General features: G+C 40.9%; 3 protein-coding genes and 1 non-coding gene across 4 annotated transcripts; 1 reads left to right on the forward strand and 3 right to left on the reverse strand.

Annotated features, from left to right (window-relative positions):
- Window positions 1-10,332: 10,332 nt before the first annotated feature.
- LOC145412317 (5S ribosomal RNA) lies at window positions 10,333-10,450 on the reverse strand. Its single transcript, XR_013899575.1, has one exon. It is a non-coding gene; the product is annotated as a 5S ribosomal RNA (ribosomal RNA).
- Window positions 10,451-14,142: 3,692 nt separating this feature from the next.
- On the reverse strand, window positions 14,143-21,954 carry LOC145412135 (uncharacterized). The gene is made up of 6 exons (XM_080282069.1): window positions 21,892-21,954; window positions 17,335-17,464; window positions 16,973-17,106; window positions 15,786-15,927; window positions 15,477-15,609; window positions 14,143-14,485 (listed from the first exon to the last, which is right to left on the reverse strand). Exons 2-6 carry the CDS (start codon window positions 17,441-17,443, stop codon window positions 14,386-14,388), a joined length of 618 nt encoding a protein of 205 aa, XP_080138195.1. The 5' UTR covers window positions 17,444-17,464; window positions 21,892-21,954; the 3' UTR covers window positions 14,143-14,385.
- A 718-nt stretch (window positions 21,955-22,672) lies between these two features.
- Tmlh (Trimethyllysine hydroxylase) lies at window positions 22,673-33,773 on the forward strand. Its single transcript, XM_080282166.1, has 10 exons — window positions 22,673-22,756; window positions 23,919-23,959; window positions 24,634-24,849; window positions 25,066-25,199; window positions 25,382-25,474; window positions 26,053-26,231; window positions 28,758-28,982; window positions 29,670-29,803; window positions 31,632-31,779; window positions 33,680-33,773. Exons 1-9 carry the CDS (start codon window positions 22,689-22,691, stop codon window positions 31,769-31,771), a joined length of 1,230 nt encoding a protein of 409 aa, XP_080138292.1. The 5' UTR covers window positions 22,673-22,688; the 3' UTR covers window positions 31,772-31,779; window positions 33,680-33,773.
- Window positions 33,255-44,229, reverse strand: ave (sterile alpha motif domain-containing protein aveugle). The gene is made up of 5 exons (XM_080282163.1): window positions 44,185-44,229; window positions 39,062-39,132; window positions 37,873-37,922; window positions 37,326-37,439; window positions 33,255-33,768 (listed from the first exon to the last, which is right to left on the reverse strand). Exons 2-5 carry the CDS (start codon window positions 39,090-39,092, stop codon window positions 33,601-33,603), a joined length of 363 nt encoding a protein of 120 aa, XP_080138289.1. The 5' UTR covers window positions 39,093-39,132; window positions 44,185-44,229; the 3' UTR covers window positions 33,255-33,600.
- Between the last annotated feature and the right edge of the window lie 9,507 nt (window positions 44,230-53,736).

Genomic DNA, 53,736 nt, shown 5'->3' on the forward strand with positions numbered 1-53,736 from the left:
AAAGGTGATAGAGGATGTGAACTGCACCGGGACAGTAAAGAAGGTAAGCAGCATCAAGAATTTATAGAACAACTGTATGAAGATAATAAAGGTGAGCCACATCAAGATAGTACAGAAGATGAGCAACCTCAGGAAAATGCAGGAGAATTACAAGATACAAAAGATGATCCACATCAAGGAAATACAGGAGTTGTACCCCATCAAGATGATAAAGCACGTGAACTGTATGAAGATAATAAAGCAGATGAAAAGGTGATTGTTGTAGAACCTGTGGCAAGTGACTGTGAGTTAAGAGGGACCATGCAAAGCAAAATCATTATTGAAAATACAAATATCACATGTAAAATTGTTGTAGGGAATATAGATTCCAAGGAAGGAGGTGAATCCAAGAAAATGCATGTTAGAGATGGAAGCTACAGCGATAGCAAGAATACAGTAATGAAGAGCACTAGAGAGAGAGCACTGACTGGAAGGGAAGCCGAAACCTGCAGCAAGGGAAAAAAATTCTACTTGACTGCCGGAAATGATGCAAACACTGAGGAGTATGAAGTAATTGAAGTTTTAGGGGTCAAGTATCATGTGATTCGAGGTTCAGGTGAGAATCAGAAGGTCAAGAGAAAGCCTGCAGCAGGAGGACAGCACCTTAGTAGCCTAAAAGGAAAGCAGAGCCAAGAGAAGGAATTGAAAACCAAGAAAAGTCAAGAGAGCAAACAACCAAGTAGAGGTAATGGAGATCCAGTCATTACTCAAGTTTCAGTTAATGAGAAAACTGCAAAACCACAGTCAGGCACTACCAAGAACAGGGAAAGAACATATGATTTGAATGAAGAGGATGAAGAAGAAATTGACAAGGAAATTGCAAGTGCAAAACCAAGAACTAAGAAGTGTAGGGAAGGAGCAACTGATTTGCAAGTAGCTGAAGAAATTAATGAGAAAATTGTAAGAGCAAAATCAGGCAGTAAGGAGAGTAGAGAAAGAATGCTTGATTTTAAAAAGGGAGTTGGGGAAAAAATCAGACAGCAAAAGGACCAACAAGCTAACGTAAAGAATACAGGTATTGAAAGCAGACAGGAAAAAGTTGAAGAGCAGTTGAAAGGAGATAAGTATAAGGATGAGAGGAAGGAATCAGTCATACATGGATGTGTGCAAAGAAAAGTGAAGAGATCTCCACGCAAACAAGAGCCATATACAAAATCACGAGAAAAATGTAGAAAAAGTCATACAACTGAAAGTGCAGCAAATAGCCAGGATAAGACTAATGAAGAATGTCAATCTGAATCAGCCATAAAAATGAAGAGCAGAACACAAAGAAAGCCAAGAAGTGCCAAAGGAATCAACAGAAATGATAAAGAAGAGGAGTCCTCAGAAAGATATGAACACACACCAGTCCAGTCAGTAACAAGAACTTTTATGAGAGTGAGCAAGGAAAGTAGAAAAACAAAAAAGGAGGGTGAAATTGCAGGTACACCAAGAAAAGTCACATCACAAAGAAAGGAAGATGAACATGCTGTTAAGCCAGTTATAGTGACATCACAACTCCCAGGCAAAGTAGCAAAACTGATGATAGAGCCTTTGAAGAGGACTAAGACCCAGAGAGGTAAAAAGAGGAAGAATGAAGATGGTGCTGAGATAGACCTGACACATATAATGTGCCCACAGACCAGCAAGGATATAGGGCAAAAATTCACTAATACGGCAAGGCATATCAAGAAACAGGGAATAAAGGAGCATGTTGTAAAGAAGCCAAGGAAATCAGCAGTCATTAAGCAACCATTTGAGCCCGGGAAAAATATAATTGAACTGTGGAGAGAGGAAAAAGCTAAAGCCATGAAGGAAAAGCATCATACTGTCTTACAGAAATGTTTTGAGGCAGAATCCAAAACTTGTGGAAGTTTAGGTCAAACCAGTCAGAGCATAATCCAGAACACCACTCCGGTTGGAAAGAGAAGCTGTTCCAAGCAAGTAGGTAGCAGAGAAGTAAGTCCACTCCTGTCATGCTCAGATGATGAACCAGAAGTGAATATGAATCCTGAAGGGTCTGACCAAGCCTCTTCAGTACTGTTATCTCAAAGGAAGCACCTTAAGGAATCAAAGGAAGCCTCTCCAATACTGTCATATAGAGAAAAGCATCCTAAGGAGCCTGACCAAGCCTTCCCAGTACTGTTATCTAGAAGGAAGCAACTTCAAAGGTCTGACAGAACCTCTCCAATCCTGTTCTCTAGAAGGAAGTCTTTAATCTCTATTTCTAGCTCTCCAGGTTTGGAGAGTAGAGTGCAGGAGGTTGAACCAGTAAGTGAAAAAGAGAAAGTATCCATGGCCCCAAAAAATGTGTCTGTAACCTCATCCCAGCTTGGACCATCCCCTAGTACAGCTTCACAGAATATACTAAACACATTGAGTAGTACAGCTTCACAGGATATACCAGACACATTCACAGAGAAACAGTCAGTTGCAGGCAGTGTTGCTGTTTTCAGTCCTCCACCAACAATTCTTCAGAACACTGAAGTACCAGTTGGTAGTGATGAAATTGTAGTTGTCACTGAGAGCAAGTGTGATGCAACAAATGAGGCAGATGAAGTAGTTGTTATTCGAGAACCCAGAAATGTAGCAGTTCAACCAAAAATGTACGTCTCGTCAGAAAAAGGGAAGCATTCTTCAGTGATATGTCAGAGGTGTAAAACAATTTGGAATTTTGAGGTTTTGAGAGCAATATTCACAGGTAGTGATGCAGTAACAGTCAATTCTAGGGTAACCTATGGTGCCATTATTTGCATTAATGATTATGCTGAATTTCATGTTAAATCAGATAAAGAGGCTGCAGTTCGAGGTGTATTGGAACGAGCTGAATTGGGGAGAAACATTGGAATGTTGAAGATAAGCGAGGTTAATAAGTGGATTACTTGTCTTATTAAGGATGGTAAGGTAAAATGCTGTGATGTCTTTGATGCTGTTTATAAAGATGGTTTTGCTACCAGTTCTCTCCTGACTCTTGTTGATAAGGATGGTCAGGATACAACCTCACCATCTGATGTTGGTAATTTAGGTATTCAAATAGTGTCCACCACAAGTCTGAGAGATAAGAATATATCAGAAGAAGATTATCATCAACCTAGTAAAAAGTCTTCAGGTGGAGTTCCAGTACTGGGAGAAAGGAGTAAAGTCAAAGTGATATTACCAAGTGGAAGTAACCCATTTGGCAATACAGTTAAAGTGCCATTACCGAGTGGAAGTAAACCGTCAAGCAGTGCAGTTACTGGTCTCCCTCTCAGTCAGTCTGTACTAGTACCTTCAAAAACTCCAGTAGTACAACATTCCATAATGACACCTCCAAGAACTCCAGTAGTACATGTAAAGACAAGCAGTCCATCTTTTGCCCTTATTCCTGGCTCGCCAGTTGCCACTCCAAAATCCCAGCCAATTGCCTCAGCTTACAGGCACCAGACAAAGCCACCCAGTTACATTATTACAAAGCAACCCAGTCTCATCCTGTCAGAACATACTGCCTCTGATACATCTGCACAGCCCATATTGAGGAAGGCTTTATCACAGTCTCCTGGAGTTATAAAGGTGACATTTGATAAAACTCAGTCAAAGTCTCAAATTCAGACAACAGATCTCAGCAAAACTGTATTGGGATCTTATCATAGTGTGAAGATGGGCTGTAGCAAAACTGTAGTAGGGTCTCCTAGTACTGGTAATGTATCAGGGTCTCCAATTCAAAAGTTGGACCATAGCAAAACTGTGTCAGGATCTCCAATTCAAAAGATGGACCATACCAAAACTGTGTCAGGATCTCCAGTTCAAAAGTTGGACCATGGCAAAACTGTGTCAGGATCCCCAGTCCAGAAGTTGGACCATGGTAAAACTGTGTCAGGATCTCCAGTTCAGAAGGACCATGGCAAAACTGTGTCAGGATCTCCAGTTCAGAAGTCGGACCAAGGTAAAACTGTGTCAGGATTTCCAGTTCAGAAGTTGGACCAAGGTAAAACTGTGTCAGGATCTCCAGGTCAAAAGATGGACCTCAATAAAATTGTATCAGGATCATCCATTCCAAACTTAGGCTTTAGCAAATCTGTTTCAGAATCTCCTGTTCAGAATAGGAACCAGAGCAAAACAGTATCAGGATCACCTGTTAATAAGGTAGACCATAGCAAAACTATCACAAAATCTCCGGTTCATATAATAGGTCACAGCACAGCTGTCTCAGCATCTGCAGTGAAGAAGGTAACACAGGAAAAGGATGTCTCAAAATCTGTTAAAGTGATGTTCCAAGAGAGTTGTCATGTTAGAGCTGTTGAGAAAGAAGCACTGTCACCTTCAACAAAAAAAATTTTAGCCTCAATTACCAAGAGGAATACATTATTACCTATAGTCAAAGTTCCAAAATTAACATTACCTAAGGATTTTCAGTCAGGTCTTGTTATAAATACAGACTTGCCAGCCACAGAAGACAATGATTTCCCAGATGTAAAAGGATATCCACCTGCCACATTAAAGGCAGAGGAAATTATTGTTCCGAAATTGGATAAATCTCCAAGACAGAAAACCAGCAAATCCACATCCTCTCATGACATACAAATTGCTAGCTCTTTTGAATGTTCATCTGCATCATTAGAAGCAGAGAAGACTGTAAGTCCAAAATCCGGTAAATCTCCAGGACCAAAAACCAGCAGATCTGTATCCTTTCATGACATACAAATGGCCAGCACTTTTGAACCAGCGACAGTGGAAGGTGATGTTTTAGTGGAAGAGAAAGAAAGTGCATCAACAGAAGCTACACTGATGTCTCTTGAAGCTAAGACAGGGTCTGTTATACAAGTAGAATCATCTGATGTTGAAATGCCACTACATAAAGTAGGTACAGGTCTCACAGGTGTCCAGAAGTTTTTTCCAGTAGGAAAGAGTAAGGTTGTAAATTCTTGTACGGTGAATGTGGTATCCATTGACTTGCCTTCACCTCCAAACAATGTAGTTGACCCACCAACACCTAAACCCTTGGTGAGTGGTCCATCAGCATCTAATGATGTATCAGAACCGGAACAGACAATCAGCATTCCATCGATGGCCAGACCTGTGGTTGGTGTTCCGTCAAGACCCAAAGCAACAGTTGATGATCTGTCAACACCAGGACTTGTGGTGAGTGATCTGCCAACACCAGAACCAACAGTTACTGATCCACCAACAGCCAAACCTTTGCTGAGTGGTTGGCCAACAACCGAATCGGCAGTTGGTGATCTGTCAGCATCTGAACTGATGGACCTCAGTAAAACTGTACCAGGATCTTCAGTACAAAAGGTGGGCTGTAGCAAAACTGTATTAGAGTCCCCTGTTCAGGAGATGGGCTGTAGTAAAACAACAACATCCCAACCTGTGACTAGTGATCCCACAACACCAGAACCAGTGATTTGTGATTCGTCAGCACCCAAACCAATGGTTAGCAATCTGTCAACACCTGAGCTGTTGGTCAGTGATCCATCTGCACCCAGACCAATGGTTAATGATCCTTCAACACCTGAAATGACAGTTAGTGGTACATCAACACCTGAACTGGCAGTTAGTGAGCCATCAACACCTGAACTGGCAGTTAGTGAGCCATCAACACCTGAACTGGCAGTTAGTGAGCCATCAGCACCAAAGCCAGCATTTAATGATCAACCAACACCCAAAATGCTGATTAGTGATCCATCAGCACCCAGACCCATGGTTAGTGATCCACCAATACCCAAATTGACAGCTAGTGATCAGGAGTCATCTGAACCAACAGTTGGTGATCCATCAGCACAAGAACCAGCACTTAATGAACCATCAACAACCAAACCAGTAATTTGTGATCCATCATCTACTGAACTAACAGCTAGTGATCAATCAACTCCTGAACCATCAGTTAGTAGTTCATCGACTCCTGAACCAACAGTAAGCAATCCACTGACACCTGAACCGACAGTTAGCGATCTGCCAACGCCTGAACCAACAGTTAGTGATCCACCAACACCCAGTCCGACAGTTAGTGATCCATCAGCACCTGAGCTGACAATTTGTGATCTGTCAACATTCAAATCCCAGGTTACTAAACCATCAACACCGAAGTCCAAGGTTACTGATCCACTTGTGTCTAAATCCAAAGTTACTGACCTGTCACCATCCAGCTACAAGGTTACTACTGATCCACCAGTTTTCAAATGCAGAGTTACTGATTCACAAACATCCACACTAACAAAGGTCATCAATGAGTCAGTAATTAAAAGCACAAATGTCACAGTTACGCATAAAGCTAATGAGGTAGAATTGACTGAAATGGATAACCCTGCACCAGCCAGGCCTAAAGTTTCTGAATCCCAGATTTCAAAAATGACACCTAAAGCCACTGATTTATCTGGAGTCAATCCCAAGGCCTCCACCAGTGTCACAGGTATATCAGAAAATTCAGACTTACCATCAAGCAGTTCTGTGACTTTTGATTCAGTGTCGGATGCCTCAGATGAACATGATTTACCCACTGACTCTGCATCAGATTTTGAAGAACCCACATTTGTACCTGCCTTAAAGACCACTAGTTTAACAGCAAAGACTAGTAAAACTCCATCACCAGCATTTAAAGCATCAGATCTCTCTTCAGGTAAACCTAAAGGCATCAGATCATCTCTGTTCAAAGACAATGCTGTGCCCTCAGCCAGTGGGACCTCGGATCACAGTTCATTATCAGACGATGCTGCTTCCAAACCACAGTCTATAAAGAAAACAAGTGTATCATTACCAAAATACAAAAAGTCAAAGTTGTCAACCCTTAAACCTTCAAAGATGTCTGGGTCTTGCAGTGCTGGCAAAGATTTCCAATTTGACAGGAGACCGGCTAGTGTTAAGCCTTCTTCTACTGAACCAAAGAAGACGAAGAGTAAGTTAGCAGTGAAGAAGCGAGAAAACTCTGGAATAAGTTTGTGTAAAGCCCTTGGCCTAAATACTTCTACCTTGGATTCATACTTGAGCAACAAGGATTCCAAAGTTGTCAACAATGAAGCAATGGCCAGAAGTCCCTCTGAGAAGTTGAGATTTTCTCCTGCCTTCATCACCATGTTAAATGAACAATCAGCTTTGATTGGGTTTGCCAGGGAAGCTTTTAACCTTCTCCCATTTGAGAGTGATAACTGTCGGCCATTCAGTAAGAGTAGATCTTTCCAGGAGCGTTACCTTACCAACCGTGAACTTCTCGCTCTCCAAGGGATCTGTATTCATCACCCTGAATCTCCCGATGTGGATTTGTTCTATCAGATCCTAGTGCAGATTTTGATAGCGCGTAACAGAGTACTCCTGGTTCCAAACAGCCTCACCCTGCTCCTTGTAGCTGAGAAGCTGCGACGTGACTACAACCGAGCCAAGAGGAAAGGTAGTCCTGAGGAATTCCTCATTCAAGAGTGGGATGTGAATAACTTGTACACAACTGAAGACTTACAACTAACCATTATGAAGCCTCCCGATGTACTCACTATACGCCATGTCCTCTCAGTATTCTGCCTGTGGAAGACTCTGGAGAAACAGAGTCCAAATCTAACTCCTAATCTCTCATTGACTGAAGCACTAGAAAAACTGTGTGTTGACTTTGACTTAAAGCATGTTGATAAAACTGGAATGTGTGTCAGGCTGTATGCTAAGTTTTGCCATTATTTATATGAAGAAAAAAACCACAGCAAAGCAACAGTTTTCCTGAATCAGCGTTTCACTGGGCCTGACACACCATCGGCAGAGAAAGCATTGCTAATGGCCATGGAGGTGGGGTCTGCACCTAAAGCAGTGGACAAGATGAGTTTGAATGAAATTGAAGTGGAAGTTGAAAGAGCAATATTGTGCTGCAGTGCTGCAGAAGAGGCAGCCATTCTTCACCCTGTTGCCAGGACAAAAATGGAATTGCAGCAGTGTGTTGCCAGTTTAGGAGAAATTTTTTGTAGGTACAAAGAGAACTATGAGCTAATCCTTGGGAAAGCACAAGCTGCTGAAAAGAAAAAAGAGGAGATCCTGTCAAAATTTACTGACCCAGAGTTTAGAACAGTAGCCAAGGAGTTACACGAGACATTAAATTCCATTTACCAGATTTTGAGCAAACAGAGTGTCACTGGCACACACAATTCTGAAATCATTAATATTTTAGAAAAAGAAAGAGAACAGAATGCCACAGGCAATAATGAGGGGGTAACTGATGGGCAGATTTCTGAAACAATAAAAATGATGGAAGAAGAAAAAGATGGAAAAGAAAATGCCAGTGGGAATAGCTTTGAAGAAGAGGTTGATGAAAATATGAGAGAGCTGATTCGTGAACTGCTGGAGCATGCTGTTGAAGTAAACCAAGTGAGACCAGTTATTCTCACCATTGCCACCTCATCCCAAACCTCCCTCCCACCCCTCCCTTCAGACTCATGGATCAGGAACTTTGCACGCTTCATTAAAGTGAAATCCCTGTGATGTGGTTAGGTGGTTAGGGTGTCCTAGTCAGAGTGGCGTCCTTCCATAGGTTTGATCCTTTAGAGGTGACTGGAGGTTTATTGATCATGCAATGCCCACCTTGATAAAATGAAATTTCTTGGTTGTTCTTATTGTAACCCTCTCACTTTTCACCTTTAAACCAGTGATGTATTTTTATATTTTAATTTTCCTACCTTCAGACAACTTCATTTAATGTAGGGTTGATTTTACAAACTGATGAGGTTAGGTGCAGCCATAATTGGCCCCTCCACTACCCGAAACTCATTCTAAGGTTAATAAAATCATTCGGTGGTAACAAGAATAAAAACTGATATGACACCCGGACTGGAGGGTTATTGAGACAGGTAACTTCTGTACAAGTGGACCTTGACATATCTCTTGAGTCAGTGTGTTGTATTCTTTTGTGGTTAGGCAGCTTACAAACATGTTGTCTCTGCAAGGGAAGGTATCATTCTCATTTATGCAACATGTGTCACTATTTAATGGATATAAATAGCAAAAAAGAGAATCTGAAGTGCAATATTTAAGATCAGTTGTTAAGGTGCTAAAACTCTTCAGCCAGCAAGAATACCACCTTGTGTGTGGATGTCATCATTACCAAGTGCTAGGAATCTAAAACCAAGATTCATTGAAGTGTCATTTGAGGTACAGTTTCACTAACCATTAGGCTAAAGTGTAAATTGTTTGTTTGTGTAAAGCATCAAATTGATATTTTGATAGCTATTTTTGTTAACTGTCCGACCGTGATGTAGTGTGGCTTATTTTGTAAGGCTTCAGACTGAAGTTTGAATTATTTTTATTAAGGCATCAGTTTACTTTGACAACAAAATGTATATTTTATGTGAACAGAAGAAATGCTCATGTCTTTGGAAATAACTCAGTGACATTTATGATATTTTTATGGCAAATGCTCAGACGAAGTTGCATCCATTGTGCTGCCTCTCCACGCCTTCCCCCCGTGCTGCACGGGCATCTGGTAGCGCCTATGATCGGACTGTCACACTGCTTTATTGCAGAACATCTGCCTGTGAAAATTCATTTATTCACTCAACTGCTTGTCTTTGAAACTCGCATCCCCAAAATAGTTTCCCCTCAAACTTCAACTTACGGCAGTTCAAGTCCAACTGTTTTAATGAATGGAGGACACCAGTAATATGGTGTATGGATTATTTTATTATTTTTTACATTTTATTTGTTTTTCCTTCCTCTGTTCATCTTTTGTATTAAAAAAAGGGGGGGGGGCATCAAGCCACGATCACTGCTGATCAGGCGCCATTGTGTTTATTGTTGTAAATCCATTTTAATAGTAACTCTCTGTGTTCTGTTTTACAACGGTAATCTGGTGTGTGGATTTTGAATGAATGAATGAATTTTACATTTTATTTGTTTTTCCTTCCTCTGTTCATCTATTGGGGAAAAAAATAAAATTAAGCCATGATCATTACTGATCAGATACCATTGTAGTTGATTGTTGTAAATCCAAGTTATAAGAAACACTTGTCTTCTTTTTTGCTTTTAACCCATTAAATGCAGGTGGCGTCATTTTTAGTTCATTCATGGTGCCACAAAATGATTATATTAAGTTTAGAAAAGGCCTCTCATACTGAAGGGATTTATAAAGGGTATATCTAACCCTTCCAGTTCAAGAACTGGTATCCTAACCAGAATATAATTATCATTAGAGTGCAAGAGTAAAATTAAAAAGATATCCCTGGGCTAATTTTTTTTTCATTCATTCATTCATTCATTGCCAGATGCCATGTATCCCAAACGGGGTGGCCATGGGCTTAGAGTTAATTGTTTTACAGGGAGGGGCACTAATCCTCCACCAACCCCACTTGACTCGTAGGGAGAACGTTATGCCAACAGCATCTGGTGTTCCCAGGTGGTCACCCATCCAAGTACTAACCAGACCCAACGTTGCTTAACTTCGCTGATCGGACGGGAAGCGGTGTACTCAACGTGGTATGGCCTGGGCTAATTAAAATGAAAAAGGCAGTCCTGGGTGTACTGGGTTACATCACAGTAAATACAGAACAGTTACATAAAGTTCCATTGCTTCCTGTCAAGTTTATGTACAGTTGTCATGAAAGGCCTTTTTGTCTCACCTGAATTTTTTTTTTTTTTTTTTTTTTTTTTTTTTTTTTTTTTTAAATCAGTGTATTAAATCCACAGCAACCAATGCTAATGATTTTTTCTGTCCACAGATCAGTGTCATTAGTATATGTTGCTGCAGATTCATCTCACTGATTTTCAAAGTTCACGGAGAGAAAAATAGAAGTGACAGGACTTACGATGCTGACTGTACCATTTCCCCATTGTGTACAGAATGAGTTGTGTTGATCACATAAAGATATTTTTGGAATTTATCCCTGATAAATAATGAGGGTTGTCTGTATACTGTACCTCTATACCAGTATTTAAGCATGTTTTCTAGCAGTATTTTCATTTTAGACTGTGCGTCGCATTTTCAGTAGCACCAGAGATTTTGTAACACCTCTTTCTGAATTATTTATTCTATATGCACATCAGTATAAAAATTTTCAGTCCATTGAAGCAGACATATGGTGATATTAAGACATTATAAATTGCATGCAAGAGAATGCTATGATGTGATATGCAAAACAAATAATTCAGGAAGAAGCCTGTTGTGCCACTTGGAATATGATTCTGAAGCAGAAACCAGAGTGATGTAGAGTACGAGGTTAAGATAGAAAGGAACCAAGGGAGATGGAATATGAAGGGTGACTGTTTTTATACCCTCTTATTATGATGATGATGGTTATTTTGATTTATTTTTTACTGTTTACCACTCCTTCCTGTAATAATGCAATAGCATACAAGAGAATATTGAAGTGTAACATACAAAGGAAATCGCTCAGAAAGAGGTGCTATGAAATCTCCAAAGTCACTTACAAAACATCACAACTTTTTTCATATAGTCAGTATTGGAAATTGGTATACCAGGTGGCAGTGTTACTGAAAGACTGGATTTTCATTTTTTAAATTAAATGTGATATAATGCAAAAAGTGGCATAATAAAGGCATTCAGAAGTACAGACAAACAGAAAAGCACTCAAATTTAAGGCAGAATACAGAGGCTCTTTACTATAATATTAGAATCTCACTTTATGTCATATTTGTGCCTGATTGCCTTCACATCTGAGCACCACATGTAGTTTTTGTTCTAAAGCCAGATAAAAACCTATTTTTAATCACAGTTCTCCTGCTTAATGAACTTTTGGAGATGTAAGCTTTGTTTTCAGAAGCATTTATTGAGTAATTTTTAGCTATATTTACAAAATGCCATACTGAGATGTTGTACTAAAGCTGTTAATAGTAACATAGTAATTTATTTGGTACAGTTGGTTAATTTTTTTTTTCTGCTTACCAGTATTTTCACCAATAATTATTGGTGAAAATACAGATTATAATCTGTACATATTTAGCATAAAGTATTAGTGAATAATAACTTAAAAATTTTCATGTTATGAGCCAACTCTACAAATCAGTTAAGTTTGCAAGTAGGGGATCAACTGTCATAATGTAATCAGTTGATTATGATTAGCATATCTGGTGTTTCTGTGACCATATAGACCATTGTTTAGATATGGGGCTGCATTCTGGCTGATGTAGGAAACTTCATGGCACCTTTTCCATAGCAGTTTATTTTGCCTAGTACACCTTCACCTTTTGTGTGTTACTGATGCAAAATCTGCCCTTAATAATAATAATATATAGATTGTAGAGAGTGTGTATGTGTAAGAGGCAAAATAATGTGCTCAGAAAAATGTGCTGTGAAACCAGCAGTGTCATAAAAAATACAGCCCATGGTTTTGGTTAATGGTCATCATGAAAGCTAAGGTTAATTGGGTTCTCTGATTTTTATTATTGTAACTGTATTGTTATTCAGTGTTAAATTAGGCAAGAAATGTGTCACTCGAGCCCTAAATGTTTGGAGTGATTAGCGTGTCCCTGTGCCCCTACAATCCTGATGGACCATTAATAGACTAGATGATGCATGTACAGTATTAAGATTGCAACAAACTACTGCTGGATTGTACATAAAATGGTTTATAGAAGCAGAATGGCTATATCCCATTGAAATACCTTGAATAGTTGTATCCTTTGTCAAACTGTATTATTTTGTAAAGAGTAAAATGAATACCCTGAATGGTTCTGTCTCATAGTGTGCTATGTAACTATGTAGAGTAAAAAATTAAATATTATCTGTCTATCAATAGCTAGATGCCATGATTCCATAAGGGGTGGCAGTTTATCTCTGAATTAGTTGTTTTACAGGGAAGGGCACTAACTCTCCACCAATCCACTTGTTGACACATGGGGAACACATATGGGTTGGGTATATGATTACCACCCCAGCTTTGTACATGGGATTCCTGGCTTACAGGACCCAGTAGGCTTCTTGCCCAATGTAAAGCTACCAGAAAAGGAAAAGGAAAAGAGTAATGAAAAATGACAGGAAAGATGGGAGAAATAGGAAGAAAGGAGAGCAGACACAGAAAAGGAATTATAAAGGTGAAGGAAGCAGTAGGCAGCACTACATCAAGTGAAAGGATGATGGTCACCAAATACCCTGAATAGTAGTATCTCATACAGAACAGTTTTGTAAAGGGAAGTACCCTGAATAGTTACATCTCATAGTGGACAATTTTGTAAAGGGAAGTACCCAGAATAGTTACATCTCATACAGGACATTTTTGTAAAGGGAAGTACTGTACTGTGAATGGTTATATCTCATGGTATGCATTATAATTATGTAAAAAGTATAATTAAATCATCCTGTGTAATAAACCAGTCATTTATGAAAAATTTTCTATGGAGCCTAACTTGTATGGCATGAGGAATGTTGTGTCTACTATCTGTCTGTATTCCTCTATCTGTATATTTGTCTGTCACCTTTACCTCACACGGGTGGCCATAATCAAATTGCCATCACATTATCATGTCCCTCACCATCTGGCTGCCCTGTTCCTGTCTCATGCCACTCTCATTTGTATACCTAACCATTCTATCTCCCTCTTCCTCCACCTCACTTATGTACATTCCTCGTTAGTCTTTGTTATTGATGTAGACATGATGAAAATAAATTACAGTACTGTAGTATGTCACTGAAGACGCTTTCACATTAATTTGTATTTCATTGTAAAGCTGTTCAGTAAAACGGATAATTTTCATGGCGAAACAATTTTCACATAATATGCTACCTTTCATTATTAAGCAATCTAGATGTACAATGACGGGTTAGGGTTGAAGCTGTTCACATGTGCAATTATGTCAGTGTTGTTGCTTATTTAAACTGCTCATGAACTTCAGTGCATACAAATACACCCAATAACATCATATACATTTTGTGCCCCCCCCCCCTTCCTTTTTTTTTTTCCCAGAAGCTAAAAGCATTTTTCACTTAATATAGTTTTATAGAACAAATCAACCATGTTAAGTGAGTAATTACTGTACGATTTCGCAGTGGAAACAGAAAAGTTTCGTTTAATGAGGGTGCCCCTTGCTGATTAGGACCCAAATTTCCAAATTCACAATCTATCTATCTATCTATCTATCTGTCTATATATATGTATAGATAGATAAATAGAAAGATATATGGATAGATATATATGTACTTTCCAGTTGTAATTTTCCTTTTGCAGGAAGAACAAAGAAAGGAGAGCACTGTCTTCCTATGTTTCTTCTTCCTCCTACAAAAACATGTCTTCATTGTAAGATGGGGATTATTGTAGGTTGTATATATTTTCTGCAAGAAAAAGGAGAGAAAAGTGCAGAATTTTTCCTTATTTCTTGTTCTTCCTGCAAAAACATATCTAAGTTTTGTCAGAGTATCAGATTGTAAATATTTGAGAATCCCTTCACAGTTTGGTTATAGGCCATCAGGGATCACTGGTCGCAATGGCCACGGGAGCAAACCTTCTCCAGAACCTCCACTGCCTCAGAAACACCTTTGGCTGCAGCGTCACGGATCAGCTGATGGGCATCACTGCGTAAACACATACAAGGTAAGAAGGAAGTAGGATGTAAATCATTGGGTTGTATTTTTAGTGGCTTTCAAAATTTTGTAAATGCTCGAAGGATAAGGGAAAGAACTGAAGTGCAGATTTGTAGGTCATATTCTAACTGGTTTTGGAGTTTAGGAGATTAGCTATCTTGAACCCTGGGAGGTACTAACTAGAACGAAATGTGGATTTAAACTTGATAATTAGTCACAACGTCATCACTCTTATGAAGGAAACATTCAGAGACAAGTGCTGTAGACCCTCTCTATACCAGATCAATAAAGCCTTGGTTGATCCATCTTTTATGTTATGGATTCAAAGTGTGTCAGTATTATGATGATATGATTGACATACAGGAGAGAGTTAGAAGTGCAATGTGTCAAGGTAACCACTAAGGACGAGCTGCTGCAAAGCTTCCTGTGCCACCTTGAAGGTATCCTTTTGATTCCTCTGGAAGATTTACAGGAGGTCCATGTTATATATCAGGGATGTGTTCCAAAATATAGCAACATTTTTCATGCATCTGATGTTGCAAAATAGGGGAAACTGGTAAATCAGCTTGATAGGTAACATTGAAACTTTAGCAGGCAGTTTTTCAGTAACTGACCCAGAACTTAAAATGTCAAATGTGCTTCAAACTATAGCAACTTTTTCTGTACATTAAGGGAAAACTGACATTTAGCTCTGTAGGTTTTAGTGATTTGTAACCAAAAAGTTTTCAGTAATTTACCCTGAAATAACAAAAATGGAATAACTGAGTACAGTATCTGCATTGCTCAGCCATACAAACATCCCTCAACTCCTTCCTTCATCCCTGATAGGAGGATGGTGGGGTGCAAGACAAGGGTAACTTCAGGCCTGTAATCCAGTAGGCTTTATTGAACCTGGGTCCTCAATAAGAGTAACGGCTAAGACTGCCTATATAGCCTATTCTTCCTAATCTCTTTTGCCCTGCTCATTCCGCTGCGTACTCACCCTGGCTGCAGGTTGGTCTTGTGGCCCTGAAGGTGGCCCACAGCAAGGTTATAGGCTGCTTGCGGATGCCCTTGTTTTGCTGCTTTGTGGAACCACTCCATGGCTGCTGTACGGTTAGCATCCACACCCTTACCTGTCCCATACAGTGTTCATATTGGCACCAGTTTTTCTTTAATTTGAATGTGTTTTTATCCAGTGCTTCTGAAACACTGCAGCCATATGAGAGTTCTGTGTACACATACTGCTTGTTAACTCAGTATTTACAAAATGTGAGTTTAGAGTGTCCTGGGTGGGGGAAGATAAACTGACCATGCAGTAGTTTATGTCCAACTGTAGCCTGGGCCTCTCGGTGTCCTAGGTGAGCGTACGCCTTAGTAAGGTGGAAATGCATGTGGTCGGTGTAGTAGTAGGCATAATAAACCATTCCAACCGCTAGGCATAACACACACACCTGCAACATACACATGGCTTCTGTACTTGGTACCCACTGAAAGTGAGACATGAACACTACTAGAAGCAGACTTTGTGTGGTGTGAAAGAGGACAGTGGAGCAATATATTGCTGTGAGAGAAGAAAGAGAAGTGCATGGAAAAGGTACGTCAGAATAAAGTAGTCTGGAGGCTATTCCCTCGTGGCCATCCCCTGTCCAAGGATTTCCCTCTGGGATATCCCCAACAGGGGATGCTTGGAACAGATTCTAGAGTGTCAGGCACCACAAGGTGATTGATTGCCTAGTGGCTTAATAGTCTCTGTCAGTGTGACAGCCTTTGCACAAGTTTGATCCGTAAGAGGTGACAGGAGTTTTCTGCTGTTCGATATCTCCTAAGGGAAGTTGGCTGGTCATCTACCCTTAAAGATCCTGGATTATGGTAGCCTAACCTTGGGCCTCTACACCTCAAAGTGGGTAACATAGGACTGTCTGTTTATCATGAGGAAATACAGGAATATTTCCTAATGAAGTTCCAATGTTATCTATAAAGCTCATATTCTAGATTTACAATGAGGACTGCCTATATTCATATTGTATCTTGTAATATTTCATCATCATTATCATCCCAACTTCTTTTTCCCAACCAAGGATGGAGTGAGGGAGGGTTTAGATATGGATGGAGAAAACATTATAGGAGGAGAACAGCATGCCTGAGAAAAGTGAGCCACACTTTGCTCAAAATCCTGACTACACCTCACGGGCATAACCATTTAAACATATGCAATGATTATTACTCATAAGACAAGAGTAAACCTGACAGCAAGTTAAAAAAAGGAGTGCCAAACCCCTGTCATATGCTCCTCTGTGCAAATATCATCCAGCCTGCTTGGTTCTCTGTCTGTTCCCTTGCCTTATCAACCAACCTGTCTCACTTCTCGTTCACTCATTTACCATCTCTGTACACCTTACTAGCCTATCATGCCTCCCTCCACCTTCAGACCAACACCTTTTCATCACATCCATTTTCTCTATATGACCATGCCATCTAAACAGACTCTAATCTCACCTGAATAAAAATGCAGAACCATGAATCAGGGAGCTTCCTTCGTGCCAAGTAAACTTTCCCGCCATAAGGAAGAGAGTCATCCCAGTCTGTTGGAACGTATCGTGGCCGATACTCTTTGGTCCGCCTGCGTGTTTCTGCCAATTCTAGGTGAGTTAGTGAAAAGTACAGCGGGGGACAAAAGTTTTACTAGAATAGTACCTCTTCTTCACATTTCCTTCTGCTTATTAGTATTGTATTTTTATCCCATTGAATTTGATTACTAAATTTAAATTGTCTGAATGAAGTAATTTTCACCTAGCATGGTAATTTTTTTGGAACACATCCACATTGAGGAGTTACTATATGTTAATGATGTGACATACCAGATGTGACCAGTGGAGTGTCCTCTCCAGTCACCACTTCCTTCAGTACAGGCACAGAAGGTTTCTTCAGAGTGGTTTTTGTGCGGATATTCACACCAAGTTTACCCATCTTAACAATGGACAGGGAACTCTGAAAATATAAAAAAACATTGCATGGTAACCAGCATTCCATGTCATACTTCCTTTAAATTGTGGGAGCTCAAGATTAGGTTACCATAGGGGACCAACATACACACTTAGTAGCATCATCCATGGTAGCACAACCACTAATCTTTACAGTTTGATCCATATCTTGTTGGTCACAACCCATTCCTACTCAATATCAATGTCAGATGGTTAAACCCATAAGATGGAGTCTGAATTATAGGGGCTTGAATAGTGAGTTGAGTGTCTGGCCCATTTCACTTGACATACTGTTGATAGTTCCTCTGTTGTACAGGCTCTTTCCTTTCTTTGTGAATCCTACCTCAGTCCATGCTTGGGTTGGAAAATTAGATGAAAATGGTGGTAATGATGATGATTATGATTGAGATTTATCATGCCTGTTATACCATAACCCCCCCTGCTATCCAAGTGATGTCCTTCTTAATTTATCCTCCCTGCTGCCAGACTATTTTATTTAACTTAAGGAAAGGCATCTCATATTGAAGAGGTTTAATAATGTAATATTGAATTCCTCTTGTAAAGAAAGTACGCCCAAAGTTGAATAAGATAATCAGGAGGTGACAGTATAAGAATATAATGAAAAAAAATGTCAGAGTTCAGAGAGAGAATTTATTAATGTTATATTGAACTCCTCTTGTAAAGAAAGTATGCCAAAGTTGAATAAAATAAGCAGGAGGTAACAGTATAAGATTATAATGAAAAAAATGTTGCAGAGTTCAGAGAGAGAAAAAGTTGATCCTTCAGTGTCAAGTGGAATACTCTTTGTTATCTCATGTTATGTAGCCTGCACTCCATCAGTGAACAAGTGATAGCATATATGTAATATAGTTTTAGTCCCTTACGGGAGTAAGGCATCTGGCAGTATATTAATAGAAAATAAGTGAAACTTGGAACTGATGTGGTTAGCTAAAACCCTGTTTAGCCCCTGCACTGCTTCAGAGCCTTTGTAAGTTGAATAAAAATGTCTGCAGATAGGAAGAGCAAAATAAGAGAATATGTCAATAGAGAGAAGGGTCAGGTAAAACTTGTGGTGGAGCAACTCACATTTAATTGAGTTAGTCCAAAAAATTCAGCACTGAAGAGAGCAGACTGCCACAGGGAATGTACCACAGTTGTAAGGAAGTAACAGCCATGCAGGATCAATACTGTAGTCTGCTCACCACACACCACAGCACACCATACTGTGCTACCTAACTTACACCACAACCCAACCTACACCCACCTCACTCAACCTACACCCACTTCACATTATGCCACCCAAACTACACCCACATTACATTAGCCTGCCTACTCCCATACCACATACCACACTGCACCACACCACACTAGCCTACCTACTCCCATACCACATAACAAATTGTACCACATCACACTACCCTACCTACACCCATACCACACCACACCACCCAACCTGCACCCACACCACCCTACTTAAAACTACACCACAATCCTGTGTCTATCTTCACCATCCTACATACACCCAGACCACATCACACAATCCTGCCTACATCCTCACCACCCTACATACACCCACACCACATCACACCACCCTTGCTTACACCAACACCACACCATACTACACAACACCACTTACTTACACCCACACACCACCTACCTACACCTGCACCAAAACCCTACCTACACCTTCATCACACACCACCCTATCTTGTTCCACACCACACAACACTACATTAACTGTAGCCACAGTACCGGTGCACACACCACCCTACCTACTCCCTCACCACACCACATTACCCTGCCTGCCTCCTTATACCACACCACACCACCTTACCTATGCCCTCACCATGCTGCACAACACCACATTGCACTATCTACATCCATACCACCCAACCTACACCCTTACCACACCACACCATCCAATCAGCACTCTGACCACATTCCTGTTACCTACCTGTATACCTGCATCACAGTTCACATCACACCATCCCTCACTACCCTTAGATACCCTAACCCTTATCACACTGTGCACCACACCACCTTTCTGCACCCTCACCTCCCTGTTACGTCTGCCATCATCACACTACACCACACGACCCTGTCTCCTCAGTACAGTTGTGTCCCCCTCCTTTTTTTTTTTTTTTCTACTGCTTCGGGGAGCAAATGGTTTACACACACCATTATCATCATCATCATCATCATCATCATCATCATCATCCAGACCTTTCCCACCTTAGGGCAGGGTGAGGAGTAGCAACGTCCTGACAGCCCAGGTTTGCCCAATCCAATGGGTCACACTTTCATTCACTCATCATTCAAGCCCCCAGAATCCTGGCTGTATCTGATATGCTAAAAACATTCACCACGTTCTGTAGCTCCACATAAACGAATATGGTAAAGTCAATCCAGACGCTGTCACGTTAAAAAGGGGTGTCAGATCGCTGATCATGCACTTCTCACAACATTCATCCTGCCAACTCAATCTCTTGTCAGTTCCCTAGCCTCACCAATTTCCATACCTCTCTTCCCCACACACTCATCCACCATATCCCTCCTCCTTTTCCTTGGTCTACCTCGCCTCCGCCATCCTTCAGATGTTCTTAGATATACCCTTTTCACCACTCTGTTGTTATCTATTCTCTCCATCTGACCATACCATCTCAGTACACTCTCTTCGATTCTGGTGTCCACAGACTCACTCTCTCCACATCTTTCACAAATGACATTATTTCGTGTTCTATCTGAAATACCAGTATCAAGGGGAGACCACAGGGAGTCGCAGAAAGGGCCCGAGCAAGACAGGCATATGTCCCCCACCACTATGTGCCCCTCTTCCCCTCAATGGAGCCCGCGGGAGGTATGCTGCCCCGCTGCACTACTCTCTACCCAGATCAGCACTTGCCAAGATTGGGGTGGGACTCCTGTAACCACAGTCCCAAATAGAACCGTGACGATGCCCACCGTTCTCGTTGGGGAAAGAATGTCCACCGTACTCCTTTCGCCAACTGCCCCCCATAGGACCGCGACGACACCCACCATGCTTGTCGGGGAGGGAATGTCCACCGTGCTTCCCTCACCTGCTGCCCCCGCTGGGAGCAAGACCGCGGCGGTGCCCACTGTGTCCGTTGGGGAGGGAACATACATTGTACTTCCCTCATCTGCAGCTCCTACAGGGAGTAGGACCGTGACGATGCTCATCGTGCTTGCCGGGGAGAGGACGCCCACCGTGCTTCTCTCACCTGTCTTCCCAGGGCAAGGCAGAACCGCGGTGGAGCCCACCGTGCCTGTCGGGGAGGGAACGTCCACTGTACTTCCCTCATCTGCAGCCCCCAGAGGGAGCAGGACCGTGGCGACACCCACTGTGCTCGCTGGGGAGAGGATGGCCACTGTACTCCTCTCACATGCAGTCCCAGCGTCCAGTGGAACCATGGCAGCACCCACTGGGGAGGTAATGTCCACTGTACTTCCCTTGTCTGCTACCCCTGCGACACCCACCGAGGGCAATGCCCCTTGCTCACCTCACTCCTCCAGTGGCCGGGTGAGACATCCCTCTTGCTCTCCCCACACCCAAGCTCCCTAGTGGAGTTGCAGCTGGAGAGGATCTGGAGCAGCCCCATAGTAAGCCTGGAGATACGCTCACTGCAGCCTGTGCCCCTACGCCACCCGTCACTGCCAGACTCCCAGAGGAAGAGACGCTGCAGGCAACCCCTGATGGCCTCTCAACAAAGGCGAGGCCACAGCCTCCAGTCACTGAAAGACGCCCCTGGGACTCCTGGCCGAGACCTTCCCTGACCAGTCGGTAAGTCATCCTCCACCAAGGGTAGGCACAAGGCAGCGCACCTACTCACCCTGTTCGGCCCCAGTCCCGAGGGCTGACACACTCACCGAGGCCCCTCCAGGGAAAGGCCTTCCTGTACGCCACCCCGCAGCCCACACCAGACGATCCGGCCTATGACAGTGGTCCCGCGCCCCTTAAGAGAGCGCACGCCTAACGGGACCCCTCCCATACCTGGGCGACACCTACAGCTACCCTGTTACCTATAGTCTCAGCTCTTGTCCTTGTGCCCATCATAGTGTGTATAACCTGCCCCATGGTATTGTGCCCAGTACTGTATGTTTGTATGGTAATATACGTGTAAGATTGGTTGGCCTGTGTTTTTGAGCCCTGTTCCTCTGCTTGCATGCTCTAGACCCGATCTTGAAAAAAAAAACAGATCAGTTTCCCGTACTCAGGGAGCATGAGATTGAGCTTTGAGTACTTAGCATAACATTATCCATTCTATTTACTCCACATACATTCCTCAGCAGTCCCATCCCCACAGCTCTCACTTTTGACTTTTCATGCCACACCATAGAAAGTAAGTTTACAGTGATAAGAATGAGTTAATACGCGAGACGCACATTCTGGGTATTAGAGCAAACTGCAATACATACAGGAAAAGGAGAATATGAGGTGTTAGCGAAGAGGTAGACAAGGGAATGCCATAGTGTTGTGTTTCGTTGTCATGATCACCACTCTCTCTCTCTCTCTCTCTCTCTCTCTCGAGTTCGATTCTCGACCCCTCCAGTGAAAAGCCTCCCTGTACACCACCCAGCAGCCTTCACCCGACGATCCGGAGTACAGTAGTGGTACCGCGCCCCTTCAGAGAGCGCGCACCTGACGATGCACCTCCCACACCTGGGCGCCACCTGCAGTTATCTTATTAACCCACTAATCCCAGACTCAGATCCTTGTACTTCTTATAGTGTGTATAATCTATCACATTGTATTGTGTCAAGTCACTTTATTCTTTGTGAGTAATATACGTGTAAGACTGGTTAGCCTGTGTTTTTAGGCCCTGTTCCTTTGGTTGCATGCTCTGGACCCGTTCTTGGAAATCACCCAATATCAGACCCACAAACTTAGAGAACAAGAAGTTGATCTCTGAGCACAGGGCATAACACAAACTTTTCCATTCACGCTTCCACATTTGCCCAGAACTCTTCTTTCGCCCTACTTGCAAGATCTTGCGGTGGCTCATACACGCATTGACAACGCTGTATGTATTTGTGGGTTACGAATGGCCGCACCCGTGTAATAACAGCACAACTAATGTTTATTGGTGGTCATATTTATCAAGATTTTTCCCGGTAACTGGCAACTATTCCGTCGTGATGCCGTAACTGCTGATACAGGATTACCAAGGGCAGTGCTAGCGCATAGTCAGCTAGGTAAGAGTGAGACGTACACCATGATGCGTTTACCCTTCCAGTTTTCTGCACGTTTTGGAACTCTCATCAAATTACAACCCAGTGTAAGGTGTGTATAATTAGTTAGGGTTGGGGTTAAGCCTATATAAATGCAGACTGAACCATCATTTAAAAGTTCATGGCAGCATAGCAACGAAAGCTACTGCAGCTAAAGTATCGTGATCTGACTTTTGCCTCTAACAGAATGAAATGTCTAACAGAATGCTTTGCTGTAGCTGAGAGCTACTGACTAACAAATCTAACATTTACAGTACTATTTAAATGAATGACCGTTCAGTGACGCACAAGCAAACTCATAGGCCTATAATGCTTCCTATACTTTTAGCAATGCATGAATAAAAAAAAAAAAAAGTATTATGGTAATACTGCAGGAGCCCAATACCATTTTAAGAACAATATGCTCTCTTCTTGAGGAAATCTGAACTGCAAACACGTCAAGTATGTACAACTAGGCAGATTTTTTTCCCCTCCTTGAAACGTGCGCCTAAATACAACTAATCTTGTTGACATGAGACCGTATCAATTCTTAGTCACTTTATTTTGCTTATTACATTTTAATGAACAATTGTTATGCACAGTAATCTAATACCAAAACATTCCATCAGAAACATGCAACACTGAGCTTTAAATAAACTGCTCAAAAGGAGGTGCTACGAAGGAGACTAATAACAGGTGGTTTTCATTGCTCCATAACCAACTGGCATTTTAAGTTTTTTTTTTTTTTTCTTACATTATCACGTTTCATGTTGTGGCATTACCGGTAATTGAAGTTGATCCTTCCAAGCAGTTGTATTCACAGAATATCAGAACATAGGTATTTCAGAATTAATAGTTTACTGTACCAGTAACTTAGTCCAAAAAATTAGTCATTATGATAAAGTCTTCCAACATATTCCAAAGCATAATGTAGTGTCCTGTTAACCCATGGAACCCAGGGATGTCTGTTTAATCTTATTCTTACTAGAAATCAGTTTGATTTAATTCTTACCATCTCCTGACTTTCATTCAGATTTGGATATTTTCAAATTGGATGGGTTAGATAGTCTTGTAATAGTCCACATAGAATATGAGAAGCCTTTCCCAAGTTATATATATATATATAAAACACTGGATTCACATTCAGATGGACCCAGGACTACAAAAACATTAACAACAATAGTAGTGGGAACCTGTTTCTTGCCTTGAATCTTAGAATGGAATTATTCTTTCAGGTCAGCAGTATCAAGATGGTGCAGCTCCCAACCTGGACATGGTAAGCATCAACACAATTTGTTTCTGCAACTAAGGGTCATATTTTAAGTTGCTTTGGAGATTTTATAACACTCTCCCCATCAATAACAGTATTCTGCACATTACACCTCATTATCCTCCTATGTGTTACATATGTAAACTGTGTCTATGTTAAAGTGACAAAAAACAAGATGCATTAAGGAGCAACTATGAAGCCTCCTATATTGCCTTGAATATGGTTCCAAGATTCACTGCTGCCATGTTTTTGGAAGTAGAAGATTTTACTTTGCTTCTGCACCTGTTACTTGCCCTGGTGCTGGATTGGGATGCCTTCAAGCAGTGGCACCAATAGAACTGGGCAACTCCACTGCTGGGTAATACAAATTCAGTACCTACATGTACTGTACCCGGTACTTCTCAGCTCCTCCCCTATCGCCCAGGAGGAGGAAGGAAGACTGCAGAAGAGCAACATCAGCATGCGGACCAGCTGGTTTGTGACTGATCAGCTTGAGGCTACAACAGGAACAACAACATTAACAGGATGATAAATATGATGTTAATGGTAACTAGGGTGATGATGACAGTAAACAATGACTGTGAAATTATATGTTACTTTTATTAGTTTTTGGATCTTACGTCACATCCTTAGGTGGGAAAAAGAGCTTGGGATGGTGATGATGATAACTCCTTTTTCAGCAACCAGAGCTGTGGATGTAGGAACGTGCCTGGAAGTGGACCACCCACGCTGGCCCCACAGCATACGCATTTCATACCTGTGGCTGCGAGACCATTGCCGTTGTGAACACTGTTATAACTTTGCCACTGCCCAGAGAGCATTTGACATCACCCACATGCCCCCCAACATAAGACCAGCCTCCATTGTCAACACAGCGGAGGGAGTGGAACTAATGTGTAATTATACAGTAATGTTTTCCTTTTTTATATTCTTGGGGATGAGGTAGAAAGAATACAGATATATTTTTGTCTGCTTTCTTCAGAGAGATTGGGATGATGCTCTGTATGTCAATAGCCAAGCACCTTACTTCATGAAAGGCATTACTTCATTCACTCTGTATCATTCTCTTTTCTTACACTCAGCACTGGTTCTGTGTTGTTTCTACTTACCAGGGCCTGATGGACATATATCAAACTACAACTACAAATTCCTGTGGCAGAATACTTATGAAAGTTGTCGTACCTCACACAAGACCCAGCAGCTTCCATGGACAGGTGCTACCTTCCCAAAGACAGATTTCATTACGGCAAGTTTTTAAGTTTTAAGTTAACGCTTTCAGTCCGATGACATTGATTCTTTTTCATTCTGGCTATGACCAGACAATTTTTTTGTAAGGATATTGGTTTATAAGAGGAAGCATAACAGTATTTTGATATAATTTGATGTCTTTGAGTGCAGTAATATATACTGTAAATATATTTTCAACAGGTTACTCTTCAAGACATGGAAAAAACAGACAAAAGTGGATTAAGGAAGCTCTTTGGTTCCATTGTAAAATATGGTCTAGCATTTATAACGGAGGTAAGTGTTATTGTATTTGTTCAGTAATAAATATGATAACTCATTTTCCTTAATTGTACAGAAACCTCAGGTATAAGGAATAAGGAGACTGCCAGAGATCAAGAAGCATGGAGAGCTGCCATCAGGTGACCAAGGCTGATGGATGCAAGCCTGTTGGAGCCTTTATAAATAAACATACTGGAACACCATAATTGCATATTAGAAATGGTTACATTATCAGTGCATGTCAGATGAAATTCTACTGATCAAAGGATTGAAGAGAGTTTGCTAAGATTGTATGGTCAGAGAGAGAGAGTGAGAGATTGTATAGAGAGAGATGAACATAGTACAGTACAGGCAGTACTTTTTAAAAGTAGTCTTTTTTGCCGTCATTTACTTTTCTGTTAAGTCGTCAGTACCTGTATGTTACAGAAAAGATGCCTATTAAAGTTCAGCTGCTAACTGTGAAACTTATTTGCAAGTTTTCCTTAGTTTACAATCAGAACTGTATGTTAAGAGTTGTCATATACTGTATTTAGTGCATGTCCCTAACCTGTTTGGTAGATTTGACCCATAATTGACATTGCTTCATCCTGCAGGTCCCACCAGACACTGAATCAACACGTTCAGTCATTGAAAAAATATGTGCAATCAAGAAAACATTCTTTGGTGAGATGTGGGAAATGCAGTCAATGAATTTTGAGCACTTTGACACTGCATATTCACAAGAGTATATTGGGGCTCATACAGACACTACATATTTCTCACATCCATGCAGGTAAGGAACTAAAAGATGGGTTATTGACTATGTATATTAAATTTCAGTGAGGTCAGAGTTGAGGTTCTACTAGGGTATGCACATTGAAGCAGGTTTTTAATGTGCTTGTACAGTTGGTGACTGAGTTTAAATACCTAGGTGCAGTGACAGAAAAGAGAGGTAAATATGGAAAGAAACTGGACACAGTGACACAGGGAAAGAAAGTGACTGGTGCTGTGAGGGCCTTGATACTGAAAAGAGAGTCTGAGTGTGTAGGCTGCAAGATGATTCATGAATGAGCTTTGGTACCATCTTTAGCTTAACCCCTAAAGACTGTTCATCATCAATTGATGTGTTTTAGACAAGGTATCTAAGTTCAGTCCGAGCCACATCGATTTAGTAGAAGCCACAAAAAACTGGGGGTAAGTTTCCACACCTCTTCAGTGACATAAATGGAAGCTAGCAAATGGGAACAACAATATCTGGTGGTATCTGGCATGATTGATCCCCCTAGATGTGGTGGGAGGGCCCTCCCCCCCCTTTGCCATCACTCCACCTGCCTCCGCCCTATTGGATCCTCTTCTCACTGTCTTCTCCCACACAAATCTCCCTCATAGCCTACCCCCTCTATACCATTGTGGGGGTGTGTAGCAGGCATATTCCCTCCCTATTGATGACCCCCCCACCCCCTCCACCTCCCAGGGCCCCCCCACACCCACTCCACCTCCCTCTGTTCCATTGGTTCCTCATGTGACTGCCACTTCACACCCAAATCGAGCAAGCCAAACACCACACCATTGTGTCATTGACTTACAAGCTATTACCCTTGATCTGTTTTATGCAGTGGCGTGTATATCTGTTATTAGTTATTTATGTAAGGTTATTAGCCAAAGAATATTAGTTTCTTTGTATGATTATCCATTTTCCATCATTTTCTATGGGAAACTTTTGTGATTGTATGGTACCTGTAACACGATTTTTTTTTTTTTTTTTTTTTTTTTTGCTGTTTGACCATTTACACACATCAGTACAGGATTATTAGTGTTTTATATAACACATAGGTGTATTTTATTGTATTATTTACATGCAGAACCTAATATTTTTACCATCCATCCATCATCCAATCCTATGTTGCCCCATGAGGAGCGAAGGAGCCCGGAGCTAGACAAGTTGGTCGTGACCTTTAAGATGAGAGGGACCAGCCTCACTCATCCCTGTGTGGCATTACGTGAGCAATAAACCTCAACCACCCCGTGGAAATAAACCTACACAGGCTCAGTCTGATTGGAGCGCCATAATTACCCACTAAAGTGTCAGCTGCCATAATTTGGTTAAGGTATATGGTTACCACCTAGCATAGGAAATGGTTTCCTTATGTTCAGGAAACCATTTGGCTTGTCATTCAGTGTAGTCACTCATAGGCAGAAGGAAGAGGAATGAATGAAGGAAAGAAAGACAGAAGAGGAAGTGTAAAGTCACCTGTAGGCAGAAGGATGAGGTATGAATGAGGGAAAGAAAGACAGAAGAGAAAGGAAGGAAGAGAGGAAAGTCAGACACCCAAGGCAGCACAACTCAATTTTTACATGACAAGCAATTTATATTTTGTTCAGTTATTTCATTTATTTATATTATCATAATATTTTTTCTTCATTTATACATTTCAGTATATGTATACATATTTGTCTTATTGAATGACTTACTTATGTGGTGAATTGATATATCTTTATCTTGCATGCAAAGGTAATTTTTTTTCTCCTTGTTTTATGCACACTCATACAGCTTGTTTCACGTCTGAGCACATGTTTCATATTGATTTGGGTGATTTTTGTAAGGTTAAATGGCAAAAAATAGGTATATGCCAAAATTTCCAATTTTTGTTCAGCCGCGATGGGTAACTATTATTATAGTTGACAGTCAATTGTGCAGTAACCATTAGGCCTATGGGACTGAGATTGGCATTTTCAGGTGTGTAATTCAAACTCTTCAAGTCAGAAAGGGGAAATTTTACCTTAGTGAAAGTTGAAAAATCGATGCCTTTTTGTGGCTGGGGTGACAGTTGGGTCTGGAGTAGGGGTTAAGGGTATGAGACTGGTGTAGCAAGAAGACAAAAAGTGAGGTTTGAAGATTGATAAGGCTCAGGAACTGACAAGGGATTGCACTGGTTTGATGAACCTTTTATGAAGGAGTGCATGACATGGGTTTGACAACCCCCCCCTCTCCCCCCCCCCCATTTTTTTTTTCTGGATTGATGTAGATTTTTTTATCTTTCTTTTTTTATATGTATTTTTTTTTTTTAATGCAAGGAAGAAGGAATCATATATATATATATATATATATATATATATATATATATATATATATATATATATGTATGTATGTATGTTTGTACTGTGTGTACACACACACACACACACACAAATAATAATTTTCCTTTCTGAACCCTACCTCACCCTATCTATAGGTGGGAAAGAGGCAAGATGATGATTGATGTTGATGTTTATAGTAATGAATGGATCGATATTAATGTCCACAACTGTATATATCAAGGATCCAGGTGTTCCACTGCTTGCAGCCAGCCTCAGAGGGGGGTGAGAACCTCCTGGTGGATGGGTTCAGCGTGGCACAGCAGTTCAAGGAGAGAGACCCTGTTGGCTATGAGTTCCTCTCTTCCATGGCAATCCCCTCCGAGTACAGAGAGGAGGGCGTACATCATTATACACTTGATACAGTTATTAAGCATCATCCAGTCACTGGCAATATTAGCCGATTCAGGTGAGGTGGGAAAGAGGGGGAAAGGGAGGTGAAGGGATGAGGAGGAAGAGAGGGGGAAAGGGAGGGACAGTACCTCTTCCATTGACATTGTACTCAGGTAGAGGGATGGGGAGAAAGTGAGAGGGAAAGAAGGGGAAAGTATCAGTGTTCCACTGACATTGTGCTCAGGCAGAGGGATAGGGAGAAAGAGAGGGGAAGTGTGGGGCAGTATCACTGTTCCATTGACACTGAACTCAAGCACAGTGCAGTTACTGGCAGGCTCATTCCTACCTCATAACTAAGACTTGTTGAATTTCCTTCAGTCACAACTTAGTGCCAGTTTTAAGTTGTGGAAATGTCCCAGTTTTTCAAGTGAAAATAGACCTACTGGTACTGGATCATAATCTTGTGATAATCTCTTGTTACAGTTCAGAATTCAAGTTGGAGCGATTGCAATTTTAGGCAAAGTTAAACTGGAGAGAGTTAAAATTATTCCAGCATACTGGTTTTCTTATTCTATCAGGTACATATATGAATTAAAAAGGCCTAAAGATCTTTGTCAGCTTAGAATAAATGTGCTGTGCATATTTCTACATCCTCTCTGTAATGTTTTTATTTCTATAGTTATTTCTCTACTCACAGATTTACATGTATACCTGGCAGTGAACAGAGTTATTTTAACATAGTTTTTTTTTTTTTTCCCCTCAGGTTCAACGTCTATGACAGAGCACCATTGTCCTCTGTTCCATTGGGGAAAATAGAAGAGTTTTACTACCATTACTGCAACCTTTCTAAAATAATTAGACATCCAAGAAATGAATATTGGCTTCAGTTAGAACCAGGTAATTAATGTCAGTTCTCTATTGTCCCATCGCCTCCCATCATCTTACCGAGACCCTTCTGCCTTTCCCTCCCTGCCGTAGTGTTGCATCTGTAGCCTTCTACTTTAGCAGTGTCAGTGGTTGTGGCATTTCTTAACAGTCTTATTGTGTCCCTCCCTGATTACAGCAGATGTATAACACCCATCAAACTGCACTCTCTTATTTTCTGCCCATTTCTCTAAAGCAAGTTATTCAGTGCTGTACTTCCTATCCCCTGCAGCTGGTCATTTGTGTACTTCCCTTTGCCTATGGCATTCAATATTAAGTGGAATAATGACTGTCTGCACCTTCCTACTTGGGATGTTTCTTTGTTGCATAAAGAAAATCTGGTCTCTCTCTTTTTTTTTTTTTTTTTTTTTTTTTAAAGCTCTATTTCTGGAAGATATAACGAAGGGATGAACATAGTCTGTGTTTAACTTTTTCAGTCCGAAAGTCTCTCTTAAGCTGAAGATGTGTGCAGATAACAAGAAAAATGAGAATTATCAGTGAAATCAAGGAATCAGCTGATATGCTGTATCGATGGTTTACTCTTGATTGCCATTTTAGTTAGAATGAATTCTTTGTAGTTTGATATTGTGTAGTCTCTTAACCCTTTGAATACAGGTGATGTTCTTTGTGTTTATTTTTACTGCTACCAGACAGATTTATTAAATGTAGGAAAGGACTCAGTTTATTGAGCCTAAGTTTTAACCATGTTCTGTGAAGAGTCACTCCAGCTTTGAATACAAGATTACTATATATTGATAAAGACATCCCAGTGTTGAGTAGATTAATATTTGGTTGTGTGCCAGAAGGCCGGGATTCATGAACAGTAGAGGGAAAGAAGACCAAGACTGTGTTTTTCTATTAAAGTAAAGGTGACTATAGTGTGTTTATTCTAATGTGATGAAGGCCTTCAACCTCTTTCAGCTCAGTTGATGGCCAGGTGTAATGATAACAGACACCTGATGTCTAGTATGCTTTTTCTTTCCTTGCTTTCTGTACCCTACCTCACCCAATCCGTAGGTGGGAAAAAAAGGTCGTGATGATGACGATGATGAAGTAAATAGATGCCATTATTATCATAATTATTTCACTCCCCCCCCCCATAGGATGAGGTGATGTTTGGAAAGCAAGGAAAAAATAAATACATGATGGTGGGTGAACTATAGGCTATCCAATCTGGATATCTCAGTAAGCCACACCCCCTTTCCCCAGTGCCTAAGTTATTGTATGGCTGGCAGGGTGTAGGCTGTCATTTGCTGTCTGACCACGGAGCTGTTAAGGTCTCGTAATAACATTCATCGCTCGATGTAAGAATGTTTTAATACCCATAGATCTGCAGTTATTTGTGCTACATAACTTTCCTTTAAACCATCATACTTGTGATTGTTTTGTCTATGGAAATTAATATCCAAAAGATAGAGGCTACAGTAATAAAAATGTACCACAAATAACTGCAGATCTACAGGTATTAAAACATTCTTATATTGCGCGATCAATGTTATTATGAGATCTTAGCAGCTCCGTGGTCAGACGGTAAGTGATAACCCACAGCCTAGCCAGCCATATGATAATTTAGGTGCTGGGGAAAGGGGGCATGGCTTACTGAGATATCCAGATTGAATAGAGTACCCAACAGCACACCCAGTGAAATGGGCCACACAATAAGACTGACTAATGTTGACATGCTTTAAGAATGATAATATGATGGCAATTTGTCAGGACGATGGTGATGTTGGTGATTGGTCAGGATGATGAAAATGGAAAATAGAGGTCAGGATGATGATGATGGATTACTTTCATACAGGCACAGTACTTCTAATGGATAACTGGCGCCTACTGCATGGGCGTAACAGCTTCAGAGGGACCAGAGTATTAAGTGGCTGCTACCTAGACAATGTGGACTTTACTAGTGCAGCAAGGGTGGCAGGTATCCAGCTGGAGTGACACACAAGGTAATCACTTGCTCCATCTTTATTATACAATATGTAGGTACTGGAAAACTGTGCCTTCATGTGGTGGCACCGATATTACTGAAAGGTTCTTATACCAGGTTATACAAGTGTGCCTCAGTTCTCTCCCTATGTTGTAAATGGAGGCTTATGGACTGCAGAAGGGCAGCTTCTGGCTTCAGTCTATCAGGTCTTTGTCAGGATGAACCTGAGACTACAACAGCATCATACTGTATATTGGACAGTTTCATAGAAGGAAGTGTCAACATGAGGAGGGTAAAGAAATCACATTTTATTTGATATTGTTTTAAATTCATATGGAAGAAATCAGACATTATTTATTTGACATTTTCATAGAAGGGAAACGTCATAATGAGGAAGGTTAAGGAATCACATTTATATTTGATATTATTGTTATATATATATTTTAACATTCATATGAAAGAAATGTAACATCTATAGCCAAACCCCTTAATCTTGGATGGGGTGGCCACAGACAAATTTCCGTGTCACCCTGTCCTCTAGCATAAGGCTGCCCTCCCTTCAACTCACACCACCCTCATTTATATACTGTACACTCCTCCTCCATCTCACTCCCCTATTCACTCTCTTATTCTCCATTCTCATTCATTATCCAGACCTCATTTCCTGGCGTAGAATGGGGTGAGGTAGGGTCCAGGCAGCGTGCAGATCTCTCTTACCCCCACTATAATGTCTCTTCATATACAGACAAGCAAGTTATTTACATCAGGCACCTTTTTCATACAGCACAAAAAATATCATTACCTAAATCTAAAAGACCTCTGGAAATGCCTGGCTAAAGTGACTGTATGTGTGCTGACCACTGGTGAGGCAAGGGGCACAACAACAACACTAAATGCGGAGTTGATTATCAAAGAAAATACAGTATTTAGAAATGGAAGATTTATAAAAACTCAGTGACTGATTATTATATATGTCATATATTGTTTATACATTCATGGAAGATTAAATGTTAAGCATGTATATTACTATGCATTGATACTGCAACAGCAGGATGAAATGTATCAGTGTTGTTCAAAATCTTATCAGAGTACTCTGTATTATACTGTTTTTGCCAGTAAATGCTACTGCTTGCACATCTAACTTAATGCTGCTGAAGACACTGTGTGAGAAATAAAAGTTTAGTAAAACCAAGACCCATATTCTCATCAAGTTAATAGGACTCCATTTCATTTCTTAATTATGCATATAATGTTTCGGTATTCTTTTTTATGCAATCTATATCTTTTTAATGTTGGTGTAAGTTGCCATGTGTGGAAACAAAACTGGTAAGGAAGAGTTACTAAAAGCCCCCAAAACTGATGAGAACTCAGACCAGGAAGAGTTACTAGAAAGCCTTCAAAACTGACAAGACCACAGACCAAAGTTCTAGTAGATATTCCTGCCTCAAGCAGCCAGAGATAAGAAATTACACCCTTCTCACTGACAAGACCACAGACCAAAGTTCTAGTAGATATTCCTGCCTCAAGCAGCCAGAGATAAGAAATTACACCCTTCTCAGTTTAATTCACTTTGTCTGTCAAATTTATTTTGAAGGTCGTATTCTTGGTGGCATGGTAGGCTTCATAGTACCTCTTCAGTAGTAAATAATTTTTCATATTCCACATCATCATTTTCTTGTACTGTATTTATTGTTATCATTTTAATTTTGACAGAGTTTAATTCAGTAACATACAAAAGGATAACAAGGTGTAGTGTGCAGAGTACCCAGTATTGTAATTGCTAAGGAAGAGATGCTACAAAATCTCCAAGCCATTTGGAATACAGTCCTGAGATTGAAAGTTAAGAAATTGCACTCATCTCAATTTCCTTCATTTCCTGAATGTCGGCCTTGAGTCTGAGTTTCAGTATCTCCCTCCAGATGGCCTCCAGATGGTCAGGTTGGGTAATACCCATTCTGAGAAGCGTTCCTTCACTGATGCGCACCAGAGCACGGCCAGTGATGTCATGCTGAGAAATGGACACAAGGGTCAGTGGGATGGTAATTTACTGTATATGATAGATGGGTGGGTGGGTGGACTGATGGATAGATGAGTAAATGGAATGCAACTGAGAAATCTGATGATGATAATATGAAATGAATATCAAGGTCAATGGCCTGGTACTTTACATCATCATCATCATCATCATCATCATCTAATCCTGTGTTGCCCCATGAGAAATTTAGGAGCCATGGGGCTAGGCAAGTTGGTTTTGACATTTAAAATGAGAGTGATGAGCCTCACACACCCCTGAGTGGCATTATGTGAGCAATAAACCTCAACCACCCCTTGAATATAAACCTGCACAGAAACTGGAGCACTTTAATTACCCACTAAACCACCAGGTGCCATAATTTGGTTATATCGTTACCACCCAACATAGTAAATGGTTTCCTGGTGTACAGGAAATCATTTGGCTTGTCACTCAGTGCACAGTCACGGACAGGCAGAAGGAAGAGGAAAGAATGAAGGAAAGTTAGACAGAGGAGGGACTCTAAAGTCACACATAGGCAGAAGGATGAGGAAAGAATGAAGGAATGAAAGACAGAAGGGGATGGAAGGATATATATATATATATATATATAATATATACAGATACCAGGGTTAAGTACAGAACTCTGGAGATTGTTCCATCATACAGTGGGGCACCAATTTTCGCGCCTAATTGGGTCCAAAAATAATGCGCAAAAGTGGAATTAGCAAAAATTGGGGCCTTGTCTTTATGGCAAAAAGGCTAATTGGTTCCCGGTTATCCTAAAGTAACATCAGATTTTCATTTTCACTTGCAATACAGTACATCAAATCACTATTGTACATTGCATTGTGAGATACAAACAATAAAAACTGTACAGTACACATTATATGAGGAGAAACATACCACAGAGACCAGGTTGAGGTGTTTAATGGATGTTGGGGGTAAGTATCCGAGGCGCGTGGCGGGCTTATTTAGCCACGCCAGACGTATTGGCGCCACCTCTTGCTGCCTCGCTACCACTCTCTCTCTCTGCCTCCTCAGATGCAACTTGATGCAACACTTCCACTCTGTGCTGAGTTTCCCCCACACCACCAGGCCCTTTCCCCACACTACCAGGTATAGTAGAGGCCATTGAACCGTGAGAATCCAACACAATGGAGCTAGCACGCTCATACACAATGGCGGGAATGGGTGGACAGAGTGTTGACATGACGTCATTCAAGATGGCGGTGGGTTGCGGGCGGGCGGTGCAGGAAATTCAAAGTTCAAAATATTGTCCCAAACCCAAAATTTGTGCGCGAAAATCGTTTTTTTTTTTTTTTTTTCAAGTGAAAGTGGAAGTCAGGGAATATTTGGTGCATGCCGCGAAAGTGGATTCCGCGAATCCTGCTGTAGCGAAAGTTGGTGCACTACTGTAGTTATTTGTTTGGGAGTTCCCATTAGCAAGGAAAGCACTAATGCATACATGTCAACTTTTAAAAATTTCTGTGAGGGATATAATGTAAAGCGACATTTTCCATAAGGGAAAATTTGCAACATTGGTTGTTTACATGGTTTTTAGCCTCTTTCATGTACTTTCTTGCTATATCTGTATACCTCTTTCTACATACTTTAACACCATTTTTTGTGTTCATGAATTAAATGAAATAATCAGATACTGAACAATGGAATATCATGCATACAATTTACACTTAAAAGTACTTATGAACTACTACTGTGATAGAAAATTTGGCTTCTACTGATAAAATGATGGTTGAGGATAAGTAATGATCACTGTCACTAAAAACATTACACATTTTGACATCTACAGTAGAGATCACACTGGCTCCTCTCTGATGCTGTTGGCCATTGCTAGTGCGTGATCACATGGTTTCTACACTGACTGGCTAGTCTGAACAGGGATATCAGAATTACTTTCCATGGCACACTTTTGGTGTCGTATAATGAAAAGGCAGGGTACGAAATGTAAAAACTGGGATATTAAGGTAATTCCTGGTTTCCCAATTGGGATATTGGGATTTTTGAAGTCTAAGTTTCGAAGTCAGGAACTTCCCAACTATATCTGAAATCAGCATGTATGCTGATATTGATGATGGTGGTGGTAGTGACTGATGACTGATGGTGATAAAGCCAGCTGTGAAAAAAATACAGGGCTTGGCATAAGGAGGGAGGGTGAGTGCTGTGCATTGTACATAGGAAGCACAGATAACAGGAGACCTATTGGTCCATGACAAGGTTCTCTGTTGGAAATTATATAAAAAAAATGGAAGAGAAAGGTATCACAAAAGAGGAAGGATCCTTTACACTTTCACATGACTTCCAAACAGTTACTTGATATTGTAAATTATCTTTGGACATAGAAACATACCAAGCCTCCATCAGCTAAGGAATATTCATCCATATCAGCCGAAAATGAGAAATGGAAGATATGAAATATGTTAACTTTTGCCTTGACTACAGTATAAAAGGATGCATAGCATCATTTTTAGGTTTGGGTATTTTATTCATATCTGGTGGTGCCAATATATATACATATTTTTTCAGCAATTTTAGTTCATTAATATTTTGCTTGTTTGATGAAGGTTATGTCTTTGGGTCTCTTTTGTTGTGACAGATTGCCATTCCATTCTACACTACATGTAATGGATAATAAAGGCAGAAACTTTTAAAATTCTTATTAACCCAACCCAGTGTGGGTCTGGCAAAGCCTGGGGGGACTAGAATTATGAATAAAGAGCTGAGAAGAAGGATCGGACTGGAGTGTATTGGTGTTGTGATGAGAAGGGGGTTGATTGAGATGGTTTGGGCGTGTTGGGAGGATGAAGGATGACACATGGGTGCAGAAGGTGAGAATTGTGAATGCTGGGAGTAGGGTTGCAACAGGCAGACCAAAAATGGGCCTGGAACAAGGTTGCAGAGTGTGACCTTAGGGATGTAGGACTGAACAGGGAGGCTGCCAGAGATTGAGTAGTGTGGAGCGCAGCCATTAAGTGACCAAGGCCAAAGCATGCATACATGTTGGAGCCTTTATTAATGATACAAATCCAGCCTAATCTGATCTTGCTTTGTCTTTTAATTTTTTAACCTTCAGTGTCTTAATTCCTAGGACTGTATGTCAATCAGCTGTGGAAGCTCTCTAGCACCTCTTCCTTTTCTATCTTTTTGCCAAACACTGTACACCTGTAAGGGGTGGCCACAAACAAACTGCCTCCATGTTGCCGTGTCCTCTTCCAGGCAGCTGCTTCCTACAGCTCACACCTCCTGTCTCATATATCTCTCCACTCTATCTTTTCATCTCATTCTTTTCTCCTCCTCCATCTCATTCACCTCATTCACATGTACTTTTCTAATTGGTGTCTTGTTCTCCATCCTCTCCATGTGACCAAAACATCTCAAAGTATTTCTCTTAACACTTTCAATCACATTCACATCAACACCACAGTGATCCTTTACTTCCTCATTTGTCTGTGTCTTTCCATATAACTCTTCCTTACCGGTAATATATATATATACACTGTATATAAAAGCTATGGCTAATTAGTGCTTCATACCATTATCAGCAGGTGTGAGTACAGTTGGAAGTATTCACTGCAATGACGCTTGAACCACTTCTGAACATCTGCTGTTGTCCACATGTAACAAGGTTTGGGTCGAGTAAGTTTTCCCTGTTGAAATAATGAGCATGATAAATCGGCACTTTTTTACCCCTTCAGTCTGATGAGTATTTTGTATTCTGTTACTGCTCCCACCAAATTACCTTATTTATATGCAGCTTATGAAGGATCTCTGTTGCTGAAGAACATAAGGCATTATCTAACCTGTGTAGTTTGAAAAGTTACCTCTGAGCTGATGAAAATCATCTACTGGTAGCAATAGGAAAATATATATATATATATATATATATATATATATGCCTCCGGAGTGAAGGGGTAAAATAATAGAACACATGGTATACAGTAGCCATTATTATTTATTTTTATTTTTTTTTTTCCACCATAAGATTCCTATTAGCTATTGTATATAGTTACAGTCTATACCCATCTCCATTTGCTTATAACAGTACAGTATTCTTACGTACATACAAGTATTCTCACTCACCTTGGTTCTTGGCATCTGACATGCTTCTGCTGGTGCCTCAGTTTTCTTGTCTGCAAGATGAAAGTTTCACTCAATAAGTGAATATATAAATAATAGTTGGTCTCAAAAGAGCCAGTTTTTAAAAAGATTTCACACGCAATCAGAACCTTGAAATGGCAATATGACTTTCAGATTGTAAGTAGTTAATCATCATCATCCAGACCTTTCCCACCCTAGGGCAGGGTGAGGAGTTGCAATGTCCAGACAGCCAAAGTTTGCCCAATTCAATGAGCCATGCTTCCATTCACTCATCATTCAAGCTCTCAAAACCCTGGTTCCATCAGATAGGCCTAAAAAGATTTCACCACGCTCTGTAGCTTCACATACTGTATACCTATCTGATAGAGCCAATCTGAACGCTGTCACATTAGAAGGGGTGCCAAATCCCTGATTATGCACTTCTCCACACAAAATTAAAATAAGTAGTTAGTATTGCATGAAAATAGTGACGCCTACTACAGTATGCCCTCTAATCTCCTATGCCAGTACCATCAACAAGATACAGTATAAGCTCATGAGAAAAGTTATGAATTGTTCGTTAAATGACTCCACTGTTTTGCTTTACAGATATGGGTAACCCTTAAAATAATCTTGGTGGTGAGTAACAATACTATACACAGCCACATCGTTTCCACATGCATGACAGTATTGTGTGATCCTCACTGTAACATAAGGAAGTGAAGCTTGGACTTTGTTGGATGAAATAAAGTGAGAGGGGTGGAAATTATTTCTGAGAGGAGCAGGTGGAGTTGCATGGAGAGACAGATGGACAAATGAAATTATGGAGAACTGTGGTGTTGATGTGGATGTGCTGGAAAGTTTTAGCAGTAACCTGAGGTGGTATGGTCATGTGGAAAGAAAGGAATGAGATTGACTAGGAGAGTATGTGAATGAGATAGAAGGGGAGACCAATGATGAAGTGGAGCAATGGAGTAGGGAGATATATCAACGAGGGCTTGAAAGCCATACTCCTGTCCCAACCTTAGCATCTTTTGACCATTACCTTTGCAAAGAAAGACAAAATAACTATGTAGACTTATGTGAATTTCACAAGTTAATAGTTGTTCAGTTTGTTTTGTGTAACAGCCATAAATAAGGCTGCACAACAGAAGATTATTATCAAACTTTTTCTAGTATATGAAGAGCTCACCTGATGTGTGTTGTCCTGGAAGAAGCTTCATTGTAGTCCGGAATGTGTTTCAGCTGATTTAATGTCGATATCTGAAACCAATAGATAATAATTTTTTTCATCCAGTGACATACTGTATTTTCTGTTAATTCTTGCGGCCTTTGTGTGGTAGCACTGAAATAACCTATCTGGTTTAAAGATGTCTCACTATCTCCTAAGAGAAGGATATTAACAGTAGGTCAGATGCAGACTGCAGTCCACCAGGTTCACATTCAAACTGCAACAACCTTCATACAATTGTATTCAACTTAAGGGATCCTTGGAATCCAAGGCATGATTGTCTTTTACCTCATCAATATAAGGGGCCTTTCATGCACTAATAAAATCATCAGATGGTAGCCACAGTGCTAGTATAATTTCAGAGGATTTTACAAAATTAATGGGATTAAGGATTGACAAATCAGGTGTCAGTTGATGTGAATCTACAAGAGCTGTCACACATATACAGTAATGTCTCTGTGGCCAGATATATTAATCCTGGAAGGGGTGGCCAAATGAGTTGCTTCCACGTAACCCTGTTCGCTGCTATCAGGCTGCACTCTCGTTTGAATGCTTGGGTCTAGGGGCAGGCTGACTGGGATCTGGGTAGGTTAATGCCTAAAATATTCTGTCTTAAATGCCAGAAAACTTATTATTTCAGCAATGAAATTATTTTCCTACCTTTTTCAAAAATGCTATTCATTTGATTTTAATACAGATTCTTAGCTATAGCATTTTTTTTTTTCCCCATGACCACCCCCGTAGGAAAAAGGGTATCATAACTGGCAAATGAATGATTTCTGATAGAAAAGACTATCAAAACTTAACGACTGTTATAAGAATGCATTAGATGAACAGAGCTTCATTGCTGAAACTGTACTGTGGCTTCTGCGAAACATTAACATAAAATTGTTCCTAGTTACTTTTCCTTGTGAGGTTAGGTTACGTTGCTGTAATGATGGAATTCTCCTTCAATCTAAGCTACCTACATCCTGTGCACCAGGGTATGAAATGGTTTAGGCTCTCTAATTTGGCCGTATACCATTCACAATCAGTGGTTCATCTTATAAATCTGTTCCAGTCCTTAAGTTGCAAATTGGTAGTCCTACATTCGAATATGGTCAATGATGATGGCCTTTTATCATAAATTTCTTCTTTTTGGCTTGGTTTCCGTTGCTAAACTTGTTTTTTCGTCTAAATCTTTCTCTCATTGTTTCTTATCCTATTTCTTGATTTTCTTAAGTTCTTGTTTTAACCCTCTGCCTCTAATGTTATGGTAATTTATTTCCACTTCTTGTGCCCTCTTGATTGTATTAGGCCACTCTAATAATCTATATCTACAGCCAGACGCCATATCCTGTAAGGGGTGGCCGTTTGTCATTGAGTTAGTGGTTTTACAGGGAGGGACATTAACCCTTCACCAACCCACTTGCTGACATGTAGGGAGCAATTGTGGGTTGGTTATATGGTTACCACGCAGCATGGTAAATGGTTTCCTGGCTTACAGGAAAGCATTAGGCATGTCACTTACTGCAAATCCACCTGAAAAGGAAAGAAGAGTAATCAAAAGTGACAGGAAAGATGAAGGGAAATAGGAAGAGAGGAAGGCAGACACAGAAAAAGAATGATAAAGGTGATGAAAGAAACATTTTATTAATATTTTGCCACAGAAGGGCAGCTTTTCCATATTTCCTGTTGAAATTTGCCTTTCACAGGTTCTGTGTTATGCTGCGTAGATTACCAGCGATATCAGGTATTTTTTATACATTACCCGTTAAATACGTAAAGATGTTTACATCACACATACCATCACCCTGACAAAGTTACTGGTACCACTAAAAGCAAACTAGCTGTGAAGCTCTCCAAACTCACATCGTATTATTGGCGTATGGTAATTTCAAATTTACTGATGTTAGGTTTAGATAATTTCAGCTTAAGTTAGGAGAGGTCATGCTAGATTAGATTAGGTTAGTAAGTTAGGACTCAGATTTGTATTTGGCCTGATCCGTAATTAGGGGCTCTCTAGGATAGGTTAAATGGTAGTCCTAGGTGGTTAAAATCAAGGAGGGTCTGGGGGGGCCTTGCCCCCTAGTTAAGATAGGTTAAGCCCACTAATTGACCAGTATGTGCCGAATATGCCTAGCACACCTCCCTCACCTCCCAGATCACCTCCTAAGGCCTTAAAAAACCATCGCAGGAAAGCCTGGGAAACATACAAACACTCCAGGAATGTTTATGGAAGACTATCTCCTGAGGCTTCCCGAGCTCTGTCACACTACGACTCTCTCAACGACACCTTTCGTAACTACTTTACACACATGCAAATCAATCACGAAATGTCACTGATTAGAAAACTACAGGTCTCCTCAAAACCTTTTCACCAGTACATCAGAAATAAGAAAGTAGGTGTACCCTCAGTAGGCCCCATAAGATTGGACAATGGTGCGTTCACATCAGACTGTACTCAGATGGCAGAAACTTTTGCTACACATTTTTGTACAGTTTACTCAACTCATGCTCCTCACGCTCCCTTCCCTCACCAAACTTTTGAGGGTATCCTCGACACAGTGACCCTATCCTTGCAAGAAGTGAGAAATAGGCTCGCAGCACTGGACCCGAACACCAGTATGGGACCTGATGGCCTCCACCCCAGTCTTCTGAAATATTGCCAAGCCTTAGCATTACCCTTGTTTTTGATATTTCAAAAGTCTGTCACCATTGGTAAATTGCCACATGATTGGAAAAAATCCATTATCATTCCTATATTCAAGAAAGGCTCTCGACACAAACCTCTTAACTATAGGCCTATTAGCCTAACCTCTGTCTGCTGCAAAACCCTGGAAAGATTCATTACAGAGGCATTATACAACTACCTTGACACTAATGGAGTGCTGTCAAATGAGCAGTATGGATTCAGACAGGGTAGAACGGTAGATGACCAACTGTTACTCGTGTATAATGATGTTACGTCGTGGATGGATGCTGGATACGTTGTGAATGTTGTCTTGTTTGACTTTAGCAAAGCCTTTGACATCGTCAACCATTCGATACTCACTGACAAGCTGAGGCTACTTGGGGTCAGTGGTTCCTTGCTAACTTGGATCTCTGACTTCCTGTCCGGCCGCACCATGCAAGTGTCTGTGTCTGGCTGCGCCAGTTCCTCAAGGAATGTTCTCAGTGGAGTTCCCCAGGGATCGGTTCTAGGCCCCTTGCTATTTCTGGTATATATAAACTTTCTACCCGCATACATACGCTCCAAATGTAAATTCTTTGCTGATGACATGAAGATTTACCTCAAGTTGCGCCAAAACACTTGTTCCACATTAGCTGCAGACATAAGTACATGCCAGAAGGACATTGATATGGTCTACAATGTCGCTGAGTCCTGGGGTTTACGTTTTAATCTTGACAAGTGTACTGTTCTGCGATGTCGGAGAGGTCCAGTAGACTGGAATTCTATTGGCGCACTTCAGTACTATCACATGAACAACACCAGGCTCTCAGTAGAAACTACACACAAAGACCTAGGTATCTTGGTTGACAGTTCACTAAAATTTCATTCGCACATAAGAAATACGGTAAAAAAGGCAGCAGGCCTGTCAAATAATTTACTTAGGTCCACCCTCTGTCGAGACCGAGATTTTATGTTGACTTTATACAAATCCCACATCAGACCCATCATGGAGTTTGGCTCCACTGTATGGAACACAGGCTACCACGGAGATCAGAGGCTCCTGGAGTCTGTACAGCGCAGATGGACTAAGCAAATCAATGGCCTGTCCGAACTCAGCTATGCTGACCGTCTGAAAAACCTGGGCCTGTATTCTGTAAAAGGGAGACTGATCAGAGCTGACCTCATTAAATGCTGGAAAATCTTCCATCGCCAGTCCCCAATTGCACCGCCTGAGCTCTTTTCTCTTCCTTCGTTAACTCACACCAGGGGCCATAGATTCAAGGTGGCCAAGTCCCGCACTTCAGTTGAGTGTAGACGCAGGTTTTTCAGCATCAGATGTATAGACCTCTGGAACTCTCTTTCAGATGATGCTGTTAGTGCTGACTCAGTTGCATCATTTAAAAAGTCCCTCCACTCACAACTAGGTCACATCCTGTTCGACTATATAGAATAACTACGACTCTTAATTCGAAGTCCTTCAAGTAGTGCAACTACCATGCATATGGCACAAAACTCAACCTCTAATCAATAGTCTATTCTGATGATGATGTATAAAGGAAACGAGGCTGGCGTGCCAGCAGGTATGGGCTGCCCTACTTCTTGTAATGCAGATTCCTACCGAGCCATACTGTTAATTGTAGTAGGGTAGCCAACCAGGTGAGTAAGCTGGATTGTTAGGTTTCCCACAGATTTAAATGTTTGATGCACTGATGCATTCTAGTGGCGAGATCATCCATAATCCAGTGCGTCCAGTTAGTAAATCTGCCATGGACAAACTGGCAGCTACCTTAAAATACCCCAAAATGGGTGTATTTTAATTTTCCTGTACAATTTTACTGTATAAAATAACCACACAGTTCCGTGTTCCATACTGTAATAAATTACTTTCCTGAAGGTCATTAAATTGTAAGAATAGTTGCAATCACCATGCCTGTTTGGTGTTTTGACAATAATTTTTTTCATTTCTTGTAAAATATCTTTTACAGTACTGTGGTAATTTATTATCTTTATGCCTTCAATATAGTCATTTAATGTCACCCCATAACTCTTGATACCATACTGGATGCCCCTATCTTACCCCTTAATGCTGCCACTTGGGTGTATCTAGCTGCTTCTATCTACTGACATTTTTTGTTGGAGAACCTTTGTTTTTGTATATCCTAGTATAATGGATCCACAGAGGACTGTAGGTAGCACTATTCCTTTCCAGTAGGTTTGCCCTACTAGTAGTTTATAGCACCTTTAAGAAATGATTGAGTAGGTTACATTTGCCATTTGTTTAGCCTGTACCCTAAGCAGACATTTGATTTCATCATTTTCCCTGTCACATCTCCATTATGTTTACCGTAGAGACTAAATATAGCAAACTCTTTTACACAAGGGGTTGTGTGACGTGTATCTCTAAAGTACGTTTGTTAAAATCAAGAAATACCTGTACTCAAAATCTTCTAGTCTTATATCAGGTAATGTTCAGGAGTATAGCCTTTTTAACGGCACTCCCTGGTGTTATTGTCGCTGTCTGGTAACACTTTAATCTTGTTTATGTCCCATTATCTTTTCCCTTATCTTCCAAAAAGAATAAATAATTTCCTTTGTTTCATCTATATTTTCATTTTCAAATAACTTTTCAGTAACATTTTTCATACTTCGTAATTGATCAGTGAATGTTGACGTTCCCATATCTTTAATTACGTGTCGCGTAACGGAGAAAGCAGTTTACGTATTCGTGTTGTGTAAATGAAAAGAGGCTGCCAGAGACCCATTGAAAGAAAAATAAAAACGAGAAAAAGAAAGGAAAAAATACAACAGATCAATGAAATTATAGTGCCAGTGCGAAGGTCGAGGGAAATCGGGCCAAACTCTTCAAAGGAGACGGAGATGCGTTTTTTTTTTTTTTTTTTTTTTTTTTTTTTTTTATAAAGAAAGTAAAGTAGTGTTTCGGCTTGATCTCTGCAATTATGAATACAGACGGCACATGTGTGTACAAAGTGCGAGGTGAAAAGGGGGGAGGGGAGGAAGAGATAAGTGCATAAAAGCCTATGGACTGTCGTACACGACGAGTTCATGGCTATTAAGTGTCAGCTTTTCTCCAGAATACCATAAACAACCACTCAGACTGAGTGCAGAAGGACAGTAGGAAAACAGCGGCTGCTTGAATCATGGAATTTGATTTTCTGCGTAGTCAGCGGGGCCAGTTAAAATCCTTTAAGGTAATGCCTCGTTTCAAGATAGTCTATAAGCCTGTAGCCTTATCTGTGCACGTAGATGCAAAGTCATTTTCTTTATATTACAGGTCCCAGTAAAGGACCCACACTTCAGGTCGTGGGAACACTGGATATCTTCGCACAACTGTGCCATCAACCATCTTCAGGTAAGTAGTAAGCTACTTTGCAACTCTCACAAGTGAAGCTAAATGTTGTCAACACTAGTGGTTAGGAATACGCCCCCCCATCTGCCAGAATAATAGTGTTATATAGGTTCGATCCCCCGGGAATTAACTGGTGTTTTTTCGATAATGTAATGCCATCAAGGGAAGTAGGCTGATTTACCCGCAAATGCACAGGACTACGTTAACCTAGCCTCGCCCCTTACACCTCGAAGGAAGAGGGTAATATTTATGGGCTTGACTTATTGTGTCTTTTGTGTGGGATACAGCAAAGAAAAATGAAGGCCTGAATGAGTGATTGGATGTGGCGCATTCGTTAGCCTATAGTTATTGTTTTCATTCAGTTTGTTTTGAAATATACCCACCCATCCTATTGACAGTGGCAAGTTGGGTAAGGATGATGATGAGAGAACAAAAACGTCTGGTATTAGCGTGAGGGAGGATTTTAAAAATGATTTACGATCGATTTCTTCTCGCAACTTGCCAAATTGGATTCCTTTTCGCGTGGACTCGCTAGTCACGAAGGAGTGCTGTAGAAAAAAAGATGCATAGCACTAGAATATGTAAAAGAAAAAGAAAAATGCAAGGTCGTAGTTGTGTCTGAGTTATGGAACGAAAAGACCTTGGCATAGGATCCCATCCTTTTGCAGTAAATTTCTCGTTAATTTAGATTACTGTTAGACAGTACTCCGGCTCTACGCACATTCCATAACACTTCTTCGTGACTAGCATCATATTCTGGTGTTAATCTCTTGTTACAACTCAGCACTCAAGATGGAGAGATTGCAGTTTGAGACCAAGTTAGAGTATAACAGTAGGCCTATACAGTATAGTAAAAGTCACTGAGCTATAGGGACTAGGAATTATGCACTTCTCTCCTTGATCTTCCTGCAGTAAACGTATGTGACCGGTAATATTCCTTTCATACCTTGTGTACTTGTTGAAGGGACTGGAGACATGGGAAAATTCTGCCCTGCTTGCCTTATGTATCCTGCAAAAATAAACCTGACTTACGACAGAATTGATGAGAAATCTTTGTAAATCCCGACTCAGAGCAAAATGCCTTAGGGTCATTTTCTAAGTGGACCTGGAGTTTCTGTAACTTTTTTTTTTTTTTTTTTTAAGCTACTTATTCTGCACAGTATACCTTATTATCCTCTTGTATGATACTGGCGCAAGCTGCGTTAATATTAAAACTAAAGAGGAAACGTATAAGTGATTGCGAAAGTGGAATACGCAAACTAAATCGGTATGAAAGAGATGCCACGAAGCCTCCAATAGAATACGGCTATTTCGATCATGGCAGTAGCATATATGACCGGCGTTGATGAGTTTCGACGTTCTTCCCTCTGAACCACAGTAGTACGTCGTCAGTAGGTGCCACTGATGTAGACAGGCGGTGGAGCTGCCCTTTTCTACAAACCTCCCTCAACTCTCTCCTAATATCCCAAAAATAGGATGATGAACTGAAGGAGGGCAGCTTCAGCCTGCCGTCCAGTGAATTTTCGTTCATGTGAGCCTGGGGTTACACCGCTACCATCAGCAGCAGCAGTAGCAACACCACCAGTGCTAGTGCTGCTGCTACTGCTACTACTACCACCACCACCTCTACATCTACTACTTCTAGGCCTATTACTGCTACTGCCGCCGCTATTACTGTGTGAACTCGCTGCTTCCGAAATCAATAGGTTCTAGGAAGTGGATTAAAGGCAAAGTTACCGTGAATGTTTGTGTCCATGAAGATGGACTTTTATATATATATATATATATATATATATATATATATATATATATATATATATATATATATATTTATATATATATATATATATATACTGTACATAATACGAAGCTTCGCATCATCTTTCCTTAGCGATTTGAAAATCACACCTTGATTGTGTGTGTGTGTAATTGTAGCCTTGCGTTCGTTCTTACGTAATTGTGTGTGTGTGTGTAGCCTTGCGTTCGTTCTTACGTAATTGTGTGTTTGTGTGTGTGTGTGTGTGTGTGAAGGGATGGGGTGACTCAAACAACCCTAGACCAGACTAACTGTGACTCACAAGACAAACTGAATCACAACACGAAGGTTGCAGTGCTGGTGGATCCCCAAACACGCACACGCGTTTGAGAGAGAGAGAGAGAGAGAGAGACCAGTGTCATGTAAACAAAGGCTCGTATTCAGTGACGATATTCCGTAACGTTTCTTCTTTCGCAATTTATTCTGCACATTACACGTCTGTTTTATTTAGCAATTCCTTTTACATAGTGCACCTGACGTTTCCTAATGTTATATAATTTCATAACAGACATAGTTTGCTTCAGTAGCTACAGAACAAAAGTAAGGCGTCATCAGCGTAATACATTGCGTAGGATAAGGTGCTACGAAGCTTCCTGCGATAGCTAGAATACTTTGGCAGACTAAATCATTAAGGAATAGGTGCTGCGAAGCCTCCTATGAGAGCTAGCATATGGTGGCAGAAGTTTCTTAGGTAAAGGTGTTACAAAGCCTCCTATGGAGGATGGAATACGGTCATAGGGTAGTATCACGCCACACTGCAGCTCCTGCATGATGACATGCAAGAGTTCCGTGCACTAGTGCCACGTCCATCCCCTCACACATCACCAGTGCCTGTCTCTGCCACCTCATACCATTTCTACCTCTCCTTACACCCCTCCAACCTCCCTTAACCCCTCAAATCCCCCTTAACTAAACCCCTCCAACCCCCCCTGACACCCCTTCAGCCTTCCCCCCCCACCCCCACCCTCACACCCTTCTAACCTCCCATAACACCCCTCCAACCTCCCTCACTCCACTCCAACCCTTTAACACCCTTTTATCTTCCCATAACACCCCTCCAGCCCCCTCCCTCACGCTCTTCTAACCTCCTCTAACACCCCTCTGACCCTCCTGGCACCCCTCCAACTTTCCCCGACACCCCTTCAACCTCCCCTAACGCACCTCCAACCTTCTCTTAACACTTCTTCAACCTCCTAACCTCCTTTCACCCCTTCAGCCCCTCTTGATCGCCCTTTACTCCTCCACCTGTCCCTCACCCCCTTACTCCTATCTTTCACCCTCTCACCCTCACCCTGCAGTGCGCGCGCGGTCGATCACTAATGGTGACGTCACTGCCACTCCGATTCCTTTCTAGCGACTTAAATCACACCACCTGATCGCTGTCATCATCATCATCATCACATCATCATGAGCAGCAGCGGCGAGTCCCTGATCACTTTCGTCATTATCCTTATTATTGCAACGCCGAGTCTTTGCCGACGACTTAAAACACATTACGTGATCACTTTCATCATCATCATCATCATCATCATCATCATCTTCATACCATGGCGTACACGAGGTCTTAGTTATCGACTCGTTCTATTCACTTAATCATCATATCATCAGCCGCAGCATTATTTCAGCTTGCCACATTGTATGTAAGGAGTGTGGGAGGTAAGAATCTAAATGAATGAACAAGAAGCTATCGGGATAATACACTGCGAAATGATCCACACTTCACTTTCTGATTGCATCACTTAAATATGTACACAAGTATTAACAAAAAAAGTATGGAAGAAATTTGTTTGGATGAGTGTATGACTAATGTTTGGCACCCACTTTTTAAGTCGTCGGAATGACTGTGTGACAGAATAGTTATGAAGTGCATTGCGAGGAAAGTGTGCTTCCGAGGTGGAGCCAGAATTTAGAGGGTTTGAATAGTGAGTTGAGTTGAGAGTGTGACCCACTTATTTGGATAGGCTTTAGGTATTTCACATTTTACATATATAGATAGATAGATAGAGAGAGAGAGAGAGAGGTAGATATAGATAGATAGATATATATAAAGTGGAGCCTAACTCATTCCACCCTTAGGTGGGAGTAGAGGTTTGTATGGTGGTGGTGGTGATGATGATGATAAAACTCAATTCAGTAGTAAAAAATCTTGCCCGAATATAATTTGACAGTACATTTGCAAACATACAGTTTAATGATTGGTTCCCTTTCGTATCTTAGATCAGTCTTTGCAGGGGGAAATAGACACAAAACGATTTAATACTCTCCTTTCCTTGTTCTTCGTGCTGAAAATCAAAGTAATCTATCATAAGTATGTCGTCTACATAAATGCTTTTGTAGGAGGTATGAGACAATTGAAGACTCTATACATTCCCTTCCTTGTCCTTCCTGCGACAGTATATAGGGACATGGCTATAATTTTGTGGTTGGATTCACAATCACCATCAATTCTCTCATAACTAGGATTTGTTTAGGCCGGAAGGACTGAGTGCAGTCTTCCTATGCCTAGAGCTTGTTCCTGCTATAAAATTTAATATTGGTTACGAAAGTAAAATAATCGTTGGTTATTCTCTTCTGGGGAAAGAACAAAAAAAAATATTGCAGAGTCTCTCCGTCTGTCTGGTTCTTCCTGCAAACGAGAGCGAATTGAATGTTAATATGACTGAACTCCACCAGTATGTGTGTCTAATATTGGTTTGTTTTCGTCTGAGGGAATTAGTCCTCTTTCACAACTTGAATACGACGTCGTGGTTGCATAAAATTCAGTGACCCTTAGTTATGAGACTGGAATGATACCGCTTAATTACTAGTCAAAATTATCCTCCAGTCTGATAGTAGCCTATTGGGCCATTAACCAGGCTGAAAGGCGTTAGGGATGTTTGTCAGGTTAAGCGCACAATAGCCCGCAAGCGTGTTTATGTTAAGTGGTCACTAATGTTTTTATCTGGATGATAAACAAGAGACCAGACCAGGGGGAACTGCACCATTATATCTGACCATGACTGTGTCGCAAACCTGTACATATACCAGTCTTATCTTTTACTGTGTTGCGTCAGAGTGATGCCTTTGTGCACCTGATGGCACTGATATAACCGGACAGCTCCGGTTTTATCTTTCTTGCGATTTGTTATTACAACTCGACATTCTCCTTTACTGTATTTGCGATAGGGCCTGTGTATTTCTAGTATCGACATAGTTATACGTTGCTTTAATAACATGCAGGCGGAAAAAAGGTGTAAAATGACAAATTATACAGTATGCAAATGAAGACGTGCTACGAAGCCTCAGTACCTCCTAGAATATGGGTGCCAGGATGGGCGTGGAGGTGGGCTGGGCCATGGCGGTGTGTGGCAGCAAGTTGGCAGTACTACATAGGTTAAGCCAGGCCGGGCCAGTGCCGCTCCCCAGCGTTGCCAGTTTGGCACATTTTCCACTAGATCTAGAGAGATTCACTTAGCGATACATTTTAACCTTTATCGGCAAGAAATTAGCAATTTCTAGACATTTCTACAAAGTTTTGGCAGTATTCCAGAGACCAGAGCTCCTTTTCTGTTGATTTTTTTGGGGTGTTTGTACTTAGCGACAGTCTAGCAGCATGTGAGAGCAAGTTTAGCGGTATTTGCGAAGTAGGTTTTGGCAGCTCCACTGGCACTCGGCGCTCACACTCAAGCCAGTTCTCCGGCGGTCCTTACTCGTGGCGGTCGTGATGGTAGCGTGCAGGAACACAGTATTGTAACATCCGTCTTGGTTGTTATGGTCGCATTCTGAGAGGCTTTGGAGAAATCCTAACGCCCCTTCTCAGCGATTTATTCTGCAGACCACTGCAGTATGTTCTTGAATGTCAATTATCCATACCGTCTCGATATTGAAATTGTAGGCATACAAGAGAATGTTAAGGTGTAATTTCGAAATAAATCGCTAGGGAAGTGGTGCAACGAAGCCTTCTATGCCACATAAAATACTGCTCTTTCATGACTGGAACAACTGCATTCATTTCTAGTGTGTCTTGCAGTCAAGTGCCGTTACTTGCTGACATTGAAGAATTATATCCATCATCATTATTACTATTACTATCATCGTCATCATTATCATCATCATCATCATCATCATCCAGACCTTTTCCCTCACCTAAAAAAATGATAGAACTAGCAAAATTTTGTCCAGTTGAGCCGCACCCTCATTTACTAGCAATTGTAGCCTCTGGAGTCCCAGATTTAGAAAAGTGGTTTTGCTGGGGAGATAAAAGAGCATTGGTCTGACTTGGATCCATTGTGTCTTTGCATCGTCATCATTATCATCACCTTCATCATCATCATCATCCAGTAAATTAGGTCTTTTAAATTTTGGTAAAATTCTCCCACTTTCGTTCAAGGTATCGCCTGACGAGCTTATTCATCTGATTGTGCGTCATAAGAGCCTGAAACTTATTACTGTCACAGTTAACCACCCCACGGTCGGTACAACTCTAGTATTCAATTCCAGCAACGCCAGACGATTTCATTCAGTTGAGAATGAGGCATAGGAGCCTGAGTGTTTCTGTGACACCTTCCTTCCCATCTTTCAGTGTAAGGGCAAATCCAGAATTTTCAGAAAGGGGGGAATAGGTCTCAGTTCTCGTTAATATCTTAAATGTATATAAGAACACAGCTAGAAAACATGTCTTATTTAGGATCGTATTGTAAGTAGCTGTTTTATTTACTCCACAAATTAACCTCAGTATCTTATTCTCCGTTACTGATGCGAAGTGTATTAAAGCGGTATAAGTAGCATAAAAGAGAGTGTTTACGTGTCATATAAAAAATAAATGGCTGATGAAGATGTGTTACGGCTCTATGTGGGTAGGGTGGAGTTAGGTAGGGTAGGGTAGGCTAGGATAAAGGTAGAGTTCGGTGAGGTAGGAAAGAGGGTGAAGTTAGGCGGGTTAGGGTAGTGTAGGATAGGGTAGAATTAGATCAGGTTAGAGTGGAGTAGGTAGGGTAGGGTGGGAAAGAGTAGGTTACGACAGGGGAAAGTAAGATAGAGTTCGGTAGGGTAGCTTAGAGTAGAATAGCCTCCCTCACTGTTTACATGACTCTCTCTCTCTCTCTCTCTCTCTCTCTCTGTTTACTCCACATGGCTTACACTCACCCATAAAACTCCTCTTGGTTCTGCACCCCTTCTAAATATCCGCCGCTGCTGAGGAATGCGAAGTTAAAATAAATCTCATTCTCGTAGTGTAAACAGGCTTGGAGAGAGAGAGAGAGAGAGATGGTGAACAGTAACATGACTTCCTTTAATTAAGAAGAGATTCGTGGTTGAAAGCTGTATTCTAAGTGGCATAGGAGGCCTAGTAACACATCTTCGTGAGCGCCTTATCCTGCACGAGTATATTGCACTTTAACACTTGTTGTTTTTCTAGTTTGTCTCCGAGATTTCGTAATGCCATTTCCTTCGCGACTGGTTTTGGCCATCGCACCTTAGTATCGGTAATCCTTTCGTATGTTACTGATGAAAAGTGCGTCGATGTTAAGCATCCGTATGAGAAGCATGGTGTCAGGTGAAAATTAAATCGCTGAGGAATAAGTGTCACGAAGCATGTTATGCCACGTAGCTTTCTCAGGCTCGTTTGACTCACTGTCATATGAATAGAATCGTATGGTGTTGACTGTATATATAATACTAGAGTTGCCTCGACGATGAGAGGCTTGATGGTGGTAGTATGAACTCTCAGTATAAAATCCAGGCAAAATGGCCGGAATAGATTGTTAGTTTGCTCTGACCATGAAAGGGATAATGCTGACAGGTATTAACACTCTCGGGTTCATATACCTCACATATTTTGATAAAAATCGATTGGTATTTTCTGGCATGGAATACTAGAGTGGCACCGACTATGGGAGGGTCAGTGGTGACAGTACAACACTCATGTTCCTATACTCACTTTCAGCTGAATAAAATGAACTGGCGTTGGGTGGAATAGACTAGAGTTGTCCCAACCATGAGAGGGCTACAGCACGATTAATAATCCTTTGCTCGCAGTTACAACGAATATAGTCCATCATTGTGATTGCTAAGTTATCTTTTCCGTTGCAGTGTAAATTATTAAGCAACAACTAACAACAAATTCAAAGAGAACGAGAGACTACTACTAAGCCAAGTAAAAATCGCCTGTGGGAACTAGAATACAATTGATAAATTTCTCGTCATGAAATTAAGAAAAGGAACTCACGAATGTTATGCATGCGCAAAAAGTATTTTTTGAGGGTTTGAAGTCTGCATAACTATCTATCTATTGACAGGCGCCTTAATCCTGGAAGGGGTGGCCACAAAGAATTCACCTTCATGCACCCTGTTTTTAGCCATTGGGCCGTCATTCCTTCAACACACAGAACCACAAATGACAGAGGATTTGGATATGGAGGATTTCACTAGTAAGATGTGAAACACAGATTGTAAAGGCCGGTGTCAGTGTTAAAAAACTTCTTAAATCATTTAGTTTGAGTCTTCCTAAGTCGAAGAAAAATCGTACGCTGATTCAACAAAATAAGATAAACCTTGCGGTAATCCTGTTACTAGTATTTGTTCCAAAGGCTACAAACTGAACACTGCAAAATGTGACCATGAACTGTGCGAACTCTTCAGTAACCCAGAGTTGTTCCACGTGACTGTCCGAAAACCCTCAGACTGAGCCTTTCAAAATGTGACGAAATTCTGGTACAGGAAATTGATCTACTTGCTGTAAGTTATACTCAGCATTGCGGAATCTACAGTAACTCATTTCTGATTCGCGATTTTCGTTGAAATCCCACAAACTGACGCTACTC

This window comes from Coenobita brevimanus, chromosome 92 (genome assembly GCF_032717465.1).
Source record: "Coenobita brevimanus isolate Jiangsu-jjx chromosome 92, ASM3271746v2, whole genome shotgun sequence".
Lineage (NCBI taxonomy): Eukaryota > Metazoa > Arthropoda > Malacostraca > Decapoda > Coenobitidae > Coenobita > Coenobita brevimanus.

Excerpts from the sequence above, each read along its gene's own strand:
- LOC145412135 (XM_080282069.1), bottom strand. The coding sequence starts at position 17,443 with ATGGGTAAACTTGGTGTGAATATCCGCACAAAAACCACTCTGAAGAAA. Across the intron at positions 17,107-17,334 it reads CACTCCACTGGTCACATCTG|AAACACGCAGGCGGACCAAA; the intron begins GTATGTCACATC and ends TAGAATTGGCAG. Across the intron at positions 15,928-16,972 it reads GGTTCTGCATTTTTATTCAG|GTGTGTGTGTTATGCCTAGC; the intron begins GTGAGATTAGAG and ends TGTATGTTGCAG.
- Tmlh (XM_080282166.1), top strand. The coding sequence starts at position 22,689 with ATGATGCGTTTACCCTTCCAGTTTTCTGCACGTTTTGGAACTCTCATC. Across the intron at positions 24,850-25,065 it reads GGAGGGAGTGGAACTAATGT|GGCCTGATGGACATATATCA; the intron begins GTAATTATACAG and ends TCTACTTACCAG. Across the intron at positions 28,983-29,669 it reads GGCAATATTAGCCGATTCAG|GTTCAACGTCTATGACAGAG; the intron begins GTGAGGTGGGAA and ends TTTTCCCCTCAG.
- ave (XM_080282163.1), bottom strand. The coding sequence starts at position 39,092 with ATGAAGCTTCTTCCAGGACAACACACATCAG. Across the intron at positions 37,923-39,061 it reads TCCAGGACAACACACATCAG|ACAAGAAAACTGAGGCACCA; the intron begins GTGAGCTCTTCA and ends TTCATCTTGCAG. Across the intron at positions 33,769-37,325 it reads ACTCACACCTGCTGATAATG|CATGACATCACTGGCCGTGC; the intron begins GTATGAAGCACT and ends TCCATTTCTCAG.